This window comes from Chiloscyllium plagiosum, chromosome 24 (assembly GCF_004010195.1).
Source record: "Chiloscyllium plagiosum isolate BGI_BamShark_2017 chromosome 24, ASM401019v2, whole genome shotgun sequence".
In the NCBI taxonomy this organism is placed as follows: domain Eukaryota; kingdom Metazoa; phylum Chordata; class Chondrichthyes; order Orectolobiformes; family Hemiscylliidae; genus Chiloscyllium; species Chiloscyllium plagiosum.
Genome location: NC_057733.1, coordinates 35722782 through 35794870, shown reverse-complemented (window position 1 = coordinate 35794870; position 72089 = coordinate 35722782). Strand labels below are relative to the sequence as shown.

Here is a 72089-nt window from a genome sequence, read left to right as displayed (position 1 = left end):
AGGGTACATTTGTCGGACTTGTCTTCCAGCAAGTTGGGTTAGGCATAGAATTCATTTCTAAATATAGCATAGCATTAGAATTACTTCATGGTAAATTACACAGAATTTGAGTGCACTCAAGCTGGTGTGCTTAACAATATTTTGATCCACATGATATTTTAGTATTGAACAAAACCTTGCAACGGGCTTTGGTAACACTCAGTCATGTTTACATCAACTTTATTTTCAGTTGATCTTAATAAAACACCATTCATTATGAATGCTCCAATTTCTATGGTTTGCCTTCAGTCACCAGCTAATTAGTGACATCTACATTTGTTTCACACTGACGTATTTATAGTTACATAATTTGTTTATCCTGTTTACTTGTTCAGTCTGTAGAGGGTTGAGACACAGCAACAAGAAGTTGTCTAACATGTACAAAAGTTATCCTAGCTTTATATATTCATTCAGAGCAACAGATTTTGTCTCCTATGGAAATGGTTGATCTGAATTTTTCACAGCTAAGAGTTATTCAGTACAGTCTGAATATGTGAAATAGGATTGCATTCATTTCTAATCTGATGTTCTAGTTTTCTGGCAACATAAAGATTCAATCCTAATTTTGCACCAATCCAGCTCTTGCCTCTAGGAAGTTTTTCCCAATTAAATACAATATTCAATTTCAATTTGCTCCCTGTTTGATTTTCAATATTAGTAAAAAAATTAATTGAAACAACAGTAATCTTCCATCATATTGACTCCAGTTCAATAGATGCATTTTTGTCCCACTTATGTATCAGACCTGAGCAATTTGTGTGTTTTTTTTTAATTTAGTTCTCCAGCATCCACAGTTTCTTGTTTATTTATCAACTTGTTCATCCAAGCTTTGAATAACTGTTGTCACTTCAGCAATCTACCAGACCGTAGGAAAGTGCCAACAACAATTTATTTATATAAGGCAGCACACAATGTATATGTAGGGAGTTCTTGATGACTGTTTAACACAGTTTAACCAGTTAGGAGTAACAGTCTTCTTGCAGTACATTGGAACATATCCAGAACGCTTCCATTTACAATAAATGCAATCTGAATTGTGGGCCAGCAACAGAAATTCCTAACAAACTGCAACTACTACGAATTCAGGAGAGGAGCGAAGTGCTTGGTCTCATTGTGGGTTCATTTTACAGCTCAGGAAGTGGGAATGACCAATATGTTTAATGGGGATAATGTGTGTGAGCTGAAAATGTATTGCTGGAAAAGCGCAGCAGGTCAGGCAGCATCCAAGGAGCAGGAGAATCGACGTTTCGGGCATGAGCCCTTCTTCAGGATTGCTTTTCCAGCAACACATTTTCAGCTCTGATCTCCAGCATCTGCAGTCCTCACTTTCTCCGATAATGTGTGTGAGATTGGTTATATTGTTAGACATGTAAGAGCACTAATATGAGCTGAACATTTCCTACTTAAAAGTGTGCTATCTTGCTTTTATACATTCAAATATACAGCTGATAGCTGACATAGGGTCTGGTACCACTCTTAATTCCCCCCCCCCCCCACATACATGCACAACACGCACACACAGACACGCCCACGCACGCGCGCACAGTTTTTACAGTGAAACAACCAAACATCGGACGAGCAGACAGTGACGCAGGTCTACTCGAATCTGAATCGGTGAATGCAGAGACTATGCTGCCTCAAGTGTTTTCTCTCCAGGTTTATATATCCACACAAAAGAAAAAAATAACTAAGTGCTGAAAATACTCAGTCCATAGAGAGAATGCACCAAGAAACTGGAAGCTTTAACATTTCCAGTATAAAGTCTTTTCTTCGAACTACGTCACTTAGTTGCACTCCTTAAGCAGACTCTCAAATCTGAGTGATATACTCCCACAAAGGTCAATGAAATATATGACTGGGGTTATCTGTGTTAGGTGTTGGTTTGGCAATAGATGTTAATCAAGTCAATTCCCTTGCTCTTCAAGTTGTGCCACACAAATCTTTCACATTTAGCTAACAGTCATTTTGGCAGCTGAAGAGAGTACAGTACTCCTTCAATGCTGCAGTGTCTTGTCCGCATCATTCATACACTTTGGTTTTGGAAGTCTGGCTTGAACCCTTGACCTACCAACTCAAAGGTACAAATCACACAATACCAGGTTATAGTCCAACAGGTATAATTGGAAGCACTAGCTTTTGGAGCACTGCTCCTTCATCAGGTGGTTGAGTGTGAGCCTAAGGCTGTTCAGCAAGGCATAGAAACAGACTCCGTGCACTCTCACTCTCACTGTACCAGCTAGGGTGCAGGGAGAAATGCTGGGATGAAAATACATGGAAAAAATGTTAGTACACAGGAATAATTAATCTATGGTTCACTGACTTTGTTTCCTTGTGTATTGACAAATACAAGAAAATGTATAAATGTGGAAAAGTTGTTTTCTCTTGTGGGAGAGTCGAGGACAAAGGGCATAATTTCAGAATAAGTAGCCAGAAAAGGTCATCAAGATGTTACAAGTGCTGTGCCACAGGGATCAGTGCTGGAGCCTTAACCATTTACAAATTATGCAAATAACTTGGTTGAGAAGAATTGAGAGTCAATAGCCAGAGACTTTTCCCCAGGGCAGGATTGACTGGCACAAGGGGTCATAGTTTTAAGATATTAGGAGAAAGGTATAGGGGAGACATCAGAGGTAGGTTCTTTACGCAGAGAATTGTGAATGTATGGAATGCGTTGCCAGCGGTGGTGGTGGAAGTAGAGTCATTAGGGACATTTAAGTAACTGCTGGACATGCACATGGAAAGCAGTGAGGGGTGCGTAGGTTAAGTTACTATATTTTACATTACCTCGGCACAACATCGTGGGCCAAAGGGCTTGTTCTGTGCTGTACTTTTCTATGTTCTATGAAAGGAACTGAAGGTTTGGGAGGTAAGTTTGTTGATTACACAAAAATGGGTAGGAAAGTAAGTTGTAGAGAGGATATAAGGAGAGCACTAAGGATTATAAACACGTTAAATGAGCAGGTAAAGATCTTGCAAACCGTGTGTAATGTAGGAAAATGTGAGATTTCCATTTTAGAAGGAAGAATGAAAAGAAGCGTGTCATGTGAATGGTGAGAGGTTAAAGAACTCTAAGATACAGGAGGAACTGTGTGTCCTAGCACAGAAATTGCAAAAGATTACCATTTAGGTATAACCTTAAGGAATGTTAATAAAAATTATATTGTGAGGGACCAAAATACAAAAGGAGGGAGGTTATTCCTCAGTTATACATGATATGGATGGGATGACCCTAGAGTACTGTGTATAGTATTGGTTGTCTTATTTTAAGGGAGGATGTAAATGCATTGAGAGCAGTCCAAAGAAGGTTTACTGAATTAGTATTTGGAATGGGTGTGTTGCCTGAGGAGAAGTTGGATAGGTTGCTATGATATTTCCTCTAGTTTAGAAGAGCCAGATATAACTTGATTCAAATGAAAAATCTTGACAGGGTGGATGAGGAAAGGATGCGTGATCTGCTGGATAAGTCTAGAACTAGGGTCACTGCTTACAGATAATGGCTTGCTCATTTTAGACAGAGAAAAGAGAATTTTCTTTGTCCAAGAGGATAGGGATTGGTGGGCATGTGGAGTAATCAGATCAACACGATTATATCAAGTGGTGAAACAGGCTCAAAGGGATGAGTGGCCCATTCATCCTCCTAATTCCCATGTTCATTTGCAGGTAAAATCTGGGCTAATGAAACACCAACTTGAATGATGCTATTTATTACATTGTCACTCTATTTGTACCTGTGCCCTACCACTTCCATTTTGTAGTTTCGTTTACAGAGCATTGGTATTGAATGATGTACCCTGACTAAAAACTTCATCCTTTAAGCCAATGTCATCATCAAGAACAAAGAACAAAGAAAATTTACAGCCCAGGAACAGGCCCTTCGGCTCTCCAAGCCTGAGCCGATCCAAATCTACTGTCTAAACCTGTTGCCCAATTCCTAGGCATCTGTATCCCTCTGCTCCCCACCTACTCATGCATCTGTCCAGATGCACCTTAAATTAATCTACCATGCCTGCCTCTACCAGCTCTGCTGGCAACGCGTTCCAGACACTCACTACCCTCTGTGTAAAGTACTTGCCACATGTATCCCCCTTAAACTTTTCACCTCTCACCTTGAAAGCGAGACCTCTCGTTATTGAATCCTTCACCCTGGGAAAAAGCTTATCTCTTTCTACCCTGTCTATAAACCTTCATGATTTTGTAAACCTCAATCAAGTCCCCCCTCAATCTCCTTTTTTCTTATGAAAATAATCCTAACCTAATCAACCTCTCTTCATAGCTAGCATCTTCCATACCAGGCAACATCCTCGTAAACCTTCTCTGCACCCTCTCCAAAGCATCCACATCCTTTTGGTAATGTGGCGACCACAACTATACACAGTATTCTAAATGTGGCCAAACCAATGTCCTGTACAATTTTAACATGACCTGCTAGCTCTCCTACTCAATACCCCGTCCAATGAAGGCAAGCATAACATATGCCTTCTTGACCAGGCAAAAGTGAGGACTGAAGATGCTGGAAACCAGAGTCTAGATTAGAATGGTGCTGGAAAAGCACAGCAGGGTCAGGCAGCATCCGAGGAGCAGGAAAATCAACATTTTGGGCAAAAGCCCTTCGTCAGGAATCAGTGCCTTCTTGACCACTCTATCCACCTGTGCAGCAACCTTCAGGGTACAATGGACCTGCACTCCCAGATATCTCTGCTCATCAACTTTTCTCAAGGTTCTTCCATTTATTGTATAATTCATTCCAGAATTAGACTTGCTTAAATGCATCATCTCACATTTGTCTGGATTGTACTCCATCTGCTACTTTTCTGCCAACTCTCCAGTCTATCTATTTTCTCCTGTATTCTTTGACAGTCCCTTATGCTTTCTGCTACTCCACCAATGTTCGTGTCATCTGCAAACGTGCTGATCATACCAACAGTGCCCTCTTCAGATCATTCATGTATATCACAAACAACAGTGGCCCTAACACCGATCCCTGTGGAACATCACTGTCATCTTTCTCCATTTTGAGAAACTCCCTCTCACTGATAAGCTCATTCTTTTTAAAATATAAATATATCCTATCCCTCAGTACCTTCTCTAGCAACTTTCCCACCACTGACGTCAGGCTCACTGGTCTGTAGTTACCCGGAATATCCCTACTACCCTTCTTGTACAGGGGGACAACATGACAACTCCGGCACCTCACCTGTATTTAAGGATGCCACAAAGATATCTGTCAGGGCCTCAGCTATTTTCTCTCTCGCCTCCCTCAGCAACCTGGGATAGATCCCATCTGGTCCTGGGGATTTGTCCACCTTAATAACCTCTAGCCTACCCAACACATCTTCCCTACTTAAGTCAACATGATTCAGACTAATCAAACATCTATTGCTAATCTCAAGATTCATCATGTTTTTCTCCTCCGTAAACACTGACGCAAAATAATCATTCAGAATCTCACCCATTCTCTCAGGTTCGACACACGGCCTTCCTTCATTATCCTTATGGGGAACCAATCCTTTCTCTAGTTACTCATTTGCTTCTTATATAAGAATAAAATGCTTTGGGATTCTCCTCAATTCTGCTCGCTAAAGCTATTTCATGACCCCTTTTAGCCCGCTTGATTCCTCATTTAAGACTGTTCCTACTCTTCCGATATTCATCCAGGACCCATTCTGTTCTTAGCTGCCTGACCTTATGTATGCTTCCCTTTTCCTCTTGGCTAGCCGTGCGATTTATCCTGTCATCTACGGTTCACGAATCTTGCCTTTCCTATCCTTTGCCTTCAACGGGACATGCCTATCCTGCACTATCTATAACCTATTTTTGAAAGCCTCCCACATATCAAATGTGGACTTCCCTTCAAATAGCTGTGTCCAATCCACATTTCCCAGCTCCTGATTAATTTTGATATAACTGGCCTTGGCCCAGTTTAGTATTCTTCCCTCAGGATCACTCTCATCTTTGTCTACGAGTATTCTAAAACTTACAGAATTGTGTCACTCTTCCCAAGGAAATCCCCCACCACAACTTCTGCCACCTGTCCTGGCTCATTCCCCAATACTAGGTCCAATATGGCCCCTTCCCTCACCAGACTATCGATATACTGCTCTAGAAAACCCTCCTGGACGCTTCTTACAAATTCTATCCCATCCAGACCTCTGACGCTATGTGTATCCCAGTCAATGTTGCAAAAATTAAAATCTCCCATCACCACTACACTATTGCCTCTACATCTTCCATAATCTGTTTACCTATTTGTTCTTCTACCTCACGCTCACTGTTGGGAAGCCTGTAAGACAGTCCCAACAATGTAACTGCCCCCTTCTTATTTCTCAGCTTCACCCATAATGCCTCGCTACCCAAGCCCTCCATATTGTCCTCCTTTAGCACAGCTGTGACATCATCCCTGACTGGAATACAACTCCCTTTTACTTCCCTCCCTGTCCCGTCTGAAACATCTATATCCTGGAACATTTAGTTGCCAGTCATGCCCTTCCTTCAACCAAGTCTCTGTGATTGCAATAACATCATACTCCCAGGCACCAATCGAAGTTCATCTGCCTAACACACTATACTCCTTACTCCTTGCATTAAAGTAGATGCATTTCAGGCCACCAGTTCTTTTGCATTCATCTGCTCTCTGCCTACTCTTCCTCTTATTAATGCTATCTTCATGATTCTTACAGTCTCCAGTTTCCACCTTGCTGTCTGCTTGTCTTCTCTACTGGTTCCCAGCCCCTGCCACAAAATGCTGAGAAGTTTTCCTCTCTGCATGTGTTCTATAGGAGGTTGCGGGAGAAAACAGTGTTGTGTTGAAGTTAAATTGCCCATCGTATCCAGGGATCTGCAGGTTAAGCTGGTTAGCCATGGGAAATGCAGGATTATAGGGAAACTGTAGAGGGATAGGCCTGGGTGGGATGCTCTTGGTGCTGACTCAATGGGTCAAATGGCCTGATTTAATACTAAGTGATTCTGTGTTATTCTATGTTATTCTCTGTATGTGTTTTTAACCTGAATAAATGGTTTTAAATGTTTTTGTGTGGGTTACACACGCTGTTCAAGCCATCCTGTTGATGCCTCCATTCAAGAAGGGCGGGAGGCAGATCTACTTACCTACCATTTGTCATTGGGAATAATGTTAATGTCAGTTATCAAGGAGGAAATAGCAGGACATTTAGAAAAATGCAATACAATCAAACACAGTCAAGAATCAACATGGTTTTGCTAAAGGGAAATTATGTTTAACAAATTTGCTAGAATTCTTTAAGGAAACAGTTGATAAAGAGAAACTGATAGATGTGTGAATTTCCAGAAGGCATTCGATAAGGTACTGCATAACGGATTATTGCACAAGGTAAGAGCTCATCAAATTCCGTAATCTATTAGAATGTACTGAGGAATGGTGAACACATAGGATATAGGATTGGTAGGTCTTTTACAGCTTGGAATAATGTAACTGGTGAAGTGCTACAAAGATCAGCCCTGGGGCTTCAGTTATTTATTATGTATGTTAATGGTCTGGAGGAGGAGGAGGCAAAGTGTAATGTACCTACATTTGTTGATGAAAAGGAAAAGTGCAAGGGCATATGAGGGACACTCATTTAAAACTGGGATGCAAAGAAATTTCCTCTCCCAGATGGTAGTGAATGTATGGAATTCTCTACCCCCCCCAGAGTTGGGTTGGTTTGAGTGTACTTAAAGGGGAGATGGCTGAAGTTTTGAAATTTTGGGCCTTGAGGGCTATAATTGAGCTGGCACAAAGGAGTTGAGGCCTCGGAGAGATCAGCCATGAGCTTGTTGAAAGGTGGAACAGGCTTGAGGAGCTGAATGGCCTACTGCTGTTCCTATTTCTTATGTAATACACTGCAAACCGCTTACAATATTAGCACACTGCAAGAGACCCCTAAAGGCACTATAATTTAATTGTTATCCTGTTCTAAGTTAACAAATTACTCTGATCCCCTATGGTGCAAAGATGTAAACAGGATTCCCTGTGCCACCATTTAATTAGTGTACTGTGCTGTTATGTAAACAAATACAAAAATTGACCTTCAGTCCCCTTGGGTGCAAGAATTGTAATTGGAAAATCTATACGCTTAGTGTACACAACGATCATTTTTTATAACTACTTGCATCTCCCAGTCCTCTGTTTGCATACGTTTTTTTCTTTGCTTAAAACTGACTCTTAGGACAAAATTAAGAGCACATTATGTGTAGAACACACTCTTCTGTATGACAATAGTGGATTGTGTCTAGCATTCTTATTTAATATCTTTCCAAGAACTAATCAGAGTAATTTTCAGGAAAAAATATACTGCCAATAAACAGCCATGAAAACAAGTGATTTCTTAAGTGACCTGGATTTGCGTGGAAATGAAGGGAATGGTGCTGCGACCTTGTACTTAGTTGGAAGTAGCCTTAAGCAAGCGATTCCTCATAAATAAAGAGCCAAGGAATAGTTGGTCTTTGAAAGATACCAAAGACACCTTAGCCTGCTTGGCACACCCTCCTCATTCCTGAAGAAGGGCTTATGCCCGAAACATCGATTCTCCTGCTCCTTTGCTGCCTGACCTGCTGCGCTTTTCCAGCAACACATTTTTCAGATCTTTTGTAGGGTCACTATTGCGATAATTCCAATGATAGCCATTAATGATCAGCTATGATGTTATCAGGGCAGGTCAACTTGGCTTTAATAGGACAACCTCCAGTTCTTGTGAATGAAAGGAATTTTATGGACATTTTCCTTTAGATTTCAGCAAGCACTTTGAAACAGGAGAGTGGTGTATTAGAGTGAAAGTACAAAACAGATAATTTAGATCAGTTATTGAAGTGGGTTGAGAACTGGCTGCCTGAAGAGAGACAGAGTGATTATACATGCTGCTGCATTAGAGCTGCAGGGATTGGCTAATGGGATGCCTAAGGTCCAGTGCTGGGATCTTTGCTCCGAAAACTTTTCAGCAATTTGAAAGTGGATGTGGAGACAAACTTTACTGATTATACTGAGGTGGAAAGGGAGAATGGCTGCAAACAATTCAGTAGGTTATTCTGAAGGAATTTAATTAGTTTGAAAAGTTGGGTTTGGAAATGTCAAGCTCAACAGTGTGGATGTAGTTCAGGGGAAGTAATTTTGACTTTTGTCAATGGTTGAAAAACAGATGACAGCAATTTGTTAGCTCACTTCACCATCCCATCCAATTCATCCTATCCACTGAAAGTCACTGGAGAACAAACTGAGCTAGGTCCAAAATGTCCAGCATCTGCATCTTACTCAGTGACAAGTGACTGTTGATCCCACCACAGAAATAGGGGGAGGTTATTTAATCCCTCCAGCTTGCTGTACCCTTCAATGAGATTTTGTCTGATCTGTGATCTCATTCCATATCTTAGCCTTTGTCCTATACCCTTTAGGAAAACTGAGTTTCCGATTTAAATTATCAATAGTCATTTGTGGAATGGAGTTCCAAACTTCTAGCAACTTTTGTGTGTCTGCATGTTTCTTAATTGAGTCCTAAAAGGTCTGGTTGTAATTTTTAGGCTACATCCCCTAGTCATAGACTCCCTAACACATGGAAATGCTTTCTCTGTATCCATACAATATCCCCATTATTGCATTTCAATGATTTTGGTTTAACTCTCTAAATTACTAGAAATACAATGCTGTTGTATTATCTTGCCTGGTAATTAACTCATGGTGTACAGGTATAATGTATGTAAATCTGTGCTGTACTCTCTCCAAGGCTAAAATAGCACTCTTAGAGACGTAAGTTTAAAGTAGTGAAAATAGAAGAATTAGTGGTTTCAGCCAATGGAATACAGTATGTGTTTTGACTGAATAGGAAGTGTGAACTGGTTCCTTTCTTTGTCCTACTTCACTGACCACAACAAAATTAAAATTTTAGAAAAGGAGGTCACATCATCAATTAGCTATTATGTAACATATATAGGGAATGAAATTTATTTCAGTATCAGAAACAAGGCAGCCCTTAAAGAGTTGAAGAATTTTTAAGAAATATTATGACCCCAAGCCTCCTGTAATTCTGAGATGCTATCATCTTTACTTGGCAATTCGAGAACCAGGGGAATCTATGTTGGGATTTTTGACTAGGTTAAGACGACTGGCAGAGGCATGTGACCTTGGTTTAACCCTTAATAAGATGTGGAGAGACTATTTGTGGGATTAATGATGTAACCATGCAAAAGCGCCTACTGGCTGAAGTCCGACTGGACTTGAGCAGACACTAAAACTGGCTTTATGACTGGAAAATGTGACAAATGGAGCATATGAGTTGCAGGGTATTCTGATGGAAGTGGATGTCCTCGCCTGTTGGGAACACCACTTGAGTGAAAGCAAATCCATAGCCTCACTCAGGACATTTCCTGAACAGAGGAACTCTAGGTCACCCCACAGCAAAACCCCAAAACAAAGCCAAGTTTCAACGAAACTGTTAAATTTTCTTCAAGACCCGAGATGGCAAGCCATTGTAGTTGCTGCTGATATGTGGACCTGAGATAGCAAAAGAGTCCCCCTAGATCTAAAGTGACTAAGAGAACTCATAGGGTGGTATCCAGGAGAGTGGACACCCTTGTAAGTCCACTTACACATGGTTTGGGACAGTTAAATTCCTGAGCAACATCCAAATCAGAATCAAGCAAAATAACCATCTGGTTAAATGATCTCCTGCTTCTAATGGAGATAGATACCAGCGTGGCCATTTCAGTGACTGCAAAACCAGTCTTTAACAAAATTCGCTCTGGACTCCAACCCTTTTGCTCAAGCTTATGCAAGACCTTGGCTAGACTGAGGACCTATACCAGGGAATCTTTACAGATTTAGGATACAACTTCAGTTCTGCTCTCTTATGAAAAGCAGGTTCAGTTATCATTGATTTGTAGTAAACAGCCCGGGCCTCGGCTTGCTGAGGTGAAATTGGTTGAGAAAGATTCACCTCGACTGGTTCAACATTTTTCAATTAGAAAATGGCTGCCTGAGGGAAGTCCCAATTAAATACCTGGAATTTTTCAGGAGGATTAGGGAACTATCAAGGGCGCCGAGGTCACCTTGCATGTTAAGCTGGAAGCGATTCCACAATTCTGCAAGGTCCGCCAGTTCTGTTTATCTTACAGGCAAAAGTAGAGGCAGAAATCAAAAGGCTGGAAAGCTAAGGAATCATCAAACCAGCCCAGTTTGTGGAATGGGCAGCACCGATCATACCGATTGTGAAATCTGACAGGTTTTGTGGGGATTTTAAACAGCTGGATAAATACACAATCCCCTGCATAGAGGATTTATACACTAAGCTGGGCAGGGGGGTTTGGGGTGGGAAGTGGGACTGTCCTTCATGAAGCTGGACATGAGCCAGGCATACTTGCAATTGCGATTAGGTGAGGATTTCCAGTAGGATGCTACAGTGAATACCCAAAAGGATCAGTACCAATATTTGAGAACCATATCACCTGAACTATAAGAAAGATATAGCAAAATAACCATCTGGTTAAATGATCTCCTGCTTCTAATGGAGATAGATACCAGCGTGGCCATTTCAGTGAAATGGAGATAGATACCAGCGTGGCCATTTCAGTGACTGCAAAACCAGTCTTTAACAAAATTCGCTAGATATATTTACAATAGAGAAGAAAAGTTCAGAGACAGTCTTAGCAAGATGCGAAACATATTAGCAAATTGAAATCTGAGAACCAATTTATCGTGTTTCACAGAATGACCCAGCAAGGGGAACTGGGCTCAAACTTAGAAGATGGTTAATCAATGGAGTGAACCCTTTAATTATTTTGAATAAGAACAATGTTTGGAGTAGATGATCAAGGGAGGCCAATAACATGAAAGAGTTAGACAAGCATTTAAGGAGACAATCATCTGAGGGATTCCGCAAAGTGCTTCCTCAGTGAGACAAAAGTGGCATCTATAAGTTCCTACTAACCAACCAGCCAAAGATAATGTAGCATGAGAGCAGGTAACCAACCTGGCCAGTCAGGTAAGAGAATGATATAGGAGGAGGCTAAAGAGAGTAAATAAAGAAATTTATTACAATTTTTTTGTTGGCAAGACCGTGTTTGAATTTGATTATAAATATGTGAGTCTGTTTTTCTTATTTTTATTTTTTAAAAATATATGATAATGAGTTTTGAATGAAAGATTCAAGACTGTACTCTGATTCTGTGTGAAATGAATGACAATCTAGATTATACTACTATGATTTAACTGCAATAGTGACCTTATGAGGAAGATTACATTCCTTTGAAACATGAATTATGTTGTGCCTTTAATCTCTAGCAAAGAAGGTGAATATGCGAGGCTGTGCAAACCTTACCAATGTTCTGGACAACTGGAAATTTGCCATCATGACTCAGATTAAAGACATGCTACTGTATGATCATCAGACTGTGCTACCAGACTACGGACGGTAAGTATTCGGTAAAAAAGAACTCACATTATTGTAGCATTTTTTTACAACCGTGGCTGCAAAAGGTCTCAAGGTCAATGCAATACTTTTGAAGTGTAGCCAGAAAAACAGGGCAGCCTTTTTTTTTTGCATTATGGACAATCAATGTTCTTGGGATGGCAACCAAAACACTCCAATGGTATGGGATGCCTCTAAGTGAAAGAACAAGGAATGCATTTGATTCTATCTGGGCCCTTTCACTGTTTCAAGTGAAAGTTCAGCAAACTCCACTTTAGCTAGGGAAACAAAATCAAAAGAGGCAGAAGCAGCATAATATGTGTGAAAGGGAAAAGCAAGATAAAAGGTCAGGCTTTTGGGAATTGAAGCATTTTAAGTTGGACTATTTTCAGACGGGTTTTTTAAATGTATATTTATCCATATTTAGGCCTACATATTGATTTCATATTCTTTATTACTTTATTTGAGAAATATTTTGTTAATTTCTCCAAACTTTTTACTTTTATCAGTAGATCCTGTTAATCACAGCTACAACTTAGCAGGAAGAACAATGTAACTGCAGCATCATTTAAACACAAGAACATATACTATATATTAAAATGCTTTTATATTCAATCATTTTTACATCTCCTAGTTTTATCTAATTCATTTGCCAGACATGGCCATTTGAAAGAAAGGATAAGCAAATGTTTATAGACAGGCAGTTCCCTGCTCTTAAATCTGAATCCTTTCATTATTATACAATCTATTCATGCTTTTGGACAATATTTCCAATGCTGCACTGCACCTGTGATGCTGCTAGTTGATTAGGAAAAAGATGGATTTGCTCAGGCCTATTCCTCACCAGGTTACATTGTGAGCGATTGTGACCTCAATCCATTTGCCTTTTCAGCTCCATTTCTCACGTTTCCTCTCTATATGAAGCTTTGATTCAACAGTTGTGCACCCATTCATCATATGGTGCAGACACATCTGAGCTTTTTTAGACATGGTGACAATCATTGTCAGACATGTACTGTATGAGAGAGCGCTGTGCATGACTTATCATTCCAGGCAAAGCCTCTTTGAACTACAGAAGAGATACATTTTTGGTTGGAAATTTAAATGTTTTTAAAAGGTCTCATTAACTGAATTATGTAACCATTGTTGAATGGTCACATTTTTCCCATCTTTCACTGAAGCTACTGTTGACATGGTTGCCCCAAATTATGGCAGCATGTTTGACCATTCTATGCACTTGTGAGCCCAGGATCCAGAATGAGCTGGTTACTCAATAGGGGCTGAGACAATAGCAGGAGACAAAGCATGATCCTGGTCTAATTGAACACCCACCCACCTTGACCTTCCACTAGTCATAGGATAACTAGGAGCATGTCATCAGCTAATCCTTGTTGTGTTGCTCATTCAAGTGCATGGAAACAATTTGACCAACTGAGTCCAAAGCTGGGACTGAATCTGGGATTGTCCAGGTCTGTTTAACTTAGTAACACATCATTTCTCCATTAATCTGTTCAAGGAATATTGATCATATCCTTTATTTATTTTGTGTGAAAATGAAATTCCTGCCAACACCTTCAGCCAAGTGTAGAGATCACCCAAGCCATAGTTAATGGTGTCCAGTCTCAGTGGGTCTATTTGCAATTTTTATGCATACTTGCTCCATTCCATCCAATGATGGTATAACTGATAGGTTGAGGGGCAAAATAAAACACTGATATATTATAAGAAATATTGCTTCAAGTTCATTTTGATAAAGATTAACAAATTGACTTAATCCAGAGTTGTGTTGCAGAATATGAACAACAGTGTTTCCTCTTTTCCTTTGCTCCCATGCAGGATTCATACACTCTCTGAAGCACTTGATGATCTCTATAAAGAGTTTAATGCTTTGAAGGAGAGATTGGTTGAGCTGACCAACAAGTTTGAGGGAGTTGAGTTATTTGTGGATGAGCTAAAGGCTGCCCGACATGCCACCCGAATTGGTGAGAGGCGGGTGCAATCCACCCATGAGAAGCCGGGCAATGATGGGCCCCGCAGAACGCGAGTTGTTGTCCGTAAAGTGAAGAAGCCAGTCGCCAGACCTAGTACCTAAACCCAGTTGAAATGAAATCAGACTCTGCTGATTCTCTACAAATAACCATTAGGACTTCTGAAGTTTCTTTATGTTCTATCATGTGCCAGTATATTTGGTGCATGTTAGCAGAAACTTGGTTAATGGGGACATTCCTCTAAATGAGGCATTTTTATGTCTATTGTTTAATGCATTCAAATCAGCATGAATTTATTGTTAGGTATGCTTTGCTAGATGGATGATATTTCTGTCAGACTATTCCCATTTAAGTGGCTTCAGATGTATTCACTTAAAGCGAGAATGCCTATGACACTCCCAAGAAGTATTGTGCTTCTTTGCCAATGTCTGTTCTACCAATTTACTTTCATTGTATGATATACAGCTAATAAATCTGATGTCATTCCTGTTTTATTAGATACCTGCTGTTGGTTTCCATAATTACTTCTACTTCTGATTTCCCCAACTCTTAATCCTGCAGTGTTAACCCTTTGTATGTTCGCATGAACTAGTCAATATTTTGAGCAGTATAGGAAGATTTCTGTCATTAATATTGCAACTATATGATTTCCCAAGAGTCAGGGCTCTGTATTTTAGAAAATGTTAATCATAAATCCCTACTCCTTATTAATACAGTTTATACACTTATGCTCCTGAATTTAATAGTTCTCTGTTTTGGGGTAGATGAACTTGATACTAATCCAAATTTCACCCACTGGACTAAAGATAAGACCTGGCAGATTTCAACACTCACGCTTCTGTTAAATGTGGTCTGCTGACTTCTAATCTATTTACATTGTGAAATGGTGACAATTCACTTAGCTCAAAGGCCAACTGTGAAAAGCAGGTGAATCAGTGGCTCGGCCATTACTGTGGGGATCCACGTGATTACGGCAAGTTTCTGGAAGCCTTTTTCTTCTATGTTAGTGGAAACTTGGTTAATTAGGCTCCCACCTCTCCTGGTCCTGAAAAAGCCATCAAAATTAAAACCATCAACTTATTTTTTTGGGGGGTTGTTTCTGTCTTTAGTCTGATTCTCCCTTCGGCAGCCAAGCTGGGAATCTCACTTTTGTTAAGAAATGAGAGAACTGTGGTCTGGCAGCATCTGTGTTGAGAAATCCAAGTTAACATTTCACGTTCAGTGATCCTTCCTCAGAACTGATATAGCTCAGAAAATGTCAGTTTATATGCAGAAAATAGGGTAGGGGAGGGGATAAGGAGTAAGCAATAGATGGAGATAGAGCCCAAAAAGAAGGAAGGCTCAGGGTTGGAGGATTTGAGCTTTAGGGAGAGGCTGAATAGGCTGGAGCTGTTTTCCCGGGAGCGTCAGAGGCTTAGGGATGATCTTATAAAATCTTGAGGGGCATGGATACAGTAATTGGACAAGGTCTTTTTCATGGGGTGGTGGGGTCCAGAACTACAGGGCATAGGTTTTGGGTAAGAGGGTAAAAATTTAAAAGGGACCTAAGGGACAACTTTTTCACGCAGAGTGTGGTGCGTGCATAGAATGAGCTGCCAGAGGAAGTGGTTGAGGCTGGTACAATTACAGCATTTAAAAGGCATCTGGATGGGTATATGAATAAGAAGGGTTTGGAGGGATATGGACCAAGTGCTTGTAAATGGGACTAGATTAGGTTAGGATATCTGGTCGGCATGGATGAGTTGGACCAAAGGTTCTGATTCCATGCTATACATCTCTATGACTCTATGAACAGTTAAACAGATAAGGGAGTGATAACGATCAGCTTCGGAGAGTGAATTAGTGGAAAATTAGTGGCTAATGATGTGTGGTGTTTAAGATTAGACCGTGTGATAATAAGGCCTGGTGTGTGGGGACTGGGGTAAGGAGATGGGAGAGGTGCTTCAAGCCCTAAAATTGTTGCACTCGATATTGAGTCCAGAAGGCTGTCGAGTTCCCAAGTGGAAAGCTCACTTTTGTTTCCTGCTCAGACCGGCTTGGCTGATGAGACTGTCATGCAAATGTTGAAAAAAGAGTTTGCTTTGGGTAGATGGCCTTGCTCCCTGAACTGGAAATTGATCAGGTCAACTCCTAGTGCCGACATGACCTGACCATCTACAGCAACACTCTAGTATTAGGAGTAATATGTCCGAATCTTTATAGGAACTAATTTATTTATACAAGTAATGTTAATAATCCGAGGAGAATTAGTTGGGACAGAAATGCAGGGCATTTTCAATTGCATTCAGTGGAAAATCAGTCCTAAATTTCTTTGTTGGGATCTAATCAATCAAAAACATAGTGAGTGTTACAGGGAGTAACTTAAATTAAAAATACACAAAACTCAAAAATCATTATCTTCCAGTTTGATTCTCATTTTCTAAAGCTCAATCCCAATTAAAAAGCAAAGTAGGAGAATTTGGGGTTCACTTACATTAAAAACTTAAGTAAAAATGAATAAATAAAATACAATCAGTTCCGCTATAACACGCGTTTCTTCAATGCGAATTGATTTTAACACAATTGAAGAGTTTAGACTGTTGTTGTAGAACATGAACTTTCCTTACCTGTATTGGCTATAATGCGATTCTGGCCCCATTAGTTTAAATGGTGCGGCTATTGCACGATTTTCTTATAACATGAGATCACACAAGAACGGAACCATCACGTTACATCAGAACTGACTGTAGTTAGATAATCCAAATTGCATAATCCAAGGTCACCAAATGAATCAGAAATGATATATTTGCAGGTTTTTTTAGTCCAATGAGCACAAAAGGGTAGAATTTCTAGTGAGGTGTCATATTTTAGTTGAATGGACCACCATTTCATTTCCTTCTGGCAATGTTCTGTCTTCATTGTCCTGGTTTCGGAAGAATAGTCTGCCATCACTTTACAGAGACCATATACAGCAGCATGGAGTTATTTGAAATGATCAAACAAACTAATAGAAAAAAGCAATGCAAAAATTGGGAAAAAATATAAATTATTTTTCAACACAGGAGGTACTGTGACTCTGTAATTTATTCATATTCTATCCCGACCCTTCTAAGTGTCTGAATCCCAATGAAGATCAGAATCTTCTGTTTTTGGACTAAGTCTAGAAATATGAGAGATTAGCGGGAAGGAAAATCATGTCATCTAAGCAAAATTTGCCTGATATTCCAGCAATTAGCCATCTGGTTGGCCGCTGCTCGGTGGCCAACTGGGAATAAGACCCCAATTGAGAAAGTCTCATCCATTGAGAGCTGCCAGCCTGAGGAGGCCAGAGCTGTTGCCAGTACAACACTCCTAAACTCCCGGAGTGGAGAAGCAACCCAGGGATAAAGTTGCGACGGTGTTGGGGGGAGGGTGCGGGGGGTGGGATAGGGAGAATTACAGGGAGAATGGAGTCATGGGGCTTGAAAGCAAGAGCAGGTGTGATACTCTGAGCTGCCATTCTCCTGCCCCTTGACCATGACCTTCATCAGGCCCACATACGTTCAGATCGAGGGACTACCTACTCCAGTCTTCTCCCAGCCCTCTGAGCTGACCCATCTCAGCTATCTGGAGCTGAGATTATTGCAGCAATAATTGACGGAAAATTGGCACTAGGTAAGAAAGACATAGTTTGAGCCTTCCTGTCTAGAACTGAATTCAACTTCAAACATTCTTTCTAACTTTAATTTTATCCCAGGCAACACTAACTGGTAATTAATAATCTAAGCATTAACTGCTGAAAATGCCATTAATAACCAAAATGTCTCAAAATGTGCATGTTGTCAAATCCAATATGCTCAAAGATTTAATCTTTTGGTTATTTACACTCTAACACTTAGCAACATCACCTTCTTATGTGGAATCTATTTTTTCATGTGCTCATGTTGTTAGTATATCCTTCAGAACTTTTTTTTTAATTGAAGGTTTTTAATTTTTTACAAAATTATAAAAATACAAATGATAGTATAACAATCCTATATTACAAAAAAACACTAACAATAAACTACTTACTCCTCTACACACAAACCAAAACGATCACAAAAGTATGAACAATCTTTCCACGTTATAATTTGATAAATAATTGAATTTAGCAAATTAGTTTAAATTAGCTTAATTTATAATTAACTATCCTAATTTATCCTAGATTAAGTCCAACTAGACAAAATCAATTAAAATTAACTCAACTCAAACCAAATTAAATTAAATGTAATTAAGTGAAATTAAATGTGGGCGGCACGGTGGCACAGTGGTTAGCACTGCTGCCTCGCAGCGCCAGAGACCCGGGTTCAATTCCCGCCTCAGGAGACTGACTGTGTGGAGTTTGCACATTCTCCCCGTGTTTGCGTGGGTTTCCTCCGGGTGCTCCGGTTTCCTCCCACAGTCCAAAGATGTGCAGGTCAGGTGAATTGGCCATGCTAAATTGCCCGTAGTGTTAGGTAAGGGGTAAATGTAGGGGCATGGGTGGGTTGCACTTCGGCAGGGCGGTGTGGACTTATTGGGCCGAAGGGCCTGTTTCCACACTGTAAGTAATCTAATCTAAATTAAATTATACCACCCGGCGCACCTCCAGCAAAGCTCCCATCCATGGAAGCATCAACTGTTATATTATTTATTCAAGTATCCTCCACGCAAGGTCCCCGACCGCCAAACCCAGTCCTCACGGCTATATAAAGGTTGTAGTCAATATGGCTGACAGGTACACGTCTATGTAATTTAAAAAGGGCCGCCATGTATTATAGAATACTTCCGTTTTCTGGTGCACTGCATTCGTAAGGAAATCAGGAGAACGTGCTCCATCATGAATCTATGCCACCCCATGAGACTTGAGGTTTTCTGAGGTCCAGCTCATTAAAATGCTCTTCCTTACACGATACGTGAGAATGTTGAATAATCTCTTCCCGTGCTTATCTTGTGAAGGCAGATTTGGCAATCCCAAAAGAAGGGATACCGGATTCACCCTAACTTCCATTCCTAGGATCTCTTCCATCTCATTCACTATGGCATCCCAGAACTTACGAATCTTATGGCACAACCACAGACAATGTGTCAGGCCGCCAGTACTTATCTTACATTTAGGGCACTCTGGAGATGCTCCTTTCTTGAATTTTGCTAATCGCTAATTGACAGTGAGAATCTTTTTCCACGTATGGAGTCAGCTATTACAAGGGGGCATAGCTTTAAATTAAGGGGGTTAGGTATAGGACAGATGTTAGGGGTAGGTTCTTTACTCAGCAAGTCGTGAGTTCATGGAATGCCCTGCCAGTAGCAGTGGTGGACTCTCCCTCATTATGGGCATTTAAGCGGGCATTGGATAGGCATATGGAGGATAGTGGGCTAGTGTAGGTTAGGTGGGCTTGGATCGGCGCAACATCGAGGGCCGAAGGGCCTGTACTGCGCTGTATTCTTCTATGTTCTATGCTCCAGGGCCATATAAGGTCTGTGGAGAATCTTCAATTGCATAGCCTGCTCTTTATTGCATATTGAGATCATCTTCACATTCTCCCATATGTCCTCCCATGTTTCCGATGGTATTTCTACCCCCACTCCTGACTCCAGACTCCGTAGAGTCTTTCCATATTTTCCAAGGTGCCCCCTCTCTGTAAATGATACAGAGTACTGACCGAGAGAATGTCCGCACACCAGAGCACTCTTCTCTCCATGTCAAACTTGTAGGGCTGACTTAAAAGTGTGGTCCTTCTCTGTATATAATCCCTAATCTGAATATAATGGAAGAGGTTCCTACTGGGTAGCCCAAACTTGTGACTTAACTGGTCATAAGACGCCAGGACCTCACCCTCAAATAGATCTCCCAGATAGGAGACTCCCTTGACCTCCCATGTTTTAAAGCCAGAATCCATGGACCCCGGCCTGAAACCTGGGGCTCCAACTAAGGGGTAAATGGTGAGGTCTTATGCAGGTTACCCCTGTCCTGCCGCATCATCCTCCATGCTTTAACCATGTTGATGACAATCGGGCTTCTACAATGCTCAGTAACAGATTCCATTTCTATCCACAAACAGCAAGCTAAGGAAAGGATACCTTGCCTGGGAGGTCTTGATGTCAAGCCATATTGACCTTGGATCAGTCACTCACATAGGACAGTACAGTGCTTATTTGATATTGCTTAAAATCTGGGAGATCTACCCACCTCTTTCTCATTCACTGCCTCAAAGTTAGCGGCAACCTCAGCTCTCCCAGCCATAGCAGCCCTAGTTTACTTTTGCATTGACAAGCCAATTAACTTGCTGCAACAGTAGCCTTCATCCTTCTTAGAAAGAATGTCAAATACAGCCCAAAAAGGTGCAAGCCGGTCAGTGAGCCACTCTTCAATCCCAGCACTGCTGGCACTGGCCACTTCCTGAACTGTCTTCAGTCAGCAGCTACCGTAAGGAGGTTTAAGCTCAAGGTAAATGGCTTCAGGGCTCACTGCGGCCAATCAGGTGAGCCACATTGAAGGGAGACATTTGTGTGGCGTGGTTCTTTCAGTAAGGACACGACTAGGAGACGCCTCTGTTAATTGATCAGGTTTGCTCCCCTCCACCTGTGCCTGCAGGGAGGCAACCAGATAATACCTGGCAGTTTTGCCACATGGGAGGTTGGCCATTCACCACTAACAAAATACCAGCAGCAGTGAGATGAAGCACTTTAGTTTAAGGCTATGTGAACCACCCACCTCAGGTAAACTCCCAACAACTGCAAGAAGGCAATGGGTATGGCATCTCTGCCATTCCATCTTATTTTATCACATCCTCCACCTCCTTCCTCCCAGGCTCACCTTTTTTACCCTCGTTTAGCCCATAAATTACCCTCCGCTGTTTCCCTGCTTTCAGGAACTATCTCCTCAAATCTCTTCTGTTGGTCTTAGTCTTCAAAAGCCTCAGTGAAATCTTTCACTTGGACCATGGCTAATGTCTCACAATGTTTTTAACGGCTTGATGCTTATTTTGTTGGTTTTTCTAAACTGGGTTCTTTCATGGACAAAGTGTTTTATTAATGCAATAAATTAATCATGACAAAAATTACAAATATTGTTGCATTTTGCTGCTCTTCTGAGTACCTTAGAGAACTGGTATTGTGCATCAAACAATACAAAGCAGCTTTCAAAATGTATGTTCACAATGAAAGAAGTATTACATCTTCCTTGTCATTTTGTGAAACCATGTAATGGTAAATACATGGGAATACACAGCACTAGCACTGGAGTTATTTAGTATCCACATATTCTGACAGAACCATTGATCCATTAGTCATGGTTCGAGAAGATGCAATAATTTCTGCTCCCTCATTGCAATGCTCCTGAATTTCCCCTCACTGAGTCCATTTCTTAACTGCTTTGTTGTGATTATCCCCTCCCTTACCAATGCCAGCTGCTGCAATGTGAAAATTTGTGAAACATTCTACACCAGTCCCAAATTGGAATAATCGTCATTCCAGATCTCAGTATTAATTAGCTTTGGGACCACAAATACTCAGCACAGTGAGGGGGATTTGTCACTGCAATGCACCATCTGTGATGTCTGAATCTAAACAAGGGGAATTTGTGATGAAAGTAAGTGTAGGATCAATTCACATTATTCCATCTGATCAGGCATTGCTTTGTCCTCAGTCTCCTGCCTCAAGTGCTGTAAAGTTCTTGTTGTGTGAGTAATCAACCCTTTTACAATTAAATTAATACTTTTGGGTGTCAGCTTAAAATATAGATACATTTTGGCAAGAATAGCAATTGGCATTCCTTGGTAATATAGCTACATCCTAAAGCTGGATAGCAATGAATATTGTTCATGACCTTTCATCATTTATGTATGTACATTTATTTTCATATGGTTTTATCTGTACAGAACAGTAATTCCATTCACTGGAAGGTATATAATATTATTTTTGCAGTATGAATGTAGTAGAAGGCCACTTTTTTTTCCTAATGATGATAAATTCTCTCGCTTTCAACATCCAGACCTGCTGCTTTTATGATTTTTAAATGGTTTTGCAAATCATACTTTGCAAAAAAAAACTTTCTCTAATGCCCAGTAACCTGACAGTAAAATACTGCACAGTCAGTTAGGAGAGTCAATACTTTATCCCAGCCTTGGCTCTCATTCAAGAAATAAAGAAGAATGTGCAAGTACAGGAAAATTGAAATAAAGGCAAAGTACTGGAAATATGCAGTAACTTGGATCTGTAAAGAGAGAGTTTCATGTTTCAGTTGGGAAATGTAATCCTACAAGCTCTCAATGTGAAACAATAAACTCTTTTCAGACATGATGGTCCTATTGCATTTTTGTTACTGTGCTTCACATTTACCTCTGGCAGTTTTTATTGTACAATCCTTCTGCAGTGGGAAAAAGTAGGATCCAGTGGGAATGAATTAATTTTTGTTTGCCATTGTTGAGCCCACTCACATAAATTGTTGGGAATATTCTATTCACTCAATTGCCTTGGTTAATTCCATTGTGCCTCCTAGTTTGATGTCTACAAATTTGACTAATTTGCAGACCTTTCACCTGCCTCAAGTATCCTCCCTCCACTTGAACCTCTCTCTCTGCCCTCTAACCCACTCCTGGTCCTGAAGAAGGGTTACACCTGAAACAGTGATTTCTTCACCTCCTGATGCTGCCTGGCTTGCTGTGTTCTCCCAGCCTCCTGCTTGTCCATCTTGGATTCAATCATCTGCAATTTTTTTGTCTCTAACCCACTACTGGCTTTTTTTTTTCATTAACCTTTTGTTTTCATTAACCTATTTTTCTAAACAATCTGATCAGAGATGTTATTACACACCTCTGGATTAGGTGGGACTAGGGGTAGGGACACTACCACTGTGCCACAAGACCCCTCATTTTTAATCTTTAAATTGAAAACATTAGGTGTGACATCTGCTGTCTATTTTCTCCACTCCCCTCATTTAGCTCCTGAACTTGCTGCAGCCTGTTCTCAGATCTAACCCTAATACAGTCACCAAACTAGCTGACAAGGATAGTGTTGTTCTGATTATTGGGACAATGAGGGTTCAAAGATGGGAGCCTAGAGATCTAGGGGGTCTTCTGTTCTCACATTGAGGTTGTGGGAACAGGAGCAGCACCCATTGCCTGTGATTTCAGTCCTATCCTCTGATGCTGTTGCTGTCTGGCATACTGACCTCCATTTTGCAAAGACTGATCACCAACTCTCAGATGCTTCTTCTTACCTTCTCTTGGACTACACACCATCACTGAACATCACAACACCGTTTCTAGACTGTCATTGATCTCCTCCGGAGATTTACTTCTGCAGTCTCCTAACTCATTATTCTCGAACCACACCTTGCCCACTTTTACACTCTTCCTGAAATCCACAAACAGGACTGTCCTAATGGACTGATTCCCTCAGCCTCCTCCTGCCCTACTGATTGTATTTCTTGCTATTTTCACATTCTTTTTTTCTCCTCTTGTCCAGTCATTTATCAAATACATCTGTAAATTTATAATCACCATTTCAATGATTTCTAGTTTCTTCATTCTAATTGCCGACTCTTTACCACCGACATTTTTTCACCACCAGGATAGACTGAAGGCTAGAAAGCCAATCAGTCTCCATCCACCACTGCCCTCCTCCAAATGGCTGAACTGTTCTTTTGATTGTTGAATTTCCTTTTTAACTTACTTCACTTCCTCCAAATAAAAGGTGTTGCTGTAGGTATCTGCATGAGCCACAGTTATGCTGGTCTCCTCTTGGGTTACGTAGAAAACTCCTTGTTCCAGTTCTACTCAGGACTCCTCTTCCCCACATTAATCTTCGGGTACATTGATGACTATATTGGTGCCACTTTCTGTACTCATCCAGAACTGGAATATCAGCAAAGACAGGAAGAAGGATTCTAGGAAGGGGATAAGCCAACCCTTGGTTAACCAGGGAGGTTAAGTTTAGCAAGTCTTAAGAAGATTTGAGTTCAGGTTGTGATTCTGGATGTAAGTTTGCTTGCTGAGCTGGAAGGTTTGTTTTCAGATGTTTCGTCACCATAATAGGTAACATCAACAGTGAGCCTCCAATGAAGCACTGTGGTATGGTCTGCCTTTTATTTATGTTTCTTTGGGTTGCTGCTGTCATTTCCTGTGATGATGTCATTTCCTGTTCATTTTCTCACAGGGTGGAAAATGGGATCCAAGTCAATGTGTTTGTTGCTAGAGTTCTTGCACATATCTCTGCTTGGCTTGTCTTAGGGTGGATGGGTTGTCCCAGTCGAACTGGTGTTGAAGTAAAAGTGAAACAAATTAGAGGAAACCTTCAAGACCATCAATAATATTCTTACTGGCATAAAATTCACTAAAGAAGAGGAAAACAACAACGAACTGCCATTCCTAGATGTCACAGTAGAGTTAACTGTCAATGTGGAACTTCAAACCAGCATCCACAGGAAAACAACACATACGGACCAAATACTGAACTACAGAAGCAATCATCCCAACACCCACAAATGGAGCTGCATTAGAACATTATTTCAACGAGCACAGAGGAACTACGAAGAGCAGAGGAAAATCACCTATACAGTGTATTTAAAAAGAATAGGTACCCAATGAACACAGTCTCCCGATTTCTCAGCAACAAAACCAAACAAGCAGACAAATGGGTCCAGAAACCCTCGCCACTCTCCCCTACATCAAGGACATCTCGGAAATGACTGCCAGACAACTCAGACCTCTTGGCATCGTGGTAGCCCACAAACCCATCAACACACTAAACCAGCAGCTAATGAATTTGAAAGACCCCATACAGACAACAAGCAAAACTAATGTCAGTTACAAAATGCCTTGCAAGAAGTGTAACAAACACTACATTGGACAAATAGGTAGAAAACTAGCCACCAAGATACATGAATATCAACTAGCCACAAAAAGACATGATCCACTCTCACTAGTATCTTTACATACAGATGAGAAAGGACACCACTTCGACTGGGATAGCACATCCATCCTAGGACAAGACAAACAGGCACATGCATGAGAATTTCCAGAAGCATGGCACTCCAGTAGGAACTCTATCAACAAACACATTGACCAGATGCCATTAACCACCCCCTGAGAAATAGAACAGGAAATAACATCACCACAGAAAATGACATCACCAACCCAACAAAACCCAAATACATAAATACCCAAATAATAGAACAGGAAATGACATCACCACAGAAAATGACATCAGCAACCCAACAAAACCCAAATACATAAATAGAAAGCAGGCCATTCCACCAGTGCTTCATCTGGAAGCTCACTGATGATGATACCTAGCATGGTGACGAACCTTCTGAAAACAAACCTTCCAGCATAGCGAGCAAACTTACATCCAGTTAAGTTTAGCATTAGATTGAAAAAAAATGTACAATGTGAAAAAGATTAGTGGTAAGCTAGAAAACTGAGAAAGTTTAAAATCCAACAAAAAACAACTGATAACAAATGGAGAAAATAAATTTTGAGGGTATACTTGCAAGTAGTATCAATACCATAAGAAACAGGAACAGAAGAAGGGCCTGCTCCACCATTCAATAGGATCATGGCTGATCTGACAATCTTCTCGTTGACTCTCCTGCTCTTTCACCGTAACCCTTAATTTTCCTACTAATCAAGGATCTATCGCAGCCTTAAATATACACAAGGTCTCTGCCCTCACAGCTCTCTGTGGCAAGGAGTTCCAAAGCTTCACCACCCTCTGAGAGAAGAAATTGCTTCTCTTCTCAGTACTCATCAAGGCACATGGCAAGAGCTTCTTTAAATACAAATAACAAGGAAGAGAGAAGCTAAAGTGAACAGAGACCCCTTTGAGAATAAAGCAGGGAAAATAAAAACGGGGTACCATAAAGTGACAAGTGAAGTAAACAAATACTTTAAATCAGTCTTTACAGTAGAAGATGTCAATTGCATTCCAAAATTACTAATTGTTCAAGAGGCAAAAGGGCATAAAATAAATACAATAACTATCACTACAGAAAAAGTGCTAGGGAATGTAATGGAACTCAAGGCTGCTAAGTCCACAGGACCTGATGCATTCTAGGATTTTAAAGGAAGTAGCTACAGAAATAATGGATGCATTAGTAGTAATCTTCCACAAATCCTTAGTTTCTGGAAAAGTTCTACAGGATTGGAAAACTGCCAATATAACACCTTTATTTGATTTGCCATGATTTATTTCATTTGATTTACTTATTATCACGTGTATTTGTTACAAGTACAGTAAAAAGTGTTGTTCAGTGTCACCATTCTCCAGCACTATCCCAAAACACAGACTATAAAGCCATAAAATAAACCAATAAAGTTCATCTTATAGGCTTACCTCAATAAGGTTAGGTGGTCTTTGGAACAGCTCCTAATCCTAGCTCAGCCATTGCACTGGATCTAAGCTCCACCATCCCTTATGCTTTGAATCCCTGCTGCTAAATTGATGGCACTGCTGCAATCATGTTTCACTGTGCCACTGTCACTAGAACAAAGAGTTGCCACTTTCCTTTACCACCTCACCCTCACCAATGCCGTTGTCGCCATGAGCTCACCAAGGATTGCCTCCACCAGTGCCGCAGGGTCCTGCACTGGGACCAGACTTGCTGCCGTCACTGCCTTTGTTGTCAGGAGCCTGGCCCTAGCCGCTGACCTGGACACACAGCTCAACCTGTGAGTCTGGATCGGGTTTAAACCTGGGGTCTGCTCCTCAGGTGTACAGCTGCGTCTATCTCAACCTGGTATTGCTGCTGCCACCGCTGAACACCCCTTTTGTCCGCTATTCTGTGCGTGGGCAAGGGAAAATGGTCTTTTATTGGGAAAATGTTAGGGACTATCATAAGAGCATTTAGCATTGCATAACATGATCACAGTCAGCATGGCCTCATGAAGGGAAAATCATGCCTGATAAATTTACTACAATTCTTTAAGGAGGTAGTAAGCAGTATAGATAAAAGGGAAACAGTAGATGTAATATATTTCAATTTTCAGAAGGCATTTGCAAGGTAGCACACATTATCCTACTTAATAAAAGCCCATGGTGTTGGAGGTAATATATTAGCGTGCATCGAGGATTGGCATATAGAAGGTAGAGAGTTGGCATAAGGGTGCATTTTCAGGCTGACAACTTGTAACTAGTGGAGTGCCACAGAGATTAATGCTGGCGCCACAATTAAGTGAATGTACGATACCCAAGTTTGTGGATGACATAAATATATGTAGGAAGGCAAGTGGTGAGGAATACACAAAGAGTTGACAAAGGGATATAGGCAGAATAAGTGAGCAGGCAAAAACTTGACAGATAGGATATGATGTGGAAAAATATGAGCTCATGCATTTTGGAAAGAAGAATAGAGGAGCTGAATATTACTAAAATAGTGAAAGACTGCAGAAGGCTACAGAACAGAGGGATTTGGGAGTCGTCATGCATGAATCACAAAAAGCTAGTATTCAAAAAAGTGGAATTTTGGCCTTTATTTCAAATAGAATGGAATATGAGAAGTAGGGAGGTTTTGCTACAGCTGTAAAGGTCACGAGTCAGACCACTCCTAGAACACTGTGAACAGTTTTGGGCCTTTCTCTAAGAAAAGATACCGTGGCAGTAGAGGTGATTACACTTCTCCACACCCTCCTTGCTGTAAGGTCTTAATTCTGTTGTCTCAGCTTTTCCATCACATTTGTTCTGATATGTCTTTTTTTCATCATAACTGAAGGTTCTACCTGTTCCCCTAAATGTGCTGGACCCATTTGTGCACTCTCATTTTGACTACATCCCCACCCTCCCAGAATGCTGGGAGGTTCCCTTTGTCTTTGCATTCCAACCCACCAGGCTCCACATTCAAAGATAAAACAAAGAACTGGAGGTACTGGAAATCTGAACCAAAAAACCCCCAAAAATTGCTCTCACTGGACTCAAATATTAAATCTGTTTTCTCTTCACAGATGCTGCCAGAGCTGCTGAGTTTCTCCAGCAATTTCTGTTTTGTTCCATATTGGAAGGATCATCCTCTACCATTTCTGCCACTACCTCTCCCTGCCAGCACATCAAAGGAGGTTGACACCATGACATTCTGGTCCACTCTTCTGTTATTTAAATTCCCTCCTACTGCACCTTTCCATGCAATTCCCTGTCGAGAAGGATTTGGAAAACAGGATCCAGCAAATTCAGAGAGAAAAGCACTGGGACCTTCTTACTGCTGCACTTTGCAACTAATTGTGCATTGCTGTTTGAATTTATGAAACTCGACTGTCTAAATTCATACAGGTTCACCACTCTAACCAATGACACATCTGTTGTTTGAAAATAGCTCAGTGATGAATCAAATGGACCATTTCACCCTGAAATTGAGTGGATGAAAATTACAAAAAATAAAATTCTCTGACACAAAAAACGTTGTTGCCTTCTTGTGAGTTTTGCTCCTGGCTGCCAAGGTATACTTTCATTATATTGCTCATTCCTGATGAACGGCTTTTGCCCGAAACGTCGATTTTCCTGCTCCTTGGACGCTGTCTGACCTGCTGTGCTTTTCCAGCAACACTCTAATCTGGACTCTAATCTCTAGCATGTGCAATACCCACTTTCGCCTATACTTTCATCACAGTCAGCCCTCCACGATTAAACAATCACTTTTAAAGAATAAACTTTTAAATTTATTTGGAGGAAGAAAAATGAGAAAAAAAAACTTTGTGGGGGGTGGGGACGGGTTTAACTGGCACCACTTTAGGACATGGGCTGTCACTTATTCGCAAGATTTTGTTTTCAAACAGCCATACATTAAAAATACCTTTACGAAATTCTGGAGTCTTGTAATTTATGAGTTATGGTTGCATTCCCCAAATGTGTTTATTCTATTTCCTTTTTTAAAATAAAATCAAATCATAAGCAATAAAAGTGGAAAATGCCAAAAATCTATCCACTACAGGCGGTGAAGAACTGTGAAAAGAAGGGAGAAGTTTAAGTTAAAGTCAAAAGTTATTTCTGCAGAACTGACAAATTCCACACCGTGACATTATTTCCACTAGGTTTTTTTTAGCAGTTTCTACTGTTCAAATCGATACTGCAGTTTATTTTAGGGAGTAGCAGGGATGGTGCCCATTCTTTTTAATACTTGGATCGACTGCCCTCGGGTTTTGTGGGAGTTGGGGGGGGAGGCGGCCTGTTTTGATCTTCGTGGCGCTCCGTAGAGCGTCTCCCTCGGATTGGCTGCAGCGCTCGGATTTCGGGAGCTTTACAGAGATGGCGGGATGTCGGGCCAAAGCTGTCAGCTACCTGGACCCCGTGAAGCTGGGTCCGGGGCTCGCCAGTGGAGGTGTGCGGCTGCTGGGCTCTCCGGGCCGCCCGTGCGTGTGGAACCGATCGGAGTTTGTCTTCGTTTATCAGAGGGACAGCGGCTTGTTACAGGCGAGTGACAGCTGCCAATCACCGGCGTTCATCTCCTTTGTGACGTTACAGGCCGGACCAAGCCGCTACATTGTTTCCGGCTACTGTATCTTTTTCAAGCCATCTCTGGGACATGGACTGGAGCCCATCTTTTATCCATTGCCATTCCCAAATACTTTATGGTTTCTGTTTTGGACCTTGTGCAACACCTTAGGAGACCAGTTTGACAAGTCCATGCTATGAGAATGAGTGGAATCTTCTGCCCTGTATTCTAGGCGAGCTTGATGGCGTGTCAGCAAAACTTGCTTCCAGAACTTCCCAAATAAAGTCCATGTTATTATGAAGGCTCTTGGGCTACTTTCTTGCCCTGATGCCAGTTGAGTGAAGGGGTGTTAGCAGCGTGTGGGAGTCTCACCATGTAGGGAGCATGACAACCAACCTTAATGGATTTGCTTGCAGCTTCGGGTAGGGGTGGGTAAGTGTCTGGTTGAGGGAGTGCAGCATTGAGTTTGAGGGACCCATGAATGCCAAAAAGTCCTGATGTGGGACATGAACCTAGGGTCTTCTGGCTGAGAGATGACTGCCCACTGAGTCACTCCAGCTCCTTTTCACTAACGTATCATCAAATACAAATTTTCATTATGCCCAGAAGATGACATTAGATGGTGGCCCAAGTTTTGCTCCAGCATGTGGATTGTATTGGGATGCTGAAGGGATGATTGACAGGTTGAGATTCTTGGACAAGTAACAGTGACCAATCTAGCAGTGACGCAATCTGCACCCAATCTATGCGAGTCTGGGCTACTGCTAAATTCATGGGGATTTTCTTTTTGCGAGTTATCAGTGACAGTCTAAAACTATCGTGTAAGCTCATTATGTATTGAAACCAGTGGCCTAAATTTAGTTTTAGTATCTTTGCTGACATTGGCAACAATTGGAGTACGATTCAGGCCTTCTCCACCCAGGATTCCTCTGGGTGGAGAAGGCCTGAATCCTACTCCAATTGTTGCCAATGTCAGCAAAGATATTAAAACTAAATTTAGGCCACTGGTTTCATTACATAATGAGCTCTGGGACTGTCAAAGTACACAACAGTTGGAAATTCAAGATTGCCCTTCTTACTCTACAGTTCTTGTAATTCTCTCCACCTGCCACTTACTCCCCTTTCTCTTCTGCCACAGACCCCTCTGAGATTTATCTTTAGTGTTCAAGACTACCAGTCACTTCAGTAAAATGCAGAACTGCCTGGGAATGTGCAATGGATATCAGTGGACCATGCAAAATGAAATCTACAGTTGTTATTCCTGATAGTCATATCTGAACATGTACTCTTATAGACATTGAGCGAGAATGGAATTCTGGGTGGCTGTGATATCTACCATGGGCAAATACTTTACTGACTGTTAATGTTTGGGTTTAGGATGAAGAATTAAGTCCTTTCTGCTTCAATTGAAATAATTCTCACCTTTGAGTCAGGCGGTCCTATGGTCAAGTCCCACTTCAGAAATGTAAGCACATATATCTAGATTGACACCTCAGTACAGTACTGAGTGACTGCTGGATTGTTGGAAATGCTGTCTTTGAGATGACACAGTAAACTGACTCCCCTCTGTCATCTGAATTAAAAATAAGAGTTTCTATTCACTATTTTGGAAACAAAACACAAATTCTTCTTGGCAATTGTTTATTCCTCAACCAGCACTAAGAACAGATTATCTGGTCCTTTATCATCTGCTATTTGAGGGAGTTTGCTGTGTACAAATTGGTTGCTCTGCTTCCTACATCAGTTTAGATTAGATTCCCTACAATATGGAAACAGGCTCTTCAGCCCAACAAGTCCAAACCGACCCTCCGAAGAGTAACCCACCCAGACCCAATCCCCTATATTTACCCCTGACAAAATGCACCTACCACTATGGGCAATTTAGCATAGCCAATTCACTTGAACTGCACATCTTTGGATTGTGGGAGGAAACCAGAGCAACCGGAGGAAACCCACACAGACACGGGTTCCATAACCAGACTGCATAAAATACTGAGATTGTGAAATGTCTTACACAAATACAAGCTCTTGGATAAAATGGGTGAGGAGATGCTAATCCTTCATGAACTGTCTCACTGTTGTAACCAGCAGCTAGAAGAAATTGGTGGGGAAAATGGAAAGGTTTAAAAATCTTTACTTTGTTTTTTGCATTACTAGATTGTGTACAGGTTCCCCAGCTCTGTATGGCACGTGGAAGTGGACAGTAGACATGAGCAGTTGTTTGTGCTATGTGCCGGAAGTGGAATATACAGCATATCGTTGAACCATAGGTAAGATATATTCAGTGTAATATTGTACTACTTAATCAAGAGTAGATATAAATAAATACAGTAATATATTGCCTAACAGTGGTGCTGAATAAGGCAGAGTACACTGTTAATTGAATAGAACTCAATATTGCTATATTGTGATTGTTGCATGATTATAGTAAATTAGAATTTTCATCATTCTAGACCTATCTGTAAAATAAAAATGCTTGCAGACTCACTCAGAAACAATGAAATAATTGTATAATTTCATAAATTGTAGATTTTTCATTATAAGTTCAATATTTCAAGGATTTTATTCAAGACAGTCCTAATGATGAAACAAGGTTGAAAAGTTAAGAAGCTTTAGGTTTTTGAACATTTACTGATTAATATCTACATTGCTGCCATAATTTGCATTACTTAGTGCGCTAGCATTTGTTAGCATCTTTGGGTCTTAACCAATGTTACCAATAAGCAGTATGTTATTGTTTTCTGCTACTGATAAAAATCCTTTAAAAATAGTTTTGCTATGATGATATTTAGGACTTAAGTGATTGTGCCAAAGATATCAATAAACACAGCCAAAGGTATTGTGAAAATGTATGCAATGGCCTTTATATGTTGATAAACAAGATACAAGAGGGTAAAAATCATGCTTCAGTTATCAAAAGATCTGCTTTGATCTATTGTGAGGATTTTTGGCATCATACCTGAGGAACCCCAGAGGGAATTTAGCACAGATTTACCGGAATAATAACTTGGACTCCAACGATTAAGCTTTGAACATTAGGGTTATGTTTTCCTGAATTTAGAAGGTAAAGGAGATTTGATTCACATTTTCAAGATACTAAGGGAAACAGATGGTATTTATTGGGAGAAACCAATTCCGCTGGCTGAGGAATGTAGGACAAGGGGCCTTGGTCTAAAACATTGAGGCAAACCTTTTCAAAAGAAGATAGTGAATATTTCTACAAAGACACAGGGTGTTTGGAGTTTGGAACTCTTTTCCACAAATAGCAATTGGTGCTTAATCGATTGTTAATTTTAAAACAGAAATTGATCGCTTTTTTTTGTTAACAAAGAACATAGGAACAGGCCCTTTGACCTTCCAAGCCTGCGCCCACACATTCTGCCTTCACTTACATGATCCGTGTCCCTCTATTCCCTTCCTACTCTTGTATTTGTCCAGGTGCTTCTTGAATGACACGATTGTATCCGCTTCCATCATCTCCTCTGGCAGCATGTTTCAGGCACTCACCACCTTTTGTGTGGAAAGACTGCACCTTGAACCTGTGTCCCCGAGTAATTGACCTCTCCATTCTGGGAAAAAACTTCATACTTTCCACTCTATCCATGCTATTCACAATCTTATAAACTTTCGTCAGGTCGCCCCTCAACTTCCAGCGTTCCAGAGAAAACAAACCCAGTCTATCCAACCTTTCTTCATAACTAAAATCCCCCATACCAGGCAACATTCTGGTAAACCTTTTCTGTACCCTCTCCAAAGCATTCACATCCTTCTGATAATTGGTGACAAGAACTGTATGCAATATTCCAAGTGTGGCCTAACTAAAGTTCTATGAAGCCACAGCATAACTTGCCTATCCTTATACTCAATGTCTCTTCCAATGAAGATAAGCATGCCATTGGCCTTTTTTAGTACATTATCTACCTGCACTGCCACCTTCAGTGATCTGTGGATCTGCACACCCAGATCCCTCTGCATATCAATACTCCTAACGGTTCTGTTATTCACTGTATAATTTCCACCTGTACTTGACCTTCCAAAATGCTTCATCTCACATTTGTCCAGATTAAACTCCATCTGCCATTTTTCTGCCCATACCTTCAACTGATCTATATCCTGCTGTATCCTCTAACAATCCTCCTCACTATCTGCAACTTCTCTAATCTTTGTATCATTCTCAAACTTACTGACTTGACTAGTAGTAGGCTACATGGTAAGGGATATGGGGTAATGGTGGATTTATGGAGTTAAGTCACAGACAAATCATGATCTCATTGAATTGCAAACAGGCAGAACCCCCATTGGGGGTTCTTACAACTCAGAATACCGTCATGCAATTAAATGTCCTAAATGGAACAACAAGGTTTTCAAAATTATGCACGACATGGAATGATTGGAAGGAAAAGATGGAGATACTGAACTGGCAGGGGTAATTGTTCAGCTTAGTAATGAGTTAATATTTTAGTCACAGACTCATTCAGTGGGGCTGCGTTGGACAGTGAATGCATATCCAGTGTTTAATGTGGTTTGGTAAGCTTTTTTTTCATAGTAATGACTGAAGTAAGGTTAAGGAACTTGAAAAATTTTCCTGCTTCAGGTTGTGCTTGACAAATGCTGACGCCACCAAAACGAGTGGTGATTCCCTGTAACCTAGCTGGGAATTTTATCAGCACAAACATAGTGTCAGTGGAAATACTCTTACAGTTGAGCAGGCGTCTATGAAAAAGGCTCAAATGAAACTGACCAAGGAACACAATGGTGCAATTGTTTTGCATGAATCACTGGATTGGCAGTTTACACAATCTTGACATTTCAGAAGTTAGATATTATTAAATAAATCAAAATATTAAGCAGATGCTATTGGCATCAGGAAGTAGGATTTTAAAGGAACAAAGACTCATTATCTTAAAACTACATCAGCAGTTTGCCTATCATCTAAAGAATGCAAGAGTATCAGTATATTAAACCGATAGAAAAGATTAGCGATAAATGTTATATATGTTAAAAAAAACCGTCATGGCCTATGATGAATCTCCCATTAACAAGATTGCAGTAACGGACTTGAAGATATGGCCGTAGAATATTTTCATCTTGCATTTCATAGACAATGGCAACAGTCAGTTTACAGTATTGTAGAGTAAACAGAAACGAAGAATATTAGAAGAGGCAATGAGGAAATGGATAGGGGCCAGACAGGGGCACTGGCTAAATTCCCAACTGACATTGGAGGGAATTTGCCAATCATAAATTTAGGAATTTGTATGAAAATGTGAACATTGGAATATCAAGGAAAACGGCAGTAAAATAAAGTTTCCTCAATAGTAGTGTGCATGAAAGAAATCACATAGCAACAGGTGAGGTGATTCATAAAATCCTAGAGATAAATCAAGTTTGAAATTAATACCTGTTCCAGTATGGGCAATGCCCACGAAGAAAATGGAAAATAGTTGGCTTCCATAATTTATATTAGTTAGCTTTAGGAAGAAGTAGGCGAGGCACGGTGGCACAGTGGTTAGCACTGCTGCCTCACAGTGCCAGAGACCCGGGTTCAATTCCCGCCTCAGGCGACTGAATGTGTGGAGTTTTCACGTTCTCCCTGTGTCTGCGTGGTTTCCTCCGGGTGCTCCGGTTTCCTCCCACAGTCCAAAGATGTGCAGGTCAGGTGAATTGGCCATGCTAAATTGCCCGTAGTGTTAGGTAAGGGGTAAATGTAGGGGTATGGATGGGTTGCGCTTTGGCGGATCGGTGTGGACTTGTTGGGCCGAAGGGCCTGTTTCCACACTGTAATGTAATCTAATCAAATCTAGAGAAATTTCTTTGTTATTGGATGATTATCCACTAGTTCGGGAAGGGACTACACTCGGCTCAATATTCTTTCTGAGAACTTGATATTTGGAGAAAGCTTACTTGGAAAAGATCACTTACATCGTGAGAAAATAAAGCCTGCTCTTCAAAGGAAGATGACTTTGTACCCATGGTAGATCAGTTGCTTTTGACTGGACAGTTAACTCTGTTGTATAGTCAGACTAGACCCAGTGCCAATTATGACGGATTGGAACTCAGTGCTGTGATGAAGCGTGCTACTATTAAGGAAGTCTTGAGAGTAAATAAAACATTTGTGAAATCTAATTCAGAAAAGTACAGGCTCAATTTGTCAGCCTTGGATAAGACAGAAAATAGATTAATTAACACTTCATAGCATTTACAGAAAAAAAAAGAAATCCACTCTTTGCAATGAGCATCTGTGAGTTTTATAGATCAACTATTGTACATATGAAGCGACAAAATAGTAATGATATATATCTAGTTGCTGTTTTATTGGGTTACTATGTGAAGCGTATGTCCTCAGTACTCAAGTTCTTTGTTGATTTGAAGTACACAAAGATTGTTAAAATTGTGTGCATCTGAGAAGTGTATTCCATTCCTGTCTTGGGTTCATGAGCTCAGGTAATGGTAGCTTCAAATGTATAAGTAAAGCAAAAATCTCCATTTCTTTCCAGAATTTGTCTCCTCTCCACTCGATAGCCTAAGACATAGAAGATAAAGCGGTTACTTAGAATAAATGTGAATCATTATATAGGAATCAGACTATTTATGTGAAAGGTGAGCAGGTTTTAACCAAGTGCAAAGCTAACAGAAAATATGTGTTGTGATGGGATGAGAGGGAGTTGTAGGATGCGATGTTGCTCATTGAATGGTTGGAAAAGACTTCTTCAATATTGCTTCATACCTATCATTTTAGGCTAGCAATACTTGAAATATCGCAATGAAAGAAACATAATGATGAGCTATAGGGAGAGGCTGAATAGGGTGGGGCTGTTTTCCCTGGAGCGTCAGAGGCTGTGGGGTGACCTTTTAGAGGTTTATAAAATTATAAGGGGCATGGATAGGGTAAATAGACAGGATCTTTCCCCTGGGTTGGGGCAGTCTGGAACTAGGGGGCACAAGTTTAGGGTGAGAGGGGAAAGATTTAAAAAGGACCTAAGGGGCAACTTTTTCACTAAGAGGAATTGATGGAGCCACCAGAGGAATTGGTGGAGGCTAGTACAATTACAGCATTTAAAAGACATTTAGATGGGCATATGAATAGTTAGGGTTTAGAGGTATATGGGCCAAGTACTGGCAAATGGGACTAGATTAGTTTAGGATATCTGATTGGCATGGACGAAGTGGACCAAAGGGTCTGTTTCCGTGCTGTACATCTCTAAGACTGTATGTGAGGCTGGTTGTTTTTAGCAAAGCATCACATGCTCTTCTCCGGGATGACTATTTCTGTGCAGCAGAGTTTGTCATGTTTTTGTTGGAAAAGAACAGTTAATGTGGTCAGTTGGCCTCGGAAGTCAAGAGAATAGCAAAGACAGTTAAAAGTAACTTTGCTGCCGAAATCTTGGCACTAATGTAAGCTATTGGTATAGGGATATGTTTATACAATAATCTAAAACAAATGCTATACAAGGGACAATCTGAGAAACACAGTTTAGGAGCAAATTACTACAGATGCTGGAATCTGTACTAAAAACAAAACGTGCTGGAGATCACAATGGGTTGGGCAGCATCCATGGAGATAGAGCAAGCTAATGTTTCTAGATGACTTTTCATTAGAGCTGCTCTGGTGAAGAGTAATCTGGACTCGAAACATTAACTTACTGTCTCTCCATAGATGCTGCCTGATTAGATGCGATTCTCAGCATTTTTTGATTCTGTACAATCTGAGAGATATTTAAAAACCGAAAGGACTGTGGGTGCTGTAAATCAGAAATAAAAAACAGAAGTTGCTGGAAAAGCTCAGCAGATCTGGCAGCATCTGTGCAGAGAAATCAGAGTTAACGTTTTGGGTCCGGTGACCCTCAGAATGCTGAGTTCTAAGGAAGGGTCACCAAACCCAAAACGTTAACTCTGATTTCTCTGCACAGATGCTGCCAGACCTGCTGAGCTTTTCCAGCAATTTCTGCTTTTATTTCTGAGAAATGTTTACCCACAAAATTTCATGTGGGTAATTGTTCACTTTGGGGTAATGTATGTTCACTGAGTAAAGGTTGAGCATCGACCTTACCAACATAAAGGAAATCCTAGAAAGAAAATAAATTTCCAAACCAAGCTACCAATTGTCAGAGATTGTTACATTTTAAAAAAGGGTCTTTGCTTCAGTAAATTGCTGGAGACCTTTGAAGAGGGAGGTTGATGTTATGAGGAATGATAAAAAGACAAACAAATACAATTTCTGTCAATCTGTAATTAAGCAGTATTTTTTGGTTAAGGTAGAAATGTGAATGTGGAAGGTTAATTGAATTATAAGTTATGAAATATGAAGAAAAAAATTGTTTAATATTTTCACTAGTTTTTGTTTAAAATTGGTTGTCTTGAATTGTTTTGTTTAAGGGAACAAAGGGAAATCTTTTGTTATAGCAAGTATGTAAATGGGTGATTGGGGTAAATTGATTAATTGATTGGGTGAATCCAAAGGGCAAATAGGAGGTTCTTGTATGTGGAAGGATCCATAGGATTGAATATTCAGTAAGCTCTACTGAGTCTTGGCTTCCTTTGTTAGTCCGTCAGCAAGGGGAGTGTTACAGCGCTTGAAATGTTCTAGGGGTCGGTTAGCCTAGTTGGCTGGGCAGTTAGTCTCTGATGCAGAGTGAAGTCAACAGTGTGTGTCCAATTCCCATACCAGTTGAGGTTACTATGATGGTCCCTTCTTCTCAATCTCTCTCCTTGCCTGAGACATGGTGACCCCTAGGTTAAACGCCACCAGTCGTCTCTCTAATGAGAGGGCAGCCCTATAGACCTCTGAGCCATGGTGACTTTTGATATGTATCACTGTTGACTGCTACAACAAATTCTTGTAGCAAAAATCTCTATGGACCAAGTTGAATGTGATGTACAACATGGTTTTCATCTATAAAAATACTTGTTGGACAAAATTATTGAATTTTTGCCAGTGATGAAAGGTAGGGTTACCATTCTATAAAGTTAGAACAGAAAATATGGTTTAGATTTGAAATAAGGCAAGACCGTAAGTAAAATTATTAAAGTGACATTGGTCATTACACTACAGCCAGTATGGAATGGCCACAGTATCAGATGAAACTCTGTTTATTAATGCATAACATTTCTGATGTTGGGATATGTGTGAGAAGGGAGAAGAATTATACCTTTTTAACCTGCAAGTGGAGTAAAAATTGTAAGGACTGGAAAAGTAAAATATCTAATGCTCTTTGAACACAAACCTTGAGAGGAAAATGGACATTGGTTTCATTAAAACATTCAATCAGTAGAATGAGCTTGGAATATGAAATAAAGTGACATACAAAACTAAAATGTCCTGTGGATATAGTGTTCTGTTTTACATTGGAAGAATATTTTCTGCTCTTCATAAAACCTGCACCATAAAACATTTAACAGCTGTAGCCTGATAGCTGTAACACAGCAGCTGCCTTCAAACAGGAATCTCAGTCTAGACTGTCATTTAATGCCCAGACCTTCCCGAGGGGGTATGTTTCTCTGCATCAGCTCAATCACCTCAGGGAGGAAACAGAAAATGGGGAGGGGAATGTATTTCATCTATTGAGCACACCTCCCAGCTGGTTGATAAAGGATCCGCATCTGTTTGAAACCTGACTGGTAATGAAAAGAAAATGCAAAGTTAGCACCTGAATTTGCAACTTCGAACCTCAGCTGATTTTTCATGTTTTTGACTTGTTGCTGGGTTCCAAAGCTGCCTGGATTGTGTAAGTAGGCTAGAGGCATAGTCTGAAACCTTTGCTTTGCTGATTATAGCATTTCATGGATGTTTAAGTACACCCTGGTTAACTATTGAGAGTTGTACATTGTCTTGGACTACATAACCCCAATTGTTTGTCATTTTAATTATTGACCCGAACCTAGGAGCAATATTGAAGAACATTTATCTCCCTTTTGTTCTTCCCAGGTCCATTCTCATTAGTTTCCTCCCCCACTTGTTACCCATTAATATCATTTTTCATTTCTCTAGTGAGAGATAAATAGTTCTTCTGGTCTTTTATCAAAATTAGTTAAATTGGAGAGTACGGCAGGTTATACATGTCAAGTGTAAAACTTTGCAGAATTCTGTTATTAAATGCTAGGTTATGTTCTATAATCCACAGAGGTAGAAAAAAAAAATTAGGCCTGCATTCAAAGTTAGGAAAGAAGAAATGTATCTCTCCCATGGCTAGTCCTTCCCTACTGTCTGCATACATTGCTCTCCGTTGTCCTCCCAGCCTCTTTCTCAAAGTCCCAGTAAGAAGCAGCATTCCTCTCCTCTTGCCAAAGTATCACCGAGTTGGTGCTGCCAAACCTCCCATCCTGCTCAGCCCTTTCTGTATCGCCTCTTCAACTCTCTCTGTGAATCGCTCATTGTCCCTCTCCCATTTCCTTCCAAACTGTTGATTCATTCATTAATAAGCCCCTGATGTCCACAACAATAGGGCAGTTCTTTAGGGAAGGAAATCTGCAATCTTTACCAGGTCTAGCTACAGGCCCACAGCAATGTGATTGACTCTTAACTGCCCTCTGAAATGGTCCAACAAGCTACTTAGCTCAAGAGCAATTAGGGGTGGGCGATAAATGCTGGCCTTCAGGTGATGCCCAATCATGTAAGATTAAAAGCAAAATCATTCATTTGTCTGTAACTTGCCTCTTACTGAAACTGCCTTGGGTAATGTTCTACCCCACACTCACCTGAACTATAATGTTGTGCGGTTCCTTTTCGGCAAATTACATACAGATCTTTCATTCACTGGTACTTTCCCCTCCTTTGAGCTCCTCACTTTGTTCTGACCCGTTCTTGTAAAGCACATTTTGCCTCCTATAGTTAAGGCCATCCATTCTGTTGATTACTGGTTCTTTTCCTCTAAATCTAGCCACTTGTGCAAGCCCTCCTTCCTCTTCCTCACCATCAGTGTCACCCAGGCCTCAAACTCTGGAATTCTCTTTGGGTCCATCTGCCTTCTAACTTTCCTTCTCCAAGATCTTCCTTAAATCTCACCCAGTTTTGGCTCAACCTGCCTAATATGTCCTTTAATTCAGGATCCACTTTGTTTCTTCAGCCTCTTTGAAGGGCATTGGGACAATTTTACCTCCCTTAAGAACATTAGATAAGTTGTTGCTGTGATAGTTTATTAAAATTAAGACAACTGGAGAATAGATTAAGCTACGCAGAACTAGTGTAAAAAATAGTTGCATCTGTTATATTGTGCAAAATATTTCCACAGAGGTGGAAAAGCATTGGGCCTGTATTCAAAGTAAATATATAGCTTGGTCAAGCATTTGTGTACTCATGGTTGTCTAATCCTTGTCAGTGTAACTGCTTCCTTTGCACAATTGAAGCCACTTTTGAAATTGTCGAGTCATTTGATGGATTCCACGCCTTGTCAGATGCAATATCTCACAGTCCAAAGATGTGGGGGTCAGGTGAATTGGCCATGCTAAATTGCCCATAGTATTAGGTGCATTAGTCGGAGGGAAGTGGGTCAGGGTGGGTTACTCTTTGGAGGGTCGGTGTGAACTGGTTGGGCCGAAGGGCCTGTTTCCACACTATAGAGAATCTAATTTAATCTAAAAAATATCAGAGGAATATGCAGTGTTCAGGGGAGATGATAGCCTTGTGATATCATCACTGACTGTTAATCCAGAGTGTGGTGCTGGAAAAGCACAGCAGGTCAGGCAGCATCCGAGGAGCAGGCGAATCGACGTTTTGGGCTGGAGCCCTTCATCAGGAATGAGGCTGGGAGCCTCGGGGCGGAAGATAAAGCGTTCTTCCTCCAGGCATCAGGTGGTGAGGGAGTGGCGTTGGAGGAGGCCCAGGACCTGCATGTTCTTGGCAGAGTGGGAGGGGAATTGAAATGTTCGGCCACGGGGTGGTGGGGTTGATTGGTGTGAGTGTCCCAGAGATGTTTTCTAAAGTGCTCTGCGAGAAGACATCTAGTCTCCCCAGTGTAGAGGAGACTGCATCGGGAGCAACGGATACATTAAATGACGTGTGGAAGTGCCCGTGATACTTTGATGGATGTGGAAGGCTCCTTTTGGAAATTGGCAGAAGGAACGGTCTTTGTGGAAAGCGGATGGGGTGGGGAGGGAAATATATCTCTGGTGGTGGGGTCCATTTGTGTGTGGTGGAAATGTTGGTGGATGATGCAATTTATAGTCCAGACAACCCAGGTAAAGTTCTGGGAAGCCAAGTTTGAATCCTGCCATGTCAGATGGTGGAATTTAAATTCACTAAAAATCTGGCATTAAGAGTCTAATGATGACCACGAATCTATTGTCGATTGTTGGAAAACCCCATCCTGGTTCAGTAATGTCCTTTAGGAGAGGAAACTGCCATCCTTGGCCTGGCCTCCATGTGACTCCAGACCCACAATAATGTGGTTGATTCTAAACAATTAGGGATGGGCTATAAATGCTGATCTAGCCAGCGATGCCCTTGACTTGTGAAGGAAATTTTACAAAAAAAGTGAACCTCCGTTTCCTTGTAATTGCTTCACTATTTGTAGTCTTTAAGTGAATGTTTATCTAGTAATTCAAACAGGAAAGCACTTGATAGTTGGATTCATTTTCCAGATTCTGTCACTTCCCAAATTTTTAGTATATCATTATGTGTTCAAGGTTTATTTTATTGCCACGTATCCCTATATAAAAAGTTATGCAGTTTGCTTTATTCTTCCTTTTTTTTCAGCCTCGTAGAAGAGAGAGAAGCTGGGGAATCACTTCTTGCTGCTTCCCAGTCGGAATGTAACCGTGGGAGCAGTATGCCTCGTGTCTGTGCTATCAGTGCTGAGAGATGCATCATCAGGGATCCTGCCATCTGCTCCTTCATTGTGTCAGATGACATCATTGTAACAGTGATAAAGGAGGCTCAGAAATGGAGGGTGACCTTCCTCAGACTCCCACCTGCAGGCTGCGAGCTTCAGTCATGCAGAAAAATTGAAGACATGGACTTTGCTTTTCATCCCAATTTCCCAACTTGTGAAAAATCACCCAAAACGATTTCCCAACCAGTGTTACGTTGCATTTACCCTCAACCAGTGAAGGATTCTGAGAAGCAATTGAGGGATGATGATCACATGTCTCTTGAGCCATCGCTTTTTAGCCTGCTCTTTAGTGTGGATGCGAACATGCTGAATTCTCCCATCATCCTCATTGGGTTGCCAGATGGCCAACTTTGCTTTGTGCCAATCAAATGCATGAGCTCTGAGGTCAGAGGTCACGCATCACGAGTAGCAGTGCTGCACCATCTCGAACAACCAGTAGTTTTTATTGGGGCTGTGTCAATAAAACAGGATGGGAATAATGATCCTGGACACCAGCCACCTTCGGACAAGCCGTTGATTCCTGATGGTGTTGTGGTAATCGGGAAAGGTGGCAAAATAGTGATTATCAAGGCCAGCCTTCAAATGGAGATATGGTTTCCCAACTTCATTGAGTATCACGTTCGAGGGCCGGTCACCAGTGCCTGTTGCTGTGCTAGTACCCTTTACTACAGCACTTGCAGGGATTTCTTCAGCATTGAGTTTGTCCAAAGAAAAACATCCTGTGGAGTATCTGGAAGGACAGCAGATGAGAGGATTAGCCAATCAGATGGTATTTTGCCATCCATCCTTACTCCCATTAGTCTGAACATCTGTGGAATTGTTGCTGTTTCCACCCCGTCATTGACACCCAATGGTAATATTATCTTAGCTAGGGATCTGGTTCTGATGAAAGGTCATCATCCTGAAGCGTCGACTCTATTTCTCTCTCCACTGCTGCAAGACCTGCTGAGTATTTTCAGCACTTTCCTTCTTCTGATTTCATTGTATTCCTTACTGACTCATTGTTTCCAACATTCTCCGATGGGTAACATAAGTTCAGAGAATCTGAAGTAAGGAGTATGCATTGGAAGAAACTGACTGGAGTGTGGGATAGGAACAAAACTAAGTAACAGGCTGCGAGGACATGCCAGTGATGTAGATTCTGGAGTAGAATAGGCAAATGCTTAGCAGCAATTCTGTTATTCCCAAATCTCTCTCTTTAAAAAATAGTCTGGAATCCCTCAAAATCCTTTCTATTAAAGTTTTCTCATTTTGGCATTTTTGTTGCTATTAAACACAATCACAGTCTCGTGAAGGCCCCATTGTCATGTTTAGCATCATTCATGTAAGAGCCAGCAGATTGCTTGCTGACCATCAGTCAATATTTCTTTGCTGCGGATCTCCCTCACTGCAAGAACTGCTACTGATTCTGTGGGAGGATAGTATCTGGAATTCATTCTACTAAGCATTGTTCTAATTTACTTGCTCAAGGATCTCACATCTCTTGGGAGTGGAAATATTTTCTGTTCTGTGTCATATTATTGCATTAACACTCTAACCACGAACTCGTGTTTTAGATGAGCATTCTGTGCTTGACAAAGGCACCTTCACTTTCTGTCTGCTTGAATGTTCTGGTTCTGATTCTGACACGGATGGCAAGGTTTTAAGCCGCCGAGTCACCTCTTGGGTTCTAAGACTGGGATGCAGGTTTGCTGAAATGGGTGGTGTAAGGTTTCTCTCTGTTCACAATTTGTGTCTTTAACCAGGTGACCTCACCTTTGTAGCACTGACTGAGAAAGGCAAGGTGATGACGTGTACTTTACCTTCCAGTTCAAGTGCAGTCGAAAGCATGAACTTCAAAGCACCTAGCGCAGGGCAACGCATTAAGGATCTCCTCGCTGGGATTGGCAGTGTCACTGACAGGTAGGAGGATAATATGAGTTAAAGCTTTTCTATGGATGCACTGCCTGGTTAGTGCCAAGTCAGATAGACCACTCATACAGACAGTTTACAATGGCCAATAGTGGCCCTTGTTTACAGTGGGGTTGCTATTCCTGATCAGAAAATGAATGGTGAGTGACACCAGTTTGAGTTTTGTTATGACACCATGTTGGGTTGCTTTATCCTAACCCTTTTTTGAAGTTTTAGGAAGAATGGCAGCATAGAGACAGAGAGCCTGTGTCGATTCACTGCTTTCTCTATTATAACTTGAACAGTATTTTGACAGGAAATACCAATGAATGCCCCTTCCCTCACAGTTCCTTGCTGGCTCCTGGTTGTTCTGATAATAATGGAATTTGTTTGTGGAACTCTCTCACAGCAACCTCTGAAGAAGAGCGGATCAGGACAACAGTAAAATCAAAATTCACTTGTCATTTTTCTCTCGTCCCCAGAATCACATCCCTGAAGCATGTTATGCAGCAAAAAGACAAAGCTTTAAAGGGGCTGAACCAGGACTTCAACATATGCTGTGGACTGCTATCCAGTCAGGAAGATCAGGAGAAGGGAATGGTGTCTTCGAAACAACTAATCAGCTGTTGTGTCACTGCAAAGTGGAACCGCTTACTGCTGCAGGATTCACTAGTTGTTTCTTGCATTTTGGAGAACTTCAGTGATTGGCCACTGGAACACAAGTGGTCTCTTTGTGTAAAGGTTATTAAGCAGACATCTGCTTTGACCAAAAGCTCAGACAGCACAGCTTTTACTTACAATTTTCCCATTACTGAACTTGTACCTGGAAAGAAGATGGAGGTCACTGTCCCTTTGAACTCTGCGAGTGATGATTTTATTGCATTTCCTGTGTCGATTCACTGCTTTCTTTATTATAACTTGAACAGTATTTTGACAGGAAATATCAATGAATGCCCCTTCCCTCACAGTTCCTTGCTGGCTCCTGGATGTTCTGATAATAATGGAATTTGTTTGCCTTTAAACACTCATGTGATTGATTTGTTAGATTGCCTGCACATTAATGGAGGAGGAGCAGCTGAAGTGGTACCAGCTCTGAACATCAACCGCAAATCCAGAACATCAGACCCGTTAAAAATATTTCTGCAGTCCTTGATGTGCTTTGAAGCTGACAACGTTAAAAACAGTGAAAAGTTAAAAGGCTCTTTCAGTGTTCCGGCTAGTGAGAGTACTGCTAAAGAACCTTTCTCAGCTTCCATCAAGTTGTCACCTGAACTGCTGAAGGCTGTTCTGAAAGATTTGGGCACAGGTAGGGAAGTTTGATTTATGAATAATGGACTGAGATCTGATCTGTTAACATGTATATCTGAGATTGTCTACCTGCTTTGATTTCAGGCACACTTACCTGTGGAGTGACAGCACCACCAATCTGTATCCAAGGCCTCTAACCATGGCTGTTCTAAGCTTGTGACCAGGTAGCACTGAGCAAGGAACTTGTGCACAGAATTTCCCTGGGACACTTTCTGGCCATTGTCAGTGTCTTTTCAAAGACTCAGCCAAGCTTGGTCATTCTCACAAAACAACCCAGTGTACTAACCCACTGAAATGTTGGGAGGCTTTCTGAGATCGATTTTGACTGTGTGACAGTGCAAAATGTGCGATGACAAGTTGGCAGCCTCTCCTGACTTATTAAAATAGTTCATGATTTAAACAAAGTCTTATGAGTTACCCTGCATTGGTTTGCTTTGTTCTGCATCTATTTTTCTTTCTCTTGGAGATACTGAGGTTAGTTCCACATTTAGCTGTTGACCTCTGGTATCTCACTGTTCATGTGTTGCCAGGTTATTCACTGGGAATCCAGCCTCACACTACGTCTTGACGTGTAGACTCTGCCCCAGGGTACGATTGGGAGTTGGCATTTTCTCAAGGTCAGGAATGAATTGTTGTTTCACTAGAGGTGCCGTAAATAAAATGGACAGTTGGGAATGGTGGACGATACTGTTGCAGTTTGTTCTCACTGGCGTTGTGGCCACGAAAAATTCAAAACTGAATAGCTTGCAACCTTCTTGGATCTGCTGTGTGTCCCTCCTGGCAGTCTTCTATATGGAATTTTCTAGAACTCTCTCTGGCTGAAGCATCAGATTTTAAAAACCCATGAGTGTTTTGACTAAGTTCAGCCCATAACATATGCTACAGCTGATTTTATCATTAAAAGGTTTTTCTTTTGAGGGGCTGTTTTGTCACTAGGGTTTCGTATGGCCCACTTAAACTGGAAAAACAAGCAGCAGGACCATCTCAAATTTTGGCTTTTTACATTCAAGTTGTGACTGAAGAGCGCACAAAGTTGCCAGCTATGGTTGGATGCATGCCTGGAGGTTAATCACATGACCTTCTTGTGGCCCACCCAGTCAAACAGCCTGTTTTTCCATCTCCCATTACTGTGTTTAAAGAAAACAGGGGAAAAAATGTACAATTTCCTCTCAGCTTACATTCAGAAGGAACATCTAGGTAATTATCCTTAATTCCAGGATGATCAAATGGAGCTGACAATGTAAAGGAATATTTGAGTGTTATGAAATCAGGGTAAAGTAAAAAAAAAACTAAAAGTAAAGCTGTAGCGGTCATGAGTTCAGTGAATTTTATATGAAAAGTAGTCACTTAAAGAAGCTTCCAGTTTAATGGTACCAATGCGTTAAATTAGCCTGGTGTGGATTATTTGAGTTTAGGGTATCTTTATTTCTTCTGAGCCAGTTTTCTTGATATTGAGTGGTGAGCTGGCAGGAGATGGTGGGCTTTGAGCCATTTGTACTTGGTCTCACTGATAAAGGTGAGCACGACTCACTGAGCATAGGGCTAGCTGTGGCAATGGTTACACAGATGAATTCTGTGGGGAAAGTGTCTCGTTTTGCTCTGCCGTAATAAATGTGGTGAAGCTGGTATCTAATTAAAGTACTTGTTTCTCATTTCAACATTCATGGACTTGGTTTGGGAAAGGGTAGCTTATTTAGTTTGGCAGGTTTGTTAAACGTGTGATTCAGAAGATACTGTCTAGCAGAGACAGGCCCTTTTTTACTTAAGGCCAGCTATTTCTTACTGTTTGGTATGTGACATTGTATCTTCCTCCCACCAATACTTCCAAGTGGATTTTGAAAAACAAAATAATTTCAGGAAATAGGACAGTGCATTGTGCCCCTGTGTTTATAAGTTAAGTCAAAAATAGATAAGATTGAGCAAATGTGACGGAGAGATCGTTCGTTTGTATTTGGCATAAAATGTGCTTGATGCTGATCCCAATTTTTATTGACAGAGAGTCTCCACTGTTTCCAAGTCCTCCAGCTCCAATTCTGCCCATGGATTTATTCAAGATTAATGTTCAGCACTTTATTGTTCCAGTGCTGAAATTGTTGCTAACTCAGGGAATGTGCTAGAGGCATCTAACAGCAGGTTTTGTTTACTGAAATATTACTGACTCCCTTGTCAGTTCGGTCTCAGACTGATACTGCTGCAGGTACTAATTTAAAATAGAAGACTGTGTCCAAATCAAGAGATGTTCCATTGTCCTGAAAACACTTACTTCTCTGCCTGTAGCGAGATGATTAGAACCTGGATTGGACAATGTGGGTTATGTGGGAAGATTGGCTAGCTTGGGGTTATTTTCCTTTTACAACAGAGGAGAGAGACTTGATTTAAGACCTGATTTAAAACAACATAGTGTCTCGTTAGAGTGGATAGGAAAATCCTATACTCCGTAGATGTGGTGACCAGAACAAGGGCCATAGACTTAATGCAAGCGGTAGCAATTTTTTTTTGCTGTAATTTGAAGGAAATGCTTTCACCCAGACGGTGGTCAGAAATTGGAAGGCTCCGCATGAAAGGGGCTAGAGGCAGAACCCTTCCTAACATTTAAAAAGTACATGTATATGTTCAGAATGGCTGTAACCTGCAAAGTTACAGATCAAAGGCTGGAAAATAGGATTATGCTGGATGGTTGTTAACTAGTATGGATGTGATGGGCCGAATGGTTTTTGATATCCCTGCTATTACTCACGATGAACTGCACTACCATTTTTTCAATTAAGTTTTACCTCAAAGTGGCCCCCTGTGATTTCCTGGGGACGGCTCCAGGAAAACTAACTTCAAGTTTTCCGTTCATTGCTTTTTTCTACAGCTTCCTCTGGTGAGGACACAACAGCAACATAACTCCAGTGTCTCTATATAAGTAAACAATTCTGAAACTTCAACAAAATTCTATCTAATCTATTGTTTTACTACAGTAATCAGTAGATTGCTGTGGAATCAGTAGATGAATTGCAAGGGGATTTCAGTTATTCTGCTTTAACATTTTAATTGAGTGTCCTTTCCATGATTGACCCATAGAGCATTTCCACTGAGTTGGTGTTTTCCCTCTTTTTTTTTTCTTTCCCCACCTCCCCCCAGGAAATAGTGCAATGAATGGATCTGATGTCCTTCAGTGGCTGTTCTCTGGCAATCCTGAGGTGGCAACAATAAGAATGCAGCCTCTACCAATGGTGCACTGTACTGCACCGGACGACAGCAGGGTCCGGATACTTTCAAAGCAGGTGAATGGTTAATGCTTGCTCTGTCGGAGGTTGTCAGTTAGTTAATGCTGGGTTTTGTGAATTCTGGTCACTGTTATGAAGGCCTATCTAGTGAGAAACAAGAATTTTCAAGAGCAGAATTGACATTTGATAAAGTGGCGAGGGAGCTGGACCTTTAAATTTTAGTATGAAATTAGAAAAAGATTGCGATATTGCTTATTTCCATTAATTGTACTACTTAATTCAAAATGGATTATTTCCCTCTTGTAGGCAGCATTTAGGTGCATGAACCTTGACCCAGCCTTGCAGACACACTGATTCTGCTGTTACCCCTACAGGTTGCCATTGCTGATTTCTTTGTTGATGGACCACTCAGTGTCATGGAAATTGTGATGGAATGTTCTTCGCTAACCACGCTTTGTTTCTTGCATCAGGCAATTACACGGCGTGTCCAGGTAGGATGTTGACAGTCTGTGCTGGCCAGAGCTACTCCTGACCTCACTGCTCTACATTGACCCTCCACTCAGTCACTCAGAACTCTAATGGGTCCTGCATGGTGTGACTCAGTGAAACATTGATGGATCCTTGAAAATTTAATGTCAAAAGATTTGGTTACAAAGTGCACCTCCACACACATTTATTGCATCTGCTGTACCCGATGTGGCCTATATTGGGGAGACAGGCCGCCTACTTGCGGAACGTTTCAGAGAACACCTCTGGGACACCCGGACTAACCAACCCAACCGCCCCGTGGCTCAACACTTCAACTCCCCCTCCTACTCCACCAAGGACATGCAGGTCCTTGGACTCCTCCATCGCCAGACCATAGCAACACGATGGCTGGAGGAAGAGGCCCCTCCCCCAAGTCCCTCCTCCTTACCTTTTATCTTAGCCTGGTTGGCACACTCTCCTCATTCCTGAAGAAGGGCTCATGCCCAAAACGTCGATTCTCCTGCTCCTTGGATGCTGCCTGACATGCTGCGCTTTTCCAGCAACACATTTTCCGCTCAGTTACAAAGTACAATCAATGATTGAAACATTAAGCTCTTGCATATTGAAAGGGACAGGCAGCATGTTCCTGTTGTTAAAGAGAGACGTTTTTTGATTCTTCCCAACATAAAGATTCTTAAAGCAAGATTCCCTCTTTCAGATTTCATCCCCAGTCAAAGGAGGCCATTTGTGAGCGGGCCCTCGATCTGGTATCCTTTTCTAATGATTGGTGAAGCAGTTGTAAGATTCACTTTGACGGTTGTGTACTTTCTCCTTGTTTTCATTGGGGCAGTAGAGCTGTTAAATGGAGCTGATAAAACCAGACTGATCTGAGTCATGTTTCCATCCAGCCATCAATGTCTTGCTCTTCTCACAGCTGATGCATGGCCCAACCACAGCACTGCTTTAAATGGCTTTACTGGAGATACAATCTGCAAAGAGGTGATCTTGTGTTTAGAATCTTTATGCTGATAAGAATAAAAAAAGTTTCCCTTTAACAGCTTGTACCTTTTGATAGATGAGAGGACAATGTTTCGACCATGTATCTGAATCTTCACTTTGTCTTTGTTCCTCAATTGTTTATGAATAGAATTGAGTTATTCTGTTATGCAAACAGTAAGGGTGGTGGGAGGATCAAGGTTGACAAAAGCGTACTGTCTATGAAGCCCATCCCTGTAAAAGCCTGTGGATGTTCTATCTTAATATCATGCTCTTGTTCTCTCCCCATATCCCCTTGATACCTTCTGTATCTAGAAATCCATTTCTCTCATTTTTAGTGATTTAGCTTCCACAGCCCTTCTGTAGTAGAGAATTCCATAGGTTCACCTTTTCATAGAATTCCTACAGTGTGGCCCAACAAGTCCACACCGACCTTCCATAAAGTAGAAAATGTGTTGCTGGAAAAGCGCAGCAGGTCAGGCAGCATCCAGGGAACAGGAGAATCGACGTTTCGGGCATAAGCCCTTCTTCCATAGAGTAACCCACCCAGACCTATTCCCCTACTCTACTGCTCTACATATACTCCGACTAATCCACATGTCCTTGAACACTAATTTAGCATGGACAGTTCACCTAACCTGCACATCTTTTGGATTGTGGGAGGAAATCGGAGCACCCGGAGGAGACCCATGCAGACACGGGGAGAATGTGTAAACTCCACACAGACAGTTTGGAATTGAAGCCAGTCCCTGGCACTGTGAGGCAGCAGTGCTCACCACTGAGCCAGCTGCCTCTGACTGAAGAAATTTCTCTTCACTTCAGTCCAAAATGACCCACTGTGTATCTTGAGGTAATGACCATTTTCTCTGGACACCCTGATTAGGGGGATTATTATCACTGCATCCAATCTCTCCAATTCAGTTAGATTTCAATTTTCTATCTTCTCATTCTTCTAAACTCCCGTTTAAGACAGGCTCAGTCGATGCTATCTGTCTTCATATGACAGACCTGCTATCCCAGGAATCAGTCTGGTGAACCTTCACTGTGTTCCCTCTATGCCATGCATATGTTCCTTTGGGTAAGGAGACCAAAACTGCATACACTATCCTGGCTATATTCTCATCAAGACCTTGTATACATGCTTCCTTGTTTACAAGCCCAGTAAGACTTCCTTGCTGCTGTCGTCAACTCTCGTGCAGTGAAAGACAACATACTGTTTGCCTTCCTGACTGCTCGCTGAACTTGCATGCATGCTTTCTAGTCTGCAATGACACCAGATTCCTTTATACGTTAGCATTTCCAAATCTATTGCCATTTAAACAATGCTCTGCCTTTCTGTTTTGCACTCTGAGGTGTAAAATGCCACATTTATCCATGTTGTACTGCATGTGCCCATGCATTTTCCCACTCATTCAACTTGTGTAAGTCGCCCTTCAGCCTCTCTATGTCCTCCTCCTCACTCACAATCTGACCCAATTTTGTAACATCAGCAAAATATGCTGGAAATATGACATTTTGTTCATCATTCTAAATCATTGATATATGTGCTGATTGGTGGATCCCAGGCACTGATCTCTACAGCATCCAGTTGTCACCGCCTTTCCTTCTAAAAGCAAATCATTTATTCCGATTCTGTTTTCTGACTGTTAACTAATTCTCAAACCATGGCAAAGTGAGGACAGCAGATGCTGGAAACCAGAGTTTAGATCAGTGGTGCTGGAAAAGCACAGCAGGTCAGGCAGCATCCGAGGAGCAGGAAAATCAATGTTTCATGTAAAAGCCCTTTTGCCCGAAACGTCGATTTTCCTGCTTCTCGAATGCAGCCTGCCCTGCTGTGCTTCTCCAGCACCACTCTGATCTAATTGTTAAACCATACCAATATATTACCATCAATCCTGTGTGCTTTGAGTTTGCACACTAATTTCTTTGAAGGATTTTATTAAAAAACTTTTCTAAAACCTAAATATACCATGTTCACTGATCCTCCCTCCTCTAATAGTTATGCCCATTAAACAAAAATCAGTAGGTTTTTAAACATGATTTCCCTTTCATAAATCCATGTTGACTTGTGTAATCCTGTTGGTATTTTCTAAGTGTCCTGATACCACATCCTTTATAGTATACTCCAACATTTTTCCTCCTACTGATGTTATGTCTTTAATTTACAGTTTTCTCTCTCACTCATTTTTTAAAATACTGGTGTACATTTGCCACTCCCCACTCTACTGGGACAGTTAGAGAATTTATAGAATTTTGGAAGTTGCCAACAGTGCATCCAATATTTCCATGACCACCTCGTTTTGTGTTTTGACATGTCGATTATCAGACCATGAGGATTGATCTGTTTTCTGCTCTGTTCATTTCTATTCCTGCACTCCTTTTTTTAAAACACTAATATCCTACAATTCCTCCTTCCCAACAGACCCTTGCTTGAGGGATATGGGCCAGGAGCAGGCAGGTGGGACCAATAATTTTGGAATTAAGTTTGGCATGGACTGGTGGTCCGAAGGGTCTATCTCTATGCTGTACGACTGTATGTCTATGACTCTGTCTTCTATGAAGAAGAGCCAAATGTAGCTGTTTAATTGCTCTGTCATTTCTTTGTTCTCCGTTATCAGTTCTCCCATTTCAGACTGTAAGTGGCCTATTTTTGTCTTTACTAATCTTTTTCTTTTTAAATACCAATAGAACCTCTTACAGTCTACTTTGTGCCTTGCAAGTTTACACTCAATCTGTTTTTCCTCTCTTAATCAACTTCTTGATCCTCTTTTGCTGAATTCTAAACTACTTCCAGTCCTGAGATTTGCTACATTTTGTGCAAATTAATATGGCTCCCCTTTGGATCTAACATAGTAAATAAGAGAAGTTAAGATTATGTTCTTTCGTTGGATTTTCGGTTATTATAGCTGTGGAACACTTGGCAAAGTGACACTGCAGTGCCGTGTTAGTGGAAACGTACAGTGTAGGTATATTTGGCTGTTCCAATACTGTGGGACCCTCACTGGTTCCTGCCATTGCAAGTCAAAATGATCTCCAAGATGGAGGGCTGGTCGGTGGGGAGAGGAAATGAAGGCACATAGAAGTTTGCTATCTCCACATTGGAAAGGTGGCAAGATCCGGGGGAGTGTTGGCTCCATGAGGCCTGTCTTCACCACCGCATCCTCAAAAATGAGGCCTTCACTGTGGGCTACCGGCGTATCTCATTGGTTGAGAATTGGTCTCCTGCCTGGGGTTTTAGAGAGGAATAGGGTGAATCAGGAAAGAAGAAATAACAGCACATTTTTACCAGGGAAAAACACCAGCTAAAGCACTGGCATGGACGGACAAATCCTTAATCTTTACAGTTAAAGTAATGCTTAGTTGTAGAGTAACTGCTATTTCTCATTCAGTCACTGTTTGTAAAAAGTAATGAAGTGTGAGGGATGTACAATGTAACCAGATGTTTGAGACCTTCATAGCAAACCTGTCATTTGACCAATCTTCTCAAATTGATTAATTGTACTTATGTTTCTTTTACACTGAACAGATGCTGTTGGAGCAGAGTTCTCCCAGCAGTGACTCATTGCCTGGCTTTCGAGTACAGTGTCTAAGACGGCTGATACACAATGCAGAGGTAAGGGGAGTGTAAAATAAACTTGGGAACTCTGCTGAGACTTGAGTGAGGGGCTCGGCAGATGCGGGGAAGGCAGACTGTGCTATTGATTCGTTAATTGAAAACCTAAAGCCCAAGCTGTATACCCCATATATATTCCCCTCCCTCCGATCCCTCCATCATTCTTATAGTTCCTGAAGTCTGGCAAATTACGTGATAACACAGTGTTGACCCTTGGAAAAGGTTACATCTTCAAAGTCGATCCTAGGATTATGTTTAAACCTGGATCAGTAACCTGTCTGAATTATAACTGAGCATCTCCTGGATGCTCTCTCAGGCAGGAATAACTGGGAGAAGGTAAAAATAAACCAGTGTGCATCCGATCGAAATATTTCAGTTACCAAAGGTAGAAATCATTTAGATGAGTCCTGGAGGCAGCTCCCTAAAAGACACTCATTTATTCTGGCAGCATTCTGCACAACCAGCCACATTGGGACTGGGCACCACTGGTCTTACTGGTTTGCTGTAGTGTGTGTGTGTGTATATTCTAAGACAGGGATGAGAACATTAGTAACACCATCTGGCCTTGTTTCCTGAGCACCCGGCTACGGCTTCTCAGTTGCCAGCAAGTCTGTGCTATGTCTTTAACATTGTTAACTTATTTGAGCCTATGTCAAGGTTTATGAATGAGCTGTTTTCTTATTGTGCTCAGCAATATCTTAGGTCAGTATGATACTTCCTGCTAGACTGGAGGAGTGTTTGTTAGAGAGGCTGGCACTGACAAAGATGCCACGCAGTCAGCAGGGTCCCAGGCTTGATTCTCAGCACTTTTTTTTATTTCAAAAGTTTATTCAGAAGAAAATCTTAAATACATACAAACACAGCTTAGTTCTGTACAGTAGCATATGAAGGAACAAGCAAACATTGGAGTTTGACTTTGTACAACAAACAAGATCGTGGCATTTCTTACTGGTGTAAGATTATATTTACATTTATTTGAGGCACTGGAAGGGTCCAATAAGTGAACAAACCTCCATTTAACTTCAGCAGGAAGACCTCATACAGTGGTCTTCCTCCTCTGTGCCTTGCCAGCTGCCCCAGGCTTTCATGCGTCCCCCAGCAGGTAGTCCTGGACCTTGGAATGTGCTAGTCTGCGACACTCGGTCAGGGTCAACTCCTTGTTGTGGAAGACCCACAAGTTTTGGACAGACCAAAGAGTCTTTCACTGAGTTGATGGCTCTCCAGGTGCAGTCAATGTTTCTCTTGATGTGCATCAGTACTTTTTCTTAACTTCAGAAATATACTTTATTCATAAAAGAAATATTTATTTACATAGTCACAAATGCACTTCAGTTCCGTACAGAAGCACATCAAGGAAACAAACAAACATTGGAGGTTGACACTATCCAAACAAACTAAAGGCATTTCTTACTTGAACCAGACTAAATTTACATGCGTTTGAGGCAACAGGAGGGTCTGTTAACTGAACAGACCCCCATTTACCTTCAGCAGGAAGACCTCAGACAGTGGTCTTTCCCCACTGAGCCTTGCCAGCAGCTGCCCCAAGCTTTAGTGCGTTCCTCAGCACGTGGACCTGAACCTTGGAATATGCCAGTCTGCAACACTCAGTCGAGGTCTGGAAGACCAACATGTTTCAGGCAGACCGAAGAATGTCTTTTACCAAGTTGATGGTCCTCCAGGCGTAAGTACTCACCAGTTGGCTGATACCTATTGGAATAACAGGAGAGCCATTCCAGTTCAGTCTCCCTGTGTTCAGGAGGGGAAACGCTCGGTCAGGTTCTGATGACTAATCATTGACTTCTTTTGGAAACTGGTCTTGGGTTTCAGATGGAAACAGAATTAAATTTGGTTGTGCTGCTCACATAGAGTCACACAGCACAGAAACAGACTGTTTGATCCAACCATGCCGAACATAATCCCAAACTGAACTTATCCCACCTGCCTACCCCTGGCCCATATGACTCCAAACCTTTTCTATTCATGGATCTATCCAAATGTCTTTTCAATGTTGTAATTATACCCACATCCACCACTTCCTCAGGAAGTTAATTCCACATGTGAATCCCACTCTGTGTAAAAACAATTGCCTCGTGTCTTTTTTAAATCTCTGTTCTTTCACCTGAAAAATGTGCTCCCCCTAGTCTTGAAATTACGCATCCTAGGGAAAAGACAGCTACTATTAACTCTATCTATACCTCTCATTATTTTATAAACTTGTCAGATTGCCTCTCAACCTCCTATCCTCCAGTGAAAAATATCCCAACCTTTATTTATGACACAAACTTTCCATACCCTGGTAAATCTCTTCTGAACCCTCTCCAGCGTAATATTCTGCCTGTAACTGCGCGACCAGAACTGGACACAGTATTCCAGAAGAAGCCTCATCAATGTCCTGTGCAACCTCAACATGACTTCCCAACTCCAATACTCAAAGGAATGAGCAATGAAGGCAAGTGTGCCAAACACTTTTTTAACCACCCTGTATATGTTATGCACTTATGTATTATGTACTTGCAACCCTAGGCCCCTCTGTTCTATAACATTACCCACAGCCCCACCAGAAATTGTGTAAGCCAACATACAGGATTTCCTCTACAGGGTGACACAAACCATGAGATGGGTCAGAGAACACATATATGCACGATGTTTTTCACATCAGATGCTATATAAATGATCACCATTGGGGCTATTGTTTAAATGAACGAGAATGTCAAGCAATTAGTAAATAAAATACAGACAGCCAAATTTTGAAAGTACTGTTCAGGCTTGGTGAGAAGTTCTGATTCAAAGTTTTAAATGAAAGGAAATTGATTTAAACAGAGATGTTTCCCATCACTTATTCTTGTTGCTGAACCTGCTGAAAAAGGTTGAAAATTAATCTTTATTTTGATCCTGACTATAAGAATCTACATCATAAACCAAAGGGCAGTGCAACTGAAGAGATCCTGCCAGTGAATCTGTTAAGGCATGTAGAGACCTATTTAGGTAACAGTAGTATGTAGGGAGAACAATTGACTTAGCTACCTCCAGTTGGTGAAGAGCACAGTGAATATTATTTTCTGGAACTGAATAAAAATTCTATCACTTGGGGATGTGCTGTCATCTCTCAATTCTACACTCTGCAATTCAACAGTAATTTTCTTACTGAGAGGTTTCTCAGTCGGGCATAAATTCAAAAATGCAGTGCATGTTTGGTTAAGACTAGGTGCTGATGTTATTATGATCTAACAGACTATACATGGTAACAAAGGGCAGAGAGTATCTGATGTTGGCTGTTGAGTCCAAATAGGCATCTCCACAGGGACACTTGGAAAATCAAAGGTCATGTGAAAAATTCGGAGATGATTTTGCATTGGATGCCAAATGGTTTAGGAATTTAGAATTGGGGGCAACATTTTCAGGAATGATAGTTCAGCCAATTTGGACTAAGGTGAGGATGAATTTCTTCCCACAGAGGGCTGTGTATCTTTGGAATCTGCTGCCTCCAAGAACTGAGGCTACTCAATTGAGTAATTTCAGGGTTGAGATCAACAGACTTTGGGACAACAGGGAATCAAAGGTTATTGTGAACAGGCAAGAAAGTGAGGTTGCATGAGTGGTTAAGTAGCTAGTCAACGCACACTGTTTCTGCATCTGTATGATGACTAGTATGTGACGTAGTGAGGGGCTACCATCACCAATGCAAATCTAATTTACTATCAGTTTCAGTGCTTAATTATCCAGATCAGTTAGTGGTATTGTATTGTGAGCTTTTTGCTGGGATGTTGTTACGATAACTCTTGATCTCTTCCTGACCAGTGAACCTCAGCTAATACAGGTGCAGAATACAATTTCCTGCGTTGTTTGATTCAAGCACTTTAATTTGTAAAGATTCCTCTTCATTCCTGTATACTTCTGCAGAAAGAGGCTTCAGGCCAACATGTGTGTTCAATTTTGTATCTATTATATGCTCAATCTGCAAAAATAAATTTATTCTGATCAGAGCTGAAGTTGGCTGGTTAGCAAAATTGGTCAAATTGTACACCTGGATCTTACATTTTAAAAAGGAAATCTGGAATTGAATTTGACTAAGTAAAACAAATCTGATGAGTTGATGCTTAAGGAATTTCTAACTTAACCACATTTTAGTTGGGACACCGATTTTGTTTATGGAATTGAATCTGCCTCCTAGTCAGATTCTGTAGGCCAAATTATGCTAAGACTGTTTTTGAAAATGACCTAAATATTAGTGTCGACTATAAGAAAATGCCTGCTGCAGTAAGGATTTTTTTAATGGAGAATTTTCTTGGCATGCTAGAGGCCTCTGGTGGCAGTAGATGATAATACACAAAGCTTTCCATTTTGCCATTTTGCTCCAAAGAACAGTGCACTGTAGCTGGTATAGGACTCCAGTTCCACACTACATTGAAGACTGTAAATATCTCAGGGCAACTAAGAGTGGGAATTAACACTGTGCCCACAACTCAAGAATAAAGAGAAGTTTGCGACTTCTGAGAAGATGTCCTTATACTGCAGTAACAAATCTTTCATCTGCATTTTATGCTCCTGAGATAGATAGCTTCCTAATTCCTCAAGGACTTCTTCATTTTTAAATCTATTTTGAGGCACATCAAAATCCACATCATCTGCATTTGATTCCTCACTCGGTGGGGCAGTAACTAATACTTGTTACTCCAGTTCTTTCTCTCTAGTGTAATTTGGTTTCAACATGTTCACATGACATACTCAATACTTTTATTTTCTATCTGGCATCTTTAGTAGTTCACCTGACTCAACTTTTTCTCAATTTGATAGGGAACATTAAATCTGGCTTTGAAGGGATCTCCTATCACTGCTAACAGTATTAACACATCAGCCTCTCAGGAAAAATCAGAATCTCAGAGCTTTGACCTGCCACCTGCTTCATTCTACATCTGTGCCCTCTTTAGCTGCTGTTTAGCTAACTTAACTACTCTAATTAATCTCTACCTCACCTCCGATATATAATCCAAGTGTGAGATCTTCTCTTCCTCCTCTCCAATACATAATCTAAGAGTGAGATCTCCGATTTTGATCCTGTCAATTTTTCTTTAATTAATTTCAAAGGGTCTCTTACTTCATGACCCAATATTAACTCAAAGGGAGTGAACTGAGTAGATTCGTTTGGGCATCTCTAATGGCAGACAATATGAATGGGATACCTTTATCCCAGTCATTCGGGTAAGCCTGACAGTATGCTTTCAACATGGTCTTCAAGGTCTGATGCCACCTTTCTAAAGCTCCCTGGGATTCAGGATGATACACACTAGATTTAAAGTGCTGTATACCTAAGCTATCCATAACTTCCATCAACAGCCTAGCAGTAAAATTAGACCCTTGGTCAGACTGACTCTCTCTGGGTAGCCCATACTGTGTGAAGAAACCTATTAACTCCTCTACTACTCTTTTTGCCTTGATACTCCGTAATGGAATTGCCTTCGGAAATCTGATAGATACGTCCATTATAGTTAACAACTAGTGGTTCCCACTTTTAGTTCTCGGGAGGGGACCGACACAATCAATTGTAACCTGTGTAAAAGGTTCTTCAAATGTGGGAATTGGAAAAAAAGGGGCTGGTTTTATTACCGCCTGTGGCTTACCTACCATTTGGCATGTATGACACATTCAGCAAAAGTTAATGAGATCCTGGTCCATTCCAGGCCAATAAAAATGCTTTTGTACCTTAGCCTAAGTCTTTCGTACCCGTAGGTGACCTCCTACAGGTAGTTCATGTGCTACCCATAACACCTCCTGTCTGTATGCTACCGGCAATACAATCTGGTGCACTTTGGCCTATTTTTCTTCTGCACTAATCTGCCGTGGTCTCCATTGTTTTCAGATAATAACCCTCCGGAATATTCTCTGCCTCCTTTTCAGAGGACACATCCACATATATATCTTTTATTGTCTTGTCCTGCTGTTGCAAGTCCCTTAGCCATTCAGGAATAAACACTTCTGTCTGACCCCCTGCCTGTTCAGGTCTTTACTGAACCATTACATGAAACAGGGTATCCACTAATTGAACCTCAACTCCTTCATCTTTCTCTTTACTTTTCACTTCATGCTGTGACTTATGATAATGGGATCTGGTTACCACACAGTCTGGGAAAATATCAGGATATTTCTGTTTTAACTCCTCCATTTCTTGGTCTTCCTTGGACTTCTCCACAACAAGGGGAGTCATTCCCACCTTGGACCCTGCTGAATCATTCTCAAGAACAAACTGAATTCCTGGAACTGACACTCTGTCAAACACTCCCACTGTAACTTCCCCAGTCTTAAGTTAGCACTCCAACCTGATCTTACACAGATCTTTCTGTCCATCTATCCCACAAATTACCTCACTCTCGGGTAACAGATCAGAAAGGGTGCATATTCACTCATCCCTTACTATCAGCAACTGGTTAGATCCTCTATCTCTCAAACTTATAACTTCTTGTCCTTCTTCCCTGTTCTTTCTGAGTGAACTTTACCCATGGAGGTGAATTGTTTGTAGAGATCAGGTACTAACCACATCCCTAGCCCTTGTCTGGGCTGTGCACTTTCCTGCAGCTCCTTGACTCTTCTTGGGGTTTCCTTACTACCTTTACTAATGTCACTGGCTTAGCTTATTTTACTACATCTTTTCCCACAGTGCTTTTCTTTAATGACCAGCACTGTGACTTTACATGTCCCACCTTCTGGCAGTGAAAACACCTTTTCCCACTGCCCTTCTGAAACCACTGGCACTGTAATTTACTGTGCCCACTCCATAACAGTGGAAACACCTGAGGCCTTTCACCTGCTTTTCACCCTCTTGAGCTTCTTTTTTATCCTGTGGTAAATTCTTAGCAGTGCTGTCTACTCTTGGGTTTTGTATTGTAGGATCTCCCTTTCTCCCAACTTCCGTCCATCACAGGATGAAATTCTGGCTGAAAGCTTGACTTATGCACCAACATGTACTCATCTGCTAATTCTGCTGCCCTTCTCACTTCCTGAACTTTCTGTTCCTCCTCATGAATTCTTACCAACTCCTCCAGCAGAATAATCTCTCTTAGAGCCTCAACTGTCTTATCTATTTTCAAAGCATGCACCCATCAGTCAAAATGACTATGCTTAATTCTTTCGAACTCAACGTAAGTCTGACCAGATTCCTTCTTTGTGTTTCTGAACTGCTGTCTATGTGCCTCTGGTAACAATTCATAAGTACTTAAAATAGCCTATTTAACCTCTTTATAATCTCTTGACACCTTGTCTGACAGTGTGGCAAACATCTCACTAGCTCTGCCTAATAGTTTAGTCTGAACTAGCATTACTCATAAATCCTCTGACCACCCCTCTGCCTAGCCAATTTTTTGAATGAAATAACAAAGGCTTCAACTTCTTTCTCATCAAAATGTGACAGAGTTTTGACATATTTGTATATATTACTACCTTCTCTTTTAATCTCTATCCTGTTACCTTGACTTTGCTGGCTAAGTTGCAACTTCTCAAGTTCAAGTTCTCTTTTTGTCTCTCCCTTCTTTTTCCCTTTGCTCAGCTAAAAACCTTCTCTCTCTCTCTCTCTCTCTCCTGTCTCTCTTTCTCTTTCTCACTCCCTTTGTTTATCTTCTAACTCCATTTTCCTCAGTTGTAATTTAAGGTTTTTTTTTTACCTCTGCTGCACTTGTCTGTTTCTTTGACACATCTAAGTGTTTGAGTAATTCCCTTACAATTTCAGCTTTACTTTTGTCCTTAGTTAAACCCAAATCTAACTTATTTACTAATTCTAAAAGTAAAGCCTTTTTCTTTTCTTCTAAACTTTCTTGGCAAATTTGAGAATCATCTTCAAATTCCAGAACCTCTTTAGCAATTTTAAGAGCCATTTCTCTCTCTTCTAATTTAATCACCGAAATTAAACAAATTGTCTCACCTATGTTTTATTTAAAGATCTAGGACACTAACCTGCAAGTTAGCCTGACGTCGGTGGTAGGCAAGTTGTTGGAGGTAATCCAGAGGTACACTGTTTACAAGTATTTGGAAAGGCAAGGACTGATTAGGGATAGTCAACATGGCTTTGTGCATGGGAAATCATGTCTCACAAACTTGATTGAGTTTTTTGCAGGGAGGATTGATGAGGGCAGAGCGGTGAATGTGATCTGTGTTGACTTCGGTGGGGAGTTCAATGGGGTTCCCTGTGGGAGACTGGCTGGCGGGGTTGGATCTTATGGAATGCAGGGAGATTTGGCCATTTGGATGCAGGGCTGGCTCAAGGGTGGAGAACAGAGGGTGGTGGTGGAGAGTTGTTTTTCAGGCTGGAGGCCTGTGACTGATGGAGAGCCGCGGGCATTGGTGCTTTGTTCATTGCTTTTGATCATTTGTGTGGATGATTTGCATGTGAACTTGGGAGGTATATTTGGTGGGTTTTTGCAGGGTTGGTGTGTGTGGTGGACGGCGAGGAAGTTGCCTCGGATTATGGCGAGGTCTTGATCGGATGGGCCGGTGGGCTGCGGAGTGGCAGATGGGGTTCAATTTGGGTGGATGCGGGGTGCTGCATTTGTGAAAGCAGGTCTTAACTGGACTTATACACTTGGTGGTGGGGTTCTGCGGAGTGTTGCTGAACGGGGAGACCTTGGAGTGCAGGTTCATAGCTTCTTGAAAGCAGAGTCGCAGGTAGATAGGATAGTGAAAGCAGCGTTTGGTATTCTTTCCTTTATTGGTCAGACCATTGAGTATCGGAGTTGGGAGATATATTGCAGCAGTACAGGACATTGGTTAGACCACTTTTGGAATATTGCTTGCTCTTCTAATCTCCTTCCTATTGGAAGGATGTTGTGAAACTTGAAAGGATTCAGAAAAGATTTACAAGGATGTTGCCAGGGTTGGAGGATTTGAGTTATCGGCAGAGGCTGAATAGGTTGGGGCTGTTTTCCCTGGAGCGTCGAAGGCTGAGGGGTGACCTGATAGAGGTTTATAAAATCAATGAGGAACATGGATAGGGTAAATAGACAAAGTCTTTCCCCTAGGCTGGGGAAGTCCAGAACTAGAGGGTTTGGGGTGAGAGGGGAAAGATATAAAAGGGACCTAAAGGGCAAGATTTTCACGCAAAAGGTGATGCATGCATGGAATGAGCTGCCAGAGGAAGTGGTGGAGGCTGGTACCATTACAGCATTTTAAAGGCATCTGGATGGATATGTGAATAGGAAGGGTTTAGAGGGATATGGGCCAAGTGCTGGCAAATGGGACTAGATTAGGTTCGGATATCTGGTCAGCATGGACGAGTTGGACCGAGAAGTCTGTTTCCGTGCTATATGACTCTATGACTCTATTTGTAGCTGAGATTCAGGTTGTAAGTTTGCGCGCTGAGCTGGTAGGTTTGTTCTCAGACGTTTTGTCACCATGCTCGGTAACATCATCAGTCAGCCTCCAGTGAAGCACTGGTCTGCAGTTCTCCATTGACTGTTCATTCCACTGTGAGATCTAGAAAGGGGAGTCTGTGTCACAGTCAACAGTCAATGGAGAATTGCAAACCAGCGTCTACAGGAAAGCAGCACACACCGACCAGATACTTAACTACAGGAGCAATCACCCCAACACCCACAAATGGAGCTGCATCAGGATATTACTTAAATGGGCCACAACACACTGCTGCACCCAGGAACTATGAGCAGCAGAAGAAAAATATCTATTGAGCGTATTCAAGAACAAAGGATATCCGATAAACGCAGTCCGTCGTTTCTTAAAACAACAAACCCAAACAAGAAGACACAACATGCCCAGAGAGTCTCGTCACACTACTGTACCTCAAAGGTATTTCGGAGATAACTACCAGACTACTTCAACCCCTTGGCATCATGGTAGCCCACAAACCTACCAATACAGTGAAACAGCTACTGATGAACCTAAAGGACCCTATACCAATACCTAGCAAAATGAATGTCATTTACAAAATACCCTGTAAGGACTGCAACATACACTGCATCGGACAGACAGGCAGGAAATGTGCCACCAGGATACATGAACACCAACTAGCCACCAAAAGACATGACCAGCTATCACTAGTATCCTTACACACAGACGAAGAAGGACACCACTTCAACCGGGACAACACATCCATCCTAGGACAGGCTAAACAGCGACACACACAGGAATTCCAAGAGAGCTGGCTTTCAAACCTCAACTCCATCAATACACACATTTGATTTGGACCGCATTTACCAACCTCTGAGAAGAAGTCCTGGAAATGATATCACCCACCTTAACAGACTAAGGAGCACAAATAGAAAGTGGGACAGAACGGTCACGCTTCATCGGAGGCTCACTGATGATGTTAGCTGGTATTGTGACGAAACATCTGAAAACAAACCTTCCAGCTCGGTGAGCAAACTTACAACCTGAATAAAAACGAGTGTTTTTTTAAAATTCTCTACTTTTGGTGACTTAATTCCATGAACAGAATTCCCATCCCAACAAAAATGCAATAAAGTTTGAAATTCATAAAGCAACAAATTAAAGGATTGCTTTTACTTGGTCAAATTCAACTCCACTTTTACTCTTGAAGGCATGTGATCCAGGTCGACAATTTGACCAATTTTCCAAATGTTGGGAGCAGGTGGGAGGATGCAGCAGATCGAAGTGCTCTCTTCAGACAGTCCAGAATCACATTCCAGATGGTAGTCAGTTTGTGTTGCAGAAAGAGCAAGAGATCTCTCTGGGATTGTTCACACTGTAATTTCTTCTTTTGGATTTTGTTTTACTTCAGGGCCTGCTTAAAGAGGTGCAGTCGTTGCGCGACCAGTTGTGTGTTGGGATGGAAATCAATATGAGTGATACTGCGGCCAAACTTCTGCAGCTATACGGGCAGCTGAGGAACACTGATTTGGTTATCGTATAACAACTGGAACTGTTCAAACTACCCGATCTTCTGATTGTGAGACAAGAATTCTGGTCTTGAGCCAACCGGACACTCTGTAATTACATAAATGTTGTAATAGCAGCCCCCTTGGCTAAAGAGCTGGGGTAGTTTGCTTAAGCAGAGTCACTGTACTCTGAAAATAATTTGTAATGGAAAGCACTTTGTCGCATCATTGAAACATCTCAGAGTTTTATAAAAACACAAGGAATGACATTGATGGTCACAGTGAAATAATGGATCAGTGCAGGTTGGAGGATGTGGACTGATGTGTTTCTGTGATACTTGTGGTCTTTGTACCATTTGCATGAACCTCATTGTTAAACAAGAGCTTGCAATTCCTGATATTTCACTGTGATAAATGGCCCAGCAATGTAAATGGTATTGTTGCCACAGACATATGAGAGTTAATATGGGAAACTGCTTTTATCAGATGGGAGATACATAAATGTAACTTGATAACAAATACAGTGTTGAAAAACATGAAATAAAATTGTTTGTCAATAAATGCTGACTGGTATCTGTAACTATTTATTTAATTTCATTAAAAATACTAGTTTAAAGGTTTATACTGTATTGGAAAAATTGGAGTTAAATTGACTGTTCACAAGTCCTGAAGAAGGGCTAATGCCCGAAACGTCAATTCTCCTGTTCCCTAGATGCTGCCTGACCTGCTGCGCTTTTCCAGCAACACATTTCCATCTCTGTTCACAAGTCATTCAGATTGTGAAAGCTCTCTTTGATCCCTACTGAGCCATAACAACCACAGTGGTCATGGCATAACAACTAGCCTCAGTGCCTTAGGGTTAGGGATGATGAATTCGATAATTGGTCTGCTTTCAATAAATTGCCACTCACTATTGAGGTTGATACATGAGGTTGATACCCTTGTTACCCCAAATCCTTGTGGAAATACTTTTGTTGACAGAGTTGGTAACTTCAGAAGAGAAGGATGGAAGAAAATTGAAAATAGAGACTGACGAAGGTGTAGCGCAAAGATAACAAGGTCAGAAGCAGAGTTCTTAGTTGGTGGTTACATAGTGTTACACTTTAATCACGTTTCCCAAGGTAATAAAGCAGTCAGTGCCTGCACACAGCAAGTCTTGGATCAAGATTCGGGCTGATGAGTGCCAAGTAACTTGTGGGATGTCAATGTCATCTAGAACAAGAACCCAATCACCCCATCTTGCTGTTCAACGTCCAAACCAGATTACCATGAACCTGGAAGCAGCCACATGAACCAGTTGAAGCAGCCACATTAATTCTGTTGCAGCGAGAGCAGGCCAGAAGCTGGATTTTTTGCTATGAGCGGCTGACATTCAGACCCAGTGAAAGCTTTCCTCCAGTTACAATTGAGGAATGTGATTGAACTGTCTACAATTGCCTAGGTGAGCATAGTAACAGCAACACTAGCCAGGACAATGCAGCCAGTTTGACCAGTATTCCATCACTGGCTCAAACACCCACTCTCACCAGCCATGATTGCAGTGTGTGCAATTGACAGGATGCTGACAATGATGATGGGACAAATGCCTCAATTTCTTACACTTACCCTCCAGTCATGTGTGTGCTGCCCAGATACTGTGATCCTGGAGGTACTTAAAATGGCAGTTTCTGATTGGATCTATATGAAGTTCTAGAGATAGATGGATAGGTTTTACAGCCCTCTGGTCAGACTCAGGTAATATTTCCAATTGTTTGTACCAAGAATCAAAATATATTCATGCATTGCAACTGTGCTAGGGATCAACAATAAGAGACTGGAACGACATGACATAGAAACTTCTCTCCAAGATAAATAAATGTGATCTTACAGAGTTATACAAGATTACAAATAGTAAAGAACACATTAAGCTGTGGAAGCTGAATGAAGGGACACAGGTTTGATCTAATAAGGGGGCAGTTTAGGGCTGATATTCATGAAATGGATTTTGAAATACAGTCGAGGTGGGGGCAACGTTTTAAAAGACAAGTGCAACAATGAGAAGACTACAGACTTTATGGATGGACAAATTAAGATGGGCCAAATGGTCTTCCATGCCTGTCAGCATCTTGTGATAAACCAAATGGTTCACTTTAATTAGTTAGAATTTTCAAACACACTTCTGACAGAGTTGCATGGGTGAGTGAGATTTGATCTAGGTTCTTGCTGTCCAGCAGTAGCCTGCAAGCAGAAGAATCTTGTCAAAATATAGCTCTTTCCATCTAAGGTTGAGTGCAGATTGGTTGCAAGTTGAAACATTTTCATCCTGCAGGAATAATCAAGAGCTGTTACTCCTTAATTCAGTATTTCTGAACTCAAATGTATGTTTCTGAAAGGCTGGCTTCACTGGAAAATAAAAAATTGCATTATTTTGACACTATGCTTCATCAGGTCTCGATTTTCCTTTATTTAATTACTCATTACAGACTGTATTTATGTATAAAAACATTTTAAGCATTGAATTGTGTCTGACAAACTATTTGATTCAACTTAATTATGTTGCTGAGAAACAAATAGATCATAAGAAATCAGGTTTGAGCAATGAGTGCTGAAAGACTTAGGATAACAAAAGCAAAAGTGAAAAGTTGTGTTTTTGACAACGTAGCTTAAAATGTTGTGAAACACTTCATAAAAGGCCCAAGTAACGAAACGCAGGAGGTATCCTGCACCAGTTGGAAATCTGTAATCAGCAGAAAATGCTTTCAGTCACAGTGTGTCTTCCTTCTGCAATTTCTCCACACACAACTTCACTAACTCTCTCCCCAAGTTGAAGAGCCTCCCTTAGTTGTTTTAGGACTCAAAGCTCCCCCCAGGGAAAGGACATTTTCTGGTCTCCTTTTGGATTCATTGAACAGGCCTGTGTATTTGGACCACATCATGCACCTAGCATTGATCAGCCTGTTTTATTCAGTTGTGGTTAAAAGAGTTCTAATCTGAGTTCCTGACGTGCCTTCTGATGTCTGGTCTTCTTGGGAGATATCCATATGGTCAGTTCTGTTCAAAGCTGAGAAGCAACTAAATATATTTATCTTTTAAAGAAGCAGAAGAAAGTTTATAATGGTGATTTCTGATGCTGTTGAAAGATTAACAGAAATAAATCTTAAATATTGAATTTAATATTTGTTTCTGGGCACGAATCCACAGCGATGAAGGGCTTATGCCCGAAACATCGATTCTCCTGCTCCTCTGATGCTGCCTGACCTGCTGTGCTTTTTCAGCACCGCACTCTCGACGATGAACCTACAGTGGCCTGTCCTAAAGAAATTGATGGAAGCATTTGGTCATTAAGCTAGGAATGATGACCAAATCTGTTATTAAATGCTGTACTTTTTGGTCAGGTGGTAAAGGCAACATTTAGCTCAACCATATCCATCTAAAGGTCCCAGATTCAATTCCTGAATTATTTATTCTCTGTTGGATTGCCAGCGGGGATGCTGTTATTGGCTTTATTGACCTTAAGCAAAGGAATCAAAGCACCACACTTTTTGACTCTGAGTCTTCAGCATCTGCACTCACTTTCTCCTTGTATTAGGACAGGTATCAGGGTAAAGCAAACAAAGACCTTTCTACTGAGGTGAACCAAAGAGGAATGATGGTGGAGGAGGAGCTGGTGTAATGAACCCTGTCAAATGCAGCAGAGAGTTAATTGAGGAGTAAATTGCCACGGTTGCAATCAGAGGTGATAATGTGGTAACTTTGACAAGTGTAGCCTTGGTGTTTTGGTTAGTGTGGAGTGCAGGCTGGTAGCATTCAAAGAGCGAATTTTGGAAGAGATGCAAACAAAACAGGGCGGTGTTGGCATGTTCAAAGGACCTTGGAAAAGAAAGTGGAGGTTAGAGATTGGACAGGAGTTGACCGAGACAAGCAAGGCTTGACAAATCTGTCAACACTCACAGTCAAGCCTTTCCAATGAGGAATGGTTCCTTGTGTGAGGCAGCAGAGGGCATCTGGTGCCAAAACAAAATTGTCTCAGTCGCTAGCATCAGCAGAGGATGGACCAAAGGTGCAGAAAAGTACTATTAAAATGGATGCTTTTAATGCACCACTTGGTCTGATACTAATGAGCACAGATTCAGAGGATCCTGTGAGTGCTGATTCCTGGCTTGTGTTTAATTAGAGGATCACATTTACAGGAAAATAGGAAAAGAAAATCTGCTAAAATGTTAAGAATATGAAATTAAAATGAGAATTTGAATTACATGCTTTTTCTTTTTAAAAATGCACTTTTTAAAATCTCTGTATTGATGGTGTAACAGGGAACAGTCAATACCTAGCATATTCTGATAGCATGGCAAATTGTGTCTCCTTTCAACAGATTGGATTGTGATTAACCAGTTTCAGATGACTCCAACGTACCATATCAATGCATCAAGTCTGGGAATCAAGTTGCACTCTTGCTATTCTGCAAACAGATGAATGTGATGGATGGATGCTTTCCAAACCTTGCTGGGTTTTTTTGTCTCTCGCTGCTTCGTGCTGTAATGGCATTGAGAGTCAGTAGGTGGTGCTATGCCTTTGTTCAAACACCATCTCTTTCTTTCATAGTTGGCCAGCTTATTAATCAAAAAATGGCCCCTCAGCAGAGCCATGTGTTATTAATTTTCAGGTAAATGAAGGGAACTGTGGGATGTGATCCCAATAGACCAGTATACAAATACTTGTTTCCCTGGACATAAAATGGACTTTAGCTTGCTCCCTCACAGCTGAATACAGATCCTGTTCATCAGGTTTGCACCAGTCATTGTGGGGCAGCTCAGGTTGTCACCTTGGGGTTCTTCTGATCCTGGTCAGTCCTACATCTGGGGAACCAGCACCCTCTGAGAAAGGACTATATTACTCTTTTGTGAAGCTCACTCCACTCAGCCCACTCAGCTTCCAGTGGCCTCTCATTTTAATGCTTCCCCATTGTTCTCATACGGACATATCTGTCCTTGGCCTGCTGCACTGTTCTAATAATGCTGAATGGAAATTTGAGGAGCAGCACCTCCTCTTTCAATTAGGCACTTCACAGCCTTCCAGACTCAAGGTTGACTTCAACAATTTCAGGCGATGAATTCCATTTCACACCACCCCCTAACTTTGTTCCTTTCCTTTGCATGCTTTGTTTTGCTCATGCTTTCAGATAGCAAAACATCTGATATGATGCAAAACCTTTCCCCCTCCTGCTCTCAGCCCACTATTCTCTTTGGCCCTATAAGACTAACTCACTTGTCCCATTCAATATTTCCAGCTTTCCATCCTGTCACAGAACATCCTTCCTCAAAATCTTTCATCCAAATCTTCTTCAAAATCTTTTGCGTATCTGACTTTTCGCAGGTCTGGTGTAGGTTGTCAACCAGTGCAATAGAGATGACTTTAACCTAAATACTGGGATCAAGCAACCACCCCAACTGTATGCTTGACCATGGCCAATCCCCAGACTGGTATTGGAGACTGCCCTTGACTTACGGTTCCAGGTACTCCTTGACTGATGGGTATCTCCATGGATGTCAATAAGAACTGCTCACCTAGGGGTTTGTGACATGTCTGCTTGCTGTGTACGCTGCTGGCATTTGGAGCAGATGAGATTGATGTCACACATTGCCCTAGAGTAAGATATATGCCAACTTGACTGAGGACCGCTGACCAGGAAGACAAGCTGCGAGGTTATGTGACTGCGCTAATTGGCACAGTATGGCAAGGCAGGTAGGCACTAAGTGAACAATTGCCTTAAGTTAAAAGCTCGATCCTAAAGCATGATAATCTTATAAACCTTATAATTGGTATCTGAGTTCCGGGGAAGATAAAGAACAATGAACAAAAGCAGGAATGATGTCCACTGTTTGTGCAATTACGCTCTAATGTGCCTAAGCTTGCTGAGGCCAATGGGCTTGTGTGTTTCTTCTACAGCCCTAACTGTCATAAGGTAATATTGCCCAGTCAGGAGGTGCAGTCCTAACCAACCTGTTCAGATGTTATAATGCAGCTGGGACTTGAGGTGGACACACTACCACTATATTACAAGAACCCTACCACTACATTACAAGAATGGGATAGGATTCATCAGGACCTTAATGTTAAAGGCAGTTCCCTGAGACTGGACACTCTGCTGGTAACTGGCAGTTTGTTGAAGGGACTTGAGTTCCAGCATTTGATCTTCTGATGTTGACTTCAGCTACTATGGGAATTGAACCTCTACTGTGCATGCTACTCTGTATCAGAAAGCAACTGAGCTAACCAACCCCCAGCTAAATCTAGAAGAAGTCTGAAGGAAAGGTTGCAAGCTTCTTCACCTGTTTTAACAGATTTAAGTGAATGATTCCAATTTAGAATTTTGATATGCTAGTGGCTGGGCAGGGTTCAGACAGACCACCTACACCAAGGAGAGACGACAGTGGAATTTGGAATTCTTCCTGACCACGGTCAGACATTGAAGATCATTTGCTTGGCTTTCAGGAAGATTAATTAAAACAGAACAATGACTTTCTACTGGAAATGCTCAGCGTTATCATGATGTCCTATACAACTGTCCTCATGAAGCCAGCTTTAGGGTCAGACATAGGACTGTTGGCTGTGAACACGACACCAGCCAACACAGCAGGCTGCTTTCCTTTGATATAAACGGCCCCTTGGTTGCAGTGGGAATAATATGGTCCAGTTAGCTGACTTTTGTTCAGTCACGTTCTCCTTCTCCCTCCGTGTTTGTTTCTCCCACACACCTGCTCAACTTGCTTCAGGCCCTGACCATTGGGAATGCTGCAAGGTTTGCAAATACAAACACCCGTCGCCAGGGCTATTCATAAAATCCAAATTCTGATAAGTTGTGCCTGATCGATGTCTATTTAAAATGTTATAAATCTCGCTGTGCAGGCCCACAAACTACTTAACAGGGTGGACTGATCAATTAGCTGGATGAGTATTGACAAACTGACAGCTTGCTTCACGCATTATTCTGCAAGCTGACCTTTCCCTGTCAGTGTGATGATTCGATTAAACAAATCCCCATCCCCCGCCGACCCAGTCACATTCCCCAGTGGCTCCGGCATTGCCTTCATCTGTGTAAAATCGAGAATGAGATGTGAGGATTTAGAGTG

At 41.3% G+C, this 72089-nt stretch overlaps 1 protein-coding gene across 4 annotated transcripts; it reads left to right on the top strand.

The window, feature by feature from the left end:
- The first annotated feature begins 29529 nt into the window (after nt 1-29529).
- On the top strand, nt 29530-65541 carry faap100 (FA core complex associated protein 100). 4 transcript variants are annotated; one of them, XM_043714780.1, is made up of 10 exons: nt 29532-29809; nt 31989-32101; nt 42523-43511; nt 44404-44560; nt 45031-45854; nt 48983-49125; nt 49443-49559; nt 54059-54145; nt 56468-56594; nt 64884-64976. In XM_043714780.1, exons 1-10 carry the CDS (start codon nt 29645-29647, stop codon nt 64892-64894), a joined length of 2733 nt encoding a protein of 910 aa, XP_043570715.1. In that variant the 5' UTR covers nt 29532-29644; the 3' UTR covers nt 64895-64976. The 4 variants fall into 4 exon arrangements, with proteins under 4 accessions (XP_043570718.1, XP_043570715.1, XP_043570716.1 ...); XM_043714782.1 differs by lacking the exon at nt 29532-29809 and adding an exon at nt 31037-31296; XM_043714781.1 differs by lacking the exon at nt 56468-56594 and having other exon boundaries at nt 29535-29809; nt 64884-65541.
- Nucleotides 65542-72089: the final 6548 nt, after the last annotated feature.

Excerpts from the sequence above, each read along its gene's own strand:
- faap100 (XM_043714780.1), top strand. The coding sequence starts at position 29,645 with ATGGCGGGATGTCGGGCCAAAGCTGTCAGCTACCTGGACCCCGTGAAG. Across the intron at positions 45,855-48,982 it reads TCTGAAAGATTTGGGCACAG|GAAATAGTGCAATGAATGGA; the intron begins GTAGGGAAGTTT and ends ACCTCCCCCCAG. Across the intron at positions 54,146-56,467 it reads GGCTGATACACAATGCAGAG|CGTAATATTCTGCCTGTAAC; the intron begins GTAAGGGGAGTG and ends AACCCTCTCCAG.